We start from the raw sequence: 72,089 nt of genomic DNA on the forward strand, positions 1-72,089 counted from the left end.
AGTTTTATATAAGATTTAGTCTTTTTGAAAGAAAATATTGCAAGTGATGAATCTGTGACAAAAATAGTTAATAAGGTAAGGTGGTGGAGGTGTGATAAATAGAACTCTTGGACTTCTGGAGTTCCTAGGTGGTGGGACAAAATACCCTGGACAATATAAAGGAAGCATTTCTTGAGATCCAAAGAGAAGGAGATGCATTGTGTATGTATAAAAGATAAGGATTTCAGAGATCCTTGAGATATGAAAACAGAAGAATTATGGAAACCTGGAGGTAGAGATTGGGAAATATTGCATTCTGAAGATTCAAGGCAGAATAACCTATAGGATTCTGGAGATCCAAAACAGATTGATTTATAGAATTCTGGAAATCCAATAGAAAGGCAGCCAAGAAACAAACTCAGAGAACTGTGGAAGTTCTTCTTTACAAAACCAAAAAAACAAAAAAGGTAACTAGTATCTGTATTGTTCAGTTAAAATAAGCAATCTTCAAATCACTTAAAAAGAAAAAAATTAAATGCATGTGATTAAAAAAAAGTCATTTTCACAAAGTGTCCCACATTAGCAGAGGCAAAGTGCTAATGTCCAGTGCAAGTAGATTTATGGGGAGCTTGCTGGGCTAATGGCCGGACTAGATGCATCAGAACGGCTGTAGTCGCTCACTGACCCATTTCTTGAGCCACCTCTACCCTTAAGCATGCTGGGCTGAAAATTGGCATGGCGGCGGGCATGCTTCGTCAGGTGGTCACTGCGCATGAAACGCTTCTCGCAAATAGGACAGCTGAATTTCTTTTCTCCTGTGTGAGTGCGGTAGTGTCGAGCCAGCTCATCTGATCGAGCAAATTTCTTGTTGCAATCTTCCCAACTGCATTCGAATGGGCGCTCACCTGTGAGGAACAAAATTGGAAACACACAGTTAGTACCAATTCTACATATCTGGTTAATGCATAACATAATACGATGCCAAGCTTTAGTCAGAGATCCAGATATTACAAGATAACCTATATCCAGATCAGCAAATAGTTAATGTACTAAAAAGAACAAACAAAAATACTTCTTCTCAAAACCACACTGAATTTACGGCTAAATGGTTTACCATTTTTTCCTATATGTATTTGAAAAACCTTCAGTTACAAGGCAAACATATTTATACATCATACTTTATAACATTAGGATAACAATCATAACTACGTAACGCTGCACTTCATGGACAAATATAACCGTCACCTTCTATCCGTCTTCTATAAAGGGCAGGTATACCACCTTTAACATTAACTACTTTATATATTCCTATATATATATATATATATATATATATATATATATATATGTAATTTCATACTTAATAATGGTATGGTAAACATAGTTATACACAAATTGATTGACTCAGCGCATGTATTTTCATATGTAACATTATAAAACCATGTCATACTTGCATGGTTTTTTCTCCTGCATTCTGCGATAGAGGCCATTAAATCAATTGAGGCTCGTCTGGTTGTATGGTATTGCTGCCTATGCCAAGCAGTGTGCCAACTGTAACCAAAGTTGCCACCTTAACCCTTGATACCTGTGAATTCAACATGCCTCAGATCATTATGAATTCTACATATTGTGGGGCAACATTTGTCCAAATGGCTTGCAGCATGTTAAATTAAAGTGTCAAGTGCCAAGGTGGCAACTGTACAGCTGACATTTCACACACTTTCGGTGTAGAGTAACTAATTAAGCTTAAAAAACTGCTCTTGTAGTGTCCAGAAATTCATTTTCAGTCTGACTTTAGCATTTCACTGAAGCAGACGTGAAGCATGCATCTCATCACAAGGGGGCATGATTCCACAGTGGAAACATAGAAGATCCCACAGCTGTACCAGTATGTATAAGTGGAATCCACAACTGGGCCTTGTGCTCATATTTCAATATTTAATAAACAGCACGTACGCTATCATTGCAGCGATTGACTAATTAAAATATGAAAATGCGTGTCTCTGTTTTTTTTATAAAGTTTGCACTATTCAGAAGCAAACATTTTTAATACCAAAAAATGAGATCTTACATCGTATTCATTGGCCTCAGTTTGCACATGTTGGAGCCCTTAAGCACTTTTGAATTGATCATTCATTGCCCTAGAGGTTGCCCTCATGTGACATGCAACTTTTATTAGAATCATAGTAATGCCCTTGCAAAAATTGGATATATCTATACTTTTGATATTTATTTTACATAATTGCTAGCAAAATGGCTCACTGATCCCTCAATGGTTATGTCCCACGGAGTGCAGCATGCCGCTGTGTGTTCAGCGGCACTTTGTATCATGCTGCAGTTGGAAAGACGTTTGGCGATTTGGCAGACGATGCCCCATTAAACCAGTCAGCTGCACTAAGAGCGTAAGCCGAGGAGAGGTCTGGCAGGGAAACAGCGAAACCTCTCACAAAAGAATAAAAGGCGGATGGTGCGGAGGCAAATTAACACAGGAGTATAAAGAACAATGGTGCAGAGCTGCATGGTGTCTGTTTCTATTACGTGAAGCATTTAACACACTGAAAAGCAGGGGAGGGGTGCAATCCAGTGAATTAGGATCTTCATATTACGATAAAAACTAAACATAAACTTGTAAAGAAACCGTTTGCGGCATAAGCACATGTAAACAATACAGACGTAGACAAATCAATGAGCCGGAGCATCAAAGATTTTACTGCTGGTGCGTGACTTTTAGCGACCTCACATTGGTATGAATGGATAAATCCCTTAGCCCTCTAAGAATTCTGGCTCCTAAAATTTTCAGTCTGGCACCTATGGTCTGATTTTAAATTCTGCACTTACCGATATATATATGCTCTATAGAGGAAACACAAGGATTCTCAGCCTTAATGGTGAGTTATTATAAACCCGCGTTTAGCTCAATATAGTTGCCAGACTTTTTTCCACTTCAACAATCTTTTGTTTAGCCCTCTACATGTAACTTGGGGTGTTTGCAGCATTATGGTGGATATACTAAATGTCTTATTGGCACCAATGACTACGACCAGCTTTGACACAGATGTTCTTGTTTGATCCTTCTGTTAGGATATTGTGTGAGCTCAGATGCCACAAGTTTCGTTATGTAGGGTCAGGTCAGTGGCCCTTCATGATACTTAGTGAACTAGGGAAATTATCTACAAACTCATGGCTTCACGGAAAAAAACAAACCCTGAGTGTTTATGTGACATAGCCAAACATACCATCCCACACCCAAGCAAACCTTTTTTTACAGTTAAACCACAAACCACCGTCAGCCATGTTGTTCCTGCTGCCAGCACACATTGTCAAATTACTATTTTCTATAAGAGAGTCACTGAACACTCAACACTGAACTACACAAACAGCTTAAAAACAAGAAGGAAAAAAACATTAATGTTGAAGTCACTTAACAGAAAAAAAACCCAACCTAAAGTTAAATAAATGACCAGGTTTACTACATCTAGTACCCTTCCAATATTAATTTCATTTCAATTACACCCTTTTAACATCATAAATGTTTATATGTGGCTCACTTTGAAGTCTGTCATTCCAAAGACACATTAGTATTTAATCATTTTTGCAGTATATTCCATGTCTGACCACAAGCAAGTGTGAACGCACCTTGAGTAAATAATCTCGTCTGCTGACTGCACACTTTGCCCTGACATTTTCTTGTAATGGCCATGATTAAACCTCCAAGCATAACACCTATAAGATCGAGGCAAACACTTTCTGCAGATTTGGGTAACACCTATCCGGTTCTTTTCAATTACGCATGTAAACATGGGTACGATGCCAGGAAAGCCGAGTCTGCCGCATCGAGGACATATACCAGATGCAGCAAGATCAAACCTTTGGAGCGATTTCCGATACTACTTGTATACCAAGAAGGATGTGGTCTGTGAAATTTATGTTTCCACTTCTCTTATCGCGCTAACCGTAATAATAAAATAGTACAATCTTGTGCCCTTTCTTGACTGATATTTTGAACCCTCAAAGCCCACAATATTCTACACAATTTGTTTAAAAAATATATTAAAATAGTGAGCAAACCGTAATAATAAGAAAAAGAAAAAATCTTGTGTCCTTTCTTGACTGGTATTTTGAACCCTCAAAGAAGCACACAATATTGTACACATTTATAAAAAAAATAATAGTTGAGCAAACCTATAATAATTAACATTTTAAGCTATTGACTAAAATATCGCCAATATATGAGTTAATTTCCGATAGATCTCGTTCTCCCTATTTAATGTATCATTAACATAATTAGGACCTAAGCTAACCACGCAAAATTCCTTAAGAATGTTTGCTCAATTTCTAGACAACGACAAAAATTCCATGTAGAGAGTCAAAAATTCTGTGAATTAACAAAGTCCAATAAAGGTTTTCATGGGCTCAGCAATATCTTAGATGCTTTGTAACCTCCTCCAGTTTGCCTGGACGCTGTGTACTATTTTAAAGTCTTATTATTTTAGTATTGATGCAGAACTCAGGAGAAAGGACGTATCTCCAGTGAAAAGGGTGGCTTATCTACCAAAAATATTACACATTTATTGTGCTCCAAAGCAGATGGGTCAAAAAATTGTTTAGAAAAAATGTTTTAAAATTTAGATATTTTAATATTTTAGCATAATGTATTAAGTGTTAACAGGGATATATAAATTTGTTAAAACAACAACCTGTAATTGTGATTTTAATATAGTCTAGGCCTTTTTGACTTCTATGGCTGTATATATTTCTTTTAAACATGGTTCACAGAATAATTTTCAGGGTTTATCCGTTGTATAGGGTTTGTCCGCATGGCAGGTTCCACTTATTTATCACATCTGCAGATGGTATAAAGTTCGATGAGATTATTGTGAGCTACTTAAGTCACAATGATTTCCGTTCTACCGCCCCCCTCCATGTTGCTATTGCTGGCTGAGGGTTTTAGGAACTGTAGCTTGCAAAGCCTGGACCGTGATACAGAATAGGGGGTTGCATGTAGTCTCGAAAGGCTGAAAAAACTTTTTTTGTTAAAAAAATAAAAACAAAACTAACCTGTTGAACTAGATCCATTACAGACTGACATATGCCTTATACTAACCAAGCATCTCAGACTGTGTTGACCGAGCCCTCCCACTACACTAAATGTGTGTTGCTTTAGTTATTCTATCACAAGGGGCTAGACAGACAGATGGGACTGTGAGAATTACTGCACGGATGGGGGAAGGGTAAATACACCAGGGTGGGGTGGCCTTTCCTCTCAAAGGGGAAACCTTGAAGAAGAAGAAGAAAAATTGTAAAAACTCAACAGGCGCTGTTTGATTTTTGAGTCTCAGTCTGTGGTTTGCATAAGCGAGTCTAGAGGCTGTCAACATGCTCTTCAGCTCTTGTTCAGATGAATCCTTTAAATATCGCCGGCACGCGACTAGGCATGCAAATAATTTAATGTTGACGTGATATTCAATAGAAGAGGTTATACACTATATAACATTACCATATACATAATATGAACGGTAGGCTAGAATATTTCCCATCATTGGATAATGGGCAGACAAATTCTTGCTCGTAAGAGCTTACAGTCAGTAGACTAAATGCCAGTGGCCTTAATAGATAAAAGAAAGCCAAACACCATGTGTTCAGTTATGTGCATACCTACTATTGTCACTTTAAGGTGGACATGTGCTATCATAAGGACGTCCATTTGACTTGGAAATAGGTGAATGGATCTTTTTAATTTTAATATATTTGTGGTTTTTAAAGTTTGGAAAAGCCAAGAAAAATTAAAAGGGATCATTCAGACACAGGTTTTACCATGTGTGGACATGTCCCATTTATTGAAGCGGCAAAGTACAGATCAATCCCCTTGTAATGGGACAGTGAATAAATGAATATATCATGGCAATTAGCTGCGATGACTTTACCCACATTATGCACTAAATGCTGTAGATGTTACTGTGTAGCCACAAATTTCAATAAATCAAATAATATTTCTCTCGATCTGAAACTCTGTGTTGATTTGGATATACTATACACCAGTGCTTCCTTCAATGTATGATATGCCATTAATACATACCGTAATAATCTGTCTATTGGATAAAATATTCTGTTCTCTCGTTAGTTTTATTGGCTCATAATTGTGCTCCCAATGATTATAATTATATAATTCGATTTTAGCTGTTACAATGAGCCTATTTATACCTTTGCTTTTTCTGCTGGACTTATTTTTAAACTATATGCTATGTCCCATATGTTCCCGTAATTGTTAACTATGGGCTGCAAAGAATGCCGAACTTGTTTTCCAAAACCAAAAAATGGATTACATATCTGAAAATCTAATGCACATAACAAATCATTTATAATATATAATCATTTCTGCATGTATGCCATGTTTACATGTTAATGATCTCCAAGTAGCATTTTCTATAATCCTTCTCTAGCGCTTGCCTGAAACATTTGTAACCTTTTACCTACTAAATGGAGTTTTCCTGTACTCTGAAGGGGGGATGGGACCTTTTTTTTTTGTGGATCTTAAAGACAACAGGATAGTAAACCGTAATTTGTGAGCGTGCTTAGAAGTGAGGACAATCGCTTACACTGTGGGCAGCTACTCCCATGATTCTCAAGTAACCAAAGGAGTTGACCTCATGAGCTTTATGCCATTGCTGCTGCCTGTTATTAGTCAACCTGTTGGGTTACAGTTAGGCAAATTTGAAGCCCATGGAGCAGCGCAGCTTAGGCGGAGTGGGCCTTGACAGAGCTAGGTGGTGTGCAAAAGGAGTGATTTAATTTAATTGGTTCAAAGTTGTTATGGGTGGGGTTATTATCAAGGTATATAAGTGGCAACCATTTTGTAAACGGTCACTTAACTGCTTTTCTAAATCCTGGTTGTTCTGTATTGAGCGATTTGGTTTGGAGAGGCTTTTGCTTTATTTTTCAGATGGAGCGGGAAATTGAGGAGATTCTGGAGGGGCTTCGAATGGCTACCCGGGAGCGCGTTACCGGATGGGTGAGGGAGCAGTTGGAACCTGTACTGGACGTCGGGACGGTTCCTTCATCGGGTCGGCCCGTATGGCGGACAAGGCCTCCGGAACGTTTGATGTCGACGGGAGGACGGCGGGTCCGAAGTCGCTCGGGAGACCGGCGTGACGAGAGTGCAGGAGGCCGGAGCGGAGCTGGTGTTCGTGGGAGTGGTACTTCGCGGGCGCCGCGTGGTCTGCAGCGGGCCCTGGCGGAACAGCAGAGGATGGAGGTCGACCTGGCTGGTGGCGGACGTCGGCAGGTATGAGGAACCGAGTGCGGCGGGCCCCGGGAGGTTGAGGGGTGCTGTCAGGTCTGCGAGGGGTGAGACAGGTGGCAGCGTGGTTGGCGGTGCGTCTGCCCCTGAGGTGCTCAGCGGCGGGAATTCCCCGATGTTTTCGTCGGAAGATGAGGGGGCGGCTTCTGCAGCGGTGAGGGTTAGTGGCAGCCCCCGAGCGTTTTCTTCGGGCCTTCAGTGCGGGGAAGGTGCCGTTTTTGCGACAGAGCAGCTGGCTGAAGGTGATGGGAGTTACGCGGTGGGCCACGGGCGGTCCCGTGGTGCCGTCTCCGGATTTACGGCCACTTCGTTGGGCCGGGCGCAGCGTATGACGCAGGATGCTGGGTTTTTTGTTGAGGAGGCTAGTGGTAGGCAGGTGGGTCATGGTGGCCGCACTTCTGATTATGGGAGCCAGGCTCAGGATGTTGGTCTTCGCGATGACATTGAGGCGCTGGTTTCGTCTGGTGGCTTAGGTGGAGGTTTGAGTAGGGCTTGTATTAGGTCTAGGTCTCTCAGTAGGAGCCCGGGGAGAGATGCTAGGGATGTTAGTGGCTTTCGGTCCCGGATTCCTGTTCGGCGGAGTTCGTCATTTCGTGGGGAATCTCTGTCGGTGTCTCGGCTTTTATCTCCTCCTAGGTCTTCCAGTGCAGGAGTTCATGGCCCGGGTCCTCAGCGACGTCCTGCGGCGGCGGCTGGGAGTGATAGGAGTACGGCCTTGAAGGTGGCGGCCAGGATACAGCCTCGGGGCCAGGAGCTACGGCCGGAGGTTCCGGTGGTGAGTCCAAAACTATGGTTGAAACTCAAAAGTTGTTAGATGGTTTGAAGGGTTTGTTGGGGTCTCTGCAGAAGGGGTCTCAGGTGGGTTCTGGTTGTGGTCAGGTGTGGTCTGCGGCTAGCTCCAGCTCGGGAGCGGCCAGTGCCGTGGTTGTACCAGCAGTGGATGGCATGGATAGTAGTGAGGTTTTGGCAACGGGGGCTACTTCGGTTGGTGCCGAGCGAGCAGAGTTGACAGATGGGATTCCTGATTCGGCTAGACAGAATGCCTATGTTTCTTTTGCTGGCCCCCTGGGGGTCCATCTTAAGCAGGATATTAAGGATAAGATTTGGAAAGGGGACTTTGTGGAGATATTTTCTTTGTTACCTTTAGAGGAGTTTATTGACATGAAAGAGGAGGATAAGAAGGATGCTAAGAAGAAGGAGGAGGAGGAAAAGAAAAAGCGTTACAGGAAGATTCCCAAGTCGTTTGGGAATTGGTTGAGGGGTTTTTGTATTTTGGCTAGTGTTATTGGGGAGAAGTCACCTAATTTGTGCTCCCCCCTTTTCTGCTACTTGGATGGTATCTGGGAAGCATATAGGACGTATGGGGGTCTAGCGTGGTGGAAATACGACGAGCAGTTTAGGCAGCGGTTGTCGGCTAATCCAGGTATGCGGTGGGACCAGATGGACCTGCCATTATGGATGAAGCTTATGATGGCGCAGAAGGCGCAGCCCTTTCAGTCGGGGGCTGGCACGGGCGGGCACGGTTCCTCGTCGGCTATCAACAGGAAAGGTTTTTGCTGGCTGTTCAACGACAGCCATTGTAAGTGGGGGTCTGTTTGCAAGTTCAAGCATCAATGTTCCGGTTGTGGGGGTGCCCATAGTTTCGCGAAGTGTTTTAAGAAGGGAAAATCTGGAGGAGTCCCGGGAACTACGCCTTCCGGGTCCGGGGCCGCTTCCTCTGGGGCTAACCCCGGTGAGGTTAAACGCGATGCTACCCTGGCTAAGCCGTTATGGTAATCGTGAAGCGGCACAGTTGTTGTTTGAGGGTTTTCGTTACGGGTTTTACATTCCTTTTTCTGTTCGCCAGTTTAGAAGTTGTAGTCGGAATTTGAAGTCGGTTTTGGAGTTTCCAGAGGTGGTGAGAGACAAGTTGGCAAAGGAGGTTTCTTTGGGCAGGATGGTGGGTCCCTTTTCTGTTTCCCCTCTGGATAATTTACGTTTGTCACCATTGGGGGTGGTACCTAAGAAGGAAGTTGGGAAGTACAGGTTGATTCATCACCTGTCATACCCGAAGGGTTTGTCGGTGAATGATGACATTGACGAAGTGCTGTGTTCCGTTTCCTATGCATCATTTGACCAGGCTGTCGAGTTGGTTAGGAAGGCGGGCCCGAACGCCCTTATGGCTAAGGCAGATATTGAATCGGCGTTTCGTTTGTTACCGATTCACCCTGATTGTCATCATTTGTTGGGTTGTTCCCTATGGGTTGCTCCATCTCTTGTTCTTATTTTGAGAAGTTCAGTTCGTTCATTGAATGGGTGGTCAGGATGGAGGCAGGGAGTCGGTTTTTGGTTCACTATCTGGATGACTTTCTTTGTGTGGGTCCTTGGGGCTCTGGGGAGTGTGGTTACTTGTTATGGATGCTGGAGTGGGTGACCGGGTCGTTTGGTGTTCCGCTGGCTGCGGACAAGACTGAGGGTCCCACTACCTGTTTAAGTTTTTTGGGCCTGGAGATCGATTCGGTTGCTGGTGAATGCAGGCTGCCGCAAGATAAGCTGTGGGCGCTTCGGGATGTGGTTCACGGAAAGATGTGGTGTTCGGAAAGTAACCCTGAGGCAGTTACAATCCTTGATTGGTCGTTTAAATTTTGCGTGTCGGGCAATACCTATGGGCAGGATTTTCATTCGGAGTCTGTCAAGGGCTACTTCGGGCGTCAAGTTGACGCATCATTTTGTACGGCTTTCAGCGGCTATGAGAGCTGATTTGGAGGTTTGGGAGGTGTTTTTGCAACATTTCAATGGTAAGGTGTTTTTTCGCAGGGAGTCGGTGTCCACCGAGGAGTTGGAGCTTTATAATGACGCTTCTGGGAGAATTGGTTTCGGGGCGTACTTCCGGGGCTATTGGTGCGCGGAGAGTTGGCCGGATTCTTGGAGGGACAGTCCGCTCATGCGCAATTTAGCGTTTTTGGAGTTCTTTCCTTTGGTGGTTGCCTTGTCTTTATGGGGCGATTCGTTTCGTGATAAGAAGGTGGTGTTTTTCTCGGATAATATGGCAGTGGTTCACGTGGTAAATCGGCTGTCGGCTTCATCTATGGCGGTGGTTCGGTTGTTACGAAGATTTGTTCTGCTCTGTATGTCTTTTAACGTGGTGTTTCGGGCTGAGCATGTCCCGGGTTTCTTAAATGTTATAGCGGATTCCCTGTCTCGTTTTCAGTGGGAACGGTTCCGCGAGGTGGCGCCCGGGGCTCAGGATTCGGGTCTGGTCTGTCAGGACGAGATGTGGCAATTAGGGACGAGTTGCTTGCTGGAGGCGTGAGGGCATCGTTAGCGCCGGTAACGTGGTCTGCTTATGGTAAGGTCTGGGACGAATGGGACAGGATGGTTTCCTGCGTTGGGTCTGTGAGTACTGCAGCGGAGCAGCTGGATGTGCTGTTATGGTTTTTGTTTGATTTGGTTTCAAAGGGGGCTTCCCCCGCGGTCTTGGGAAGGAATATGTCAGCCTTGGCGTTTTTATTCAAACTTAAGGGTTGGAAGGATCATACTAAGGAATTTTTGGTTCGCCGGGCTTTGAAGGGATTTCGGAGGCGGGTTAGTGTTGGTGACTCTAGGCGCCCGGTTTCTGTGCAGGTGTTGCAGAAGGTGCTTGATGTTTTGCCATTGGTGTGTTTTTCGGTTTATGAATCCAGGTTGTTCGGTTTGGCATTCATTCTGGCGTTTTTCGGAGCTTTCCGGATTGGGGAGCTGGTGAGCAGGAGTCGGGCAGGAGGAGGTGGTCTTCAATGGTCTGATGTGATGGTCAGCGAGGACATGGTGTCTAATCATTTACGGCGGTCCAAGACGGATGTGCTTGGGAAAGGCTGCGATGTCGTATTGTATCCATGGCTTGGGTCCGTGATGTGTCCGGTCCGGGGTTGTTTTGAATACTTGGCTCATCGCCCTGAGGTGGTGGGACCTTTTCTCCTGCATGAGGACGGGTCGGCTTTGTCTCGGTATCAATTTTTACGGATCTTTCGCGCGGGGCTGGATCCGCGTTAGTTTGGTACCCACTCTTTTCTTATTGGGGCTGCTACGGAAGCAGCCCGTCTGGGTTTTAGTGATGATCTGGTCAAGAAGTTGGGGCGTTGGGAGTCGGTATGATTTAGGCTGTATGTTAGGCCTGAAGGTCTGGTATGAGCTCAGCTTTGCTGGGGGGTTTCTGTTTAATGTTGATTTTGTTTTTTCAGGTTTGGTGGCATGGATCCTGGGTCATTCCTACATATATTGGGCTGGTCAGAGAGCCGCAGTTCGTGCTACGTTGGATTGGCCTTCGTGGTGCGGGATGGAATGACGTGTGTGCGGAACTTTGGCGCCTCTTACGGGAGGAGGGGGTTCCGGACATTGTTTTGTTTCATGCGGGAGGTAACGATTTAGGTGTAGTTCCCCAGCGGGAATTAGTTTGGCGGATAAAGCGGGATGTGGAGAGGTTGAGGACTTTGGTTCCCAGGGTGTTGGTTTTATGGTCAGAGATAGTTCCGAGGCTGCATTGGAGGCATGCTCGTGATGCGGTTGCCCTTGCTAGGTGCAAGGGTAAGGTGAATAAGCTCATGGCGAGCTTTATTAGGCGATGTGGTGGCCTGGTGATACGATGTGGTGTTGCCTGGTTATTTTAGGGAAGATGGTGTCCACTTAACTGATGTGGGCCTGGATTTTTTGAATTTGGGTTTTCAGGACGCGTTAACCCAAGCTTTGTTTTTTCGGTGTGGCAGGGCTCAGACGGCTTGAGGGTTCAAGGTCTGGCCTGTGGCGGGGATAGTTGGGGATTATTGCCTAGTACGGTGGTTTGTTATGTTTTGGTTTAATAATTTGACTTGGTTCAAGTTATCTGGCCTGTGGCTCAGAACCTGGGGTGGTGTAGGGGTGTCTCGGTATGCCCCTGCATTGGTGGTTTGGTTAAGTTGGTGGTGTAGGGGTGTCTCGGTATGCCCCTGCATTGGGGGTTTGGTTAAATTGGTGATGTAGGGGTGTCTCGGTATGCCCCTACATAGTTATAATTTGGTTAAACGGTCTGGTAGGGGTGTCTTGGTATACCCCTATTGTGGTTAATGTGTTAATGGGTTAATGTGGAGGCACCTGGTATGTGTTGGTGCCATTGTTATATGGTTAATTTATTTGTTATGGGAGGTCATTGTCAGTGTTAATAAGAGGAAAACTGTTAATTATGTTTAACCGGGGTGGCTTGGTTGACAATGACCTTTTAAATATTGTATATATGTTAATAAAGCTGTGGACAATATATTTTGCACCCAAATAAAGTGTCTGTGTCATTATTTGGGTACGGGGTACGGTCTTCCTGGGCACAATCTCAACTATGCGCTTGTCAAGGTGTCTGGTTTTAGTTAACCTTTTCATGCCCAACAAAAGAAAATAATAGTGCCCTTAATAGTTGCAAAAACATATTTGTTTTTTGTGTCCAATTGCAATCTCTATTAGAGAAACCAGATTTCCCCTTTTGTCAAGAATACACCAAAGATCTATGATGCAAAAGCATTAAGGCTATTTCTGCTCTGCAAGATTCAATTGTTTCTATGTGTCCCCAGTTAAAGAAGCCATCTGGTCATCCAAATCTCTATGCGTAGAAAGAAGTACTGAACCTTGTATGACTTATGGGATCAAATAGGTTAAAACTGGCTCTGGCTAGTAGCAGAAATGATCATTTAGTGCCCTAGATGAATGATCCACACATAAAGCAAAGTAAGGGCCGGTTATAGCATCTCTAATGGATGCCATGTGTCCAGGTATCAGATGGCCATAGAACTTCTGAGGAGTGAGAGATCTTTTTGTGTACAATATTTATGCATGGTTTCTCTTATAGCGTAGGAGATAACCGTGGAATTATTTATTGAAATGCAAAGGACTGATCGATTCATATCCAACGGAATCATGTGTATATATATTTTTAGTACATTGACACAAAAAACATCATGGCCAATGACGGCTTGATGGGAATACAAATCCTTTCTATACTTATAAAGAAATGCAAGCGGGGCAAATTCTTGATGAGCACCTTGAAAGGTCCTAAAGGTGGCCCAGTGATCACCGTTCGAGAATAAATGTCCTTGAGGTTCTCGAGGTTAAGAAGGCAGTCTGAACATTGAACAAAGAGCATGTGACAGAATAATTAAACACAATTAGTCACACAAGACAATTTCTTAGAAATCCTTTTTTTCGCTTGTTAATCTTCTGAACCTACCTATACAATGAATGGGTATTTTTCACGCAGTATAAGGAGGAAAAAAAAATATCGCCAAGAATAAGGGCCCTCTTTTATTCTACATTTGGATACAGTGACAATGGGTTTCTCATCCCCCTCACAAAGGCCGCTGTCACTTATTTATTATTTGCGCGACAAGAATGTAACAAAAGGCAGCTTTAAGTGAAAATTGTGATGTCAGTAAATCTCCTTTAACACAAAAAATTGTATTGGTCGTATAAACTCAGTATTCTATGACAGCTGTAATAATTTTGTGAAAGCAAATGTAAAGCCAGCAGGACATGTCCAGACTATGTACCGACTGCACCTTGTTTTGTCTACATTTCTAGGCTTGTTTCATTTCCTTAACTCTTTCTTCCCCAGATGGAATGAACAATGAACGCTAAGGTGTCGGCATAAAGTCTTTAACCCTGTCATTCTGTTTAGGCACTCCATAGGTCTTCAGCACTGAGTCGGTTGTATATAGATATATCTACAAAAAACACCCCAGTTCCCAATATGGTGTCTCTCACCTTCTGGATAATATCCACTCAATATTCTATTTCGGTTGATCACATTCAGCCATTTTTGCCAAACATATATGCATGTAAATGGGGACTAAAATGGTTTGTGGCAAAACTGTTCACACACAGATGCACTTTCATCAATATCTTTTGTATTATTATTATTGCTACTTAAAGGACAAGACACTTTAACTTTTTATGGAACTAAGATTGTGACAATTTCGGGAGGCAGAAGTCTTAAAATGAGGACATCTTGCCATTCAACATATGAAGGCAAGCTAATGATGTCACTAACGGTACAGGCCTAATAGCCTCAAAATCAGTTTTTTTCTCAAACCATGGTCTCATACATCTGCTAGTAATTCACTAAGCAAATTGCATCAATTATTTTCCCTGAGTTATAGCCTAACTTTAATAATCCAGATCAGGGACACAATCAGCTGAAAATGCACGCTTTTAATAACTTCATAACTGCTATAGTAAATATCCAAATCTACATTTCTTCTCTTTTTTTCCATACAGTTAGCGTCCTAAAGAAATTCTGATATCATATGAACAGCATTCAGGCTGCACACATCAAGAATTAATAAAACGTTAGACTGCTGGGGATAGAATCTGGCAAGCAGAAATCTTTCCTACATCGTATGCATATTGCTGAACTTTATCCAGTATGATAATCCCTTACACCAAAACTACCCAAAATAACAATCGACATATGCGTGGATGTGCCTTCAACAATGCACCTCATTATCTGCATCCATGTGATATCACATGCAGCCCTGAAGTCATACAGTAAGAAATATATTGTGATCTGTTCATTTTGGCTGCTCAAACACTGACATTTGTGATGAAACTGTGGTTTTCCTTCCCAAAATCCACCCTTTGAGCTTAGCAGGTGTAAAGTGCCAACTTCCAGACGGCTCAGCTGTCTAAATAAAGAGTTATAATTTTGGAACGGACTGAAAAATGAGTTCACGTAAGGTAAACCCTGGCTGCTTCTCTGATTTCTACGGAATATTTAGTTTGGCTCTGAAACGAATATTGGGGTCTTTACATTAAGGAGAATGTTGTTGTAGAACGTAATGCCAAATATTACTGAACTCTATCAATGGTGTCTCTGTCCCACAGCAAAACCAAGGGGAAGACTGCATCAAATATAAAACATCCTTGACATAAACATTCAATATTTTGTATCATTCTGTAAATTTGAGTTGTATCCTGGTATGCTTTAACCCTTGGGTACTGCCAGTTATGTGCTTAGCAAAATCTTATTAAAGGGGACCACCTACCATTCTGCACATTTGTTTTACTTTTCTTAATGACTCAAGCAAGTAGTTACCTTCCCATTATCTCTTGGTACTTCTGGAGATCAGAATACTGCACATCACACGCAACATAGTGTGTAATCACTTAATTATGGATGTCACAAATTGTCCAATACACAAGGCACGGGTTGTTGAAAATATTTCTGCGTTTTCAGCAATATGTGGCTTACATATTGGGTGTGGGATGACATGATATGTATGGGGTGCCCAGCTGGGGCCACCATAAGGGAGGTACAACTGGTACACTTAATTGCAGGAACATGAGGCCCCTCCAGGCCCCTAGCACTAGCTCCTCTCCACCATACATACCGCTAGACCCCTGCGGGCCCCGAGCATCCGTTCCCACCCGGACATACCGCTAAGCCCCACAGCCTAAAGGGGACATACCAAGACATTTTAGACAATGCTTTTCTATTCCAGCATGTCTGTGCCCCAGTGCACAAAGCAAGGCCCATAAAGACATGGTTGGATGGGTTTGATGTGGCAGAACTTGACTGGCCCACACAGAGCCCTGACCTCAACCCCATCAAACACCATTGGGATAAAATGCAACAGAGATTGTAAGCCGGGCCTTCTTGTTCAACATCAGTGCCTGACCTCACAAATGTTCTACTGGATAAATGGGCAAAAATTCCCACAGGAACACTCCACGCTCTCGTGGAAAGAAGAGCTGAAGCTGTTATAGCTGCTTCATATGTATGTATTTATAATGCAATGTCATGAAAGTCCCTGTCACAATAGTCAGGTGTCCCAATACGTTTGTTTATATGGTGTATAATGTGTATAGCGAGAGTCAGAGGGTGTTTACAGTGGGTGCTAGTTAGTGTATATAAGAGTGGGGTGTTAGTGTGTGAATACGGTGTGTATGTATTGGTGTATGGGGTTAGCATTCCTGTGCATGACCATATGTTGTTAGTGTGTTTGTGTATGTTACTGTATGGTGTTAACGTGGTTAAGTGTATGGTGTTAGCATGAGTATATGTGTGTTAGTATTTGGTGTTAGCATGTTTGTGTGGGTGTCAGCGTATGGTGTTGGAGTGTTAAAGGTGAGTATAGGAGCAGGAGAAAGAATGTGTGTATGTTAGTGTGCCACTAACCTTAGGCTTGCCTCTGTTCTCATAGTCTGGGAGGATCTTAAGGCGGGGTTATGGGTGGAGCAATGGGTCAGACAGTGGGGTGGGCATGGGGCAAGCTGATGGGAGGGGCATGAGGGCCAATGTGTTAAGCAAGTACTAAGCCCAAAGATTTCTGATGGTGGCCCTATGTCTAGCTAGGAAAGGTGGAATTTGAGTGCGACAAACACATGATATACCGCAGGCTGTGTTATATGCACATCTATGTTTCTTGTAATAATTCTACAAGAACTACAATTATTTTGTTTTCCCATTGTCTCTTTATATGCAGTTAGCGTTCAGTGGCTGATGGCTTTGAAGCTTACTGAGATTTAAAAAAAAAAGTCTTGCAGGAATGTTTTTCATGTACAATAGCTATATATAGCGAGTGCTTCATTTATGTATGGGTTGGTTGTTCTTTTAACTGCAGAAAATTTTGTTACCATGTCTTTAAACATTTATACAGTGAGGTAAACCTTACAATAGCAATGCCTTTTGTAACACGAGTCACATAGTTTTAAGGGAACTAATGTATAAAGGCATCAGTCAACAAGAAGTCTCAAGCTGCGAGCATTAACTCACTGATGTTGCCCAGGGATTGCAGTTTCCTATCATTTGAACAGCAATATGCTCAAAATTATTTAAATAAATAATGATCGTGAAAGAAAAGCAATAGTACTACTACCTACTTAATCCCTAGCAACGTAGAAATGCAGACCGGAGTATGACATCATAAGCTGGTGTACAGCGTCAACTATGTCACAAGCCAAGTGGAAGCTGCGATCAAATGTCCAAACTTTGATCAATATCAGACAATCTCCCCTACCAGCATGAAATTCAGGTCTGTTCCATGGCACCAAGACATACTGTTACTCACACATGGTTTCTAGGTTAGTGTCTTCTTTCTACAGACAGAGGATTGTTTTTTTGGCTACACCTACACCCCCCCATCTGTACTTCACCCAGCTCCTCACACATTCCCCTAATCACAGCCAGTTTCCTGCCATTAAAGGAAGGCTGTCTTGGGCCTTTAAGTGTAGCCACTGTCCTAGAATAGGGAGAGCTGTGGGTTCCGGGGTATGGAAATACTGCACCCCTAGCACATTTGGAGAATTGTGATTCATTAAGAAAGTAGAGCACCAAAGTGTAGAAGACACACATGCACATATGAAAGTGTAAAAGCCGATATCTAGGTTGAGCAGATGAATGAAAATCTTTGTTGGTGGAAAGCTAGAATGAAGAAAACCAGTTAGTAATGCTTTGTATGAGTTTAGAATTTGTAGGATAAGGGCACAGTTGTTCAGATCCATGACAGGGGGAAGCATGGGGCTTTCCAGTGCTATATAGAAATACATAACAAATTTAATCAGTGCAAGTACAAGTGCAGGAAAAAGAAGTGGAGTCAGATATCACCCATGGGCATTTAGCTACTTCTAATAAGGTAAAGTTAGTGACAGTTACTAAAATTTGGTCTGGGGCCAGGGTTAGAGGTAATATTAGATCCACTGTGGAATCGTTCTTTTTAAGGCATTGATTCAGGGTCTCCTTGCTTTTCTTAACTCAGTGCTAATTATGATTTATGAACATTTGTTAAAGCTACTGACAGAATCCTTCTAATCTTGGGTAACAAAACTAGTTCAGACAAGGGGAGAGGCACACCGTTTAAATATTACCATGCATTTCTGAAATACTGATTTTTACCATCAAACAACACATAAGCTTACTCTCAGCAATAACTAAACATCCCTGTATACAGTTCTGCATACCAACAAATATAGAAAATAACTTGAGAACGTTTCTTATTGTTGTTAAATGTTCAAGTCTTAAGCAATCTACACAAAAAAGTAAAGATATTTAAGCATGCATACATACACAATAACACACATTATCATTCTCATGCAGGCTCTCAGCTCTGTAACTTAAATGTTGCTCTGTGAGTAGTTCAAGTTAGCAGGATCATCAGCTACAAAAAAAATCTTACTATTCCTGTCATTAACTAAACAAAAGAAAACTAAGGAGCAAGTATATTCAAAATGCAAACCACATGGGACATTCAATGCATGGATTTATCTACATCACAAAAATCATATAAAACAACCCTATAGGAGATAAAAATCCGAATTACAATAATAAAAACAAATACAAAAATAAAAATGATACGCAGTCCAAGTTAGAATTCAGGTAGGTACTTCACTTTCCCTTTTAACTAACAGCACTTCTAAGGACACTTGATAACAGATGAGCGTGTGTTTGTATATACTATTACCGGTATCTTATTATCTTTTTTTTTTTAATATAGCGCCAACAATTTACACAGCGCTTAATACAATACATATATTCAAGGGGTATGACAACATGAGAATTGACAGACTAAGACAAACCAATACATTTGGTCGAGAGGGCTCACAAGCGGATATAAAAAAGTCTATACACCCCTGTTAAAATGCCAGGTTCTTGTGATGTTAAAGAATGAGACACCGATAAATCATGTCAGAACTTTTGTCCACCTTTAATGTGACTTATAACGTGAACAATTCAATTGCAAAACAAACTGAAATCTTTGAGGGAGAAAAAACAAACAAAAAAACACCACAATAACCTGTATCCACTGTAGTATAAACTTTTGTATCATGATTGCATTGGTGTTTAGCATAAGCCTTTATTGGATTTTGTAGTTAGGAAAGGGGGAGTGGGTACCACAGCTTACTCTTCATGCTAAATGCAATTGTTTAATTTGCTAGTCTTTTTTCACAATACCCTATTAAAACACTGAAAATACTCGAATGGATTTTAACTTTTTTGTAACTCTTTAAGAGAGGTTTAAACTGTGTTGTATACAGTAATGTAGCATATCTCTTAACACTGAATTTGTTTCATATTGTTCCTATAGGCTACCTTTACATGCAGATGTGAAGGTTACCATCTTAGGCAATATTTCATTCACATCCCAAACACAAACATAAGTCTTTATGACAATGCTAATTAAGTCATGCTTATGCTAATGATGCATCTTTTCCCATAGTCCTTAATTAGTCAGAGCAGAGGGTCCATCTGGGTAACTAATACTGAGACATTCCAATGTTTACCAGAAGAAATATGGTAAGAATGTAATGTGTTTGCCTGGTAGATAACAGATCTAAATACATCTACATACAAAAAGCCACCATAGACAACTTTTACAAACACTCCATATTCTGAAAAGTCCTGTTAAAGCAGAAAATAAGATTGATATATGTTATGGAATCACCTTATTAACACATCTCAGACGTCAAGGATGTGAATAATGATTGTCATAAGGAGGGTGTAAACATTGTCTGGCTAAAAAAAGTGCCTGGCAGAAAAGATCCTTCATATGGGAGATGGTTACAAAAGGCAAAAGTACAACTCAAAGTCAGGATTTTATTGCTGATCTAGCCAAAAAACCGTATCTAGTTTGATTGGTGAGACACTATAATGTAATATCGTAAACTTTCCCTTTGAAAGTCAAAGAGAAGCCAACAAAACTACTTAAAATTGTAACAAAATTAGTTATACCATATACCATACTACCAGGGATACCAAAACTGTAGTGATAACAAAGGTGAGCTCAGTCTAGACTGGAAAACAGTAAAGTGGCGGCAAGTGCCAGACTAAACAGAAATATGCTTTTAAATCCCTCTCTTTGCCATTTTAAGTCCTCTCAGCTATAAGATCATTTATATATACACACTTCAGCACTTAAAAGGCAGTATAGGGCATTCACGGGGCTATTATACAATCAAATATTCTTAACGCTGATTGAAGTGTCTCTCTAGAAAGTGGTTATAGCTTCCGTATTATAAACCAAGCGCTGTATTTTTAGAACTAGGGAGATGTTCAAGCCTGTGGAGCGAAGAATATATTTTATACAGAAGGTCATTACAGAGCAGGTTGGGGGACATGCCAGATCCCCGGTATGGCAGACTAAGCACTCATTATGTGGGAGCCGTGGTGTAGGATTTGGTTTCATTTTAGCCCCCCCAATTATGGTAATGCCGCATTCAGTTTTGATGATGGTATTCCAAGTTATCTTCTGTATTTCTCTAACAAAAGACTGTCTTTACATGTTTAAGAGAGATGGTGGGCACCAGGAAGGCCTACAGAAGCCTGGTGGGCTCAGTTGAAACCAAGAACAAGCCTACTAGTCAGTGCCATTTACATCTGCAACTGAATAGCAACAGGTGATATAGATGAATTATTTCCTAAGGGATAAAGGAGACATGTCAGGCTGATTTGACTGTTGGGTTTATTTGTATCAGTTACCTTGGGAAGCGTAAAGATTTACTACTCCCTAATGGCAATGCATTTACAAGGACTAAATGAACTTTCCCACAAAGCAAATACTCCCCCTCCAGATGGCAAGCAAGCATGGGCTCTGCAGATAGAGTGATCCTGGCAGTTAAATAAGACCCGTAAACAAAGAGAAGAAAAAAATGTGTATTTGTTCAAAACCTATAAACGTTACCGGCTATATTTGCTTAGCGGTTTGAAGACCAAAATCACATCATGACTTATTCAAAGCAGGTGCATAACCTGGCATATTTTTGCAAAATACAGGTTTTGATTACAAACGAAATACGAAAAATTGTAGCTAATAAAATGTGTTCACTTACGTAGCTTAAATTGATTGAAAGAATGATCTTGTATGCTACTGTACTAGATGAAGGGAAAAGGCCCCTATAGTTTGTATAGTGTCTCTAAGGGTCTTAAAAGACGTGCCTCAAATAATAGCAGGCTCCTAAAATAAATAATCAGGTTGGTTTCTAAACAGGTGTATCAAGGTTAAGAATTCTGCAAATATTTGTCAAGTACTGTGTATATGCCTGGGGATCACAAGTTCATTGCTCTTCAATCTTGAAGCAACAGTGGTATTGGAGCATAAAGTGCTAGAAGTTTCTATTAACTGAGCCGGGTGAGTGCTGGCCCCGGGGGGGGGGGCAAACCAAAAACATCTTAAGGCTTCTTTTTCTGGCAACCCATCGGGATCTGACTATTTAAAAGGTGTCCTGACTTGTGCACTGGCCATATTCTGGCTTCCCCTTAACTCCGACATGTAATATTCTTTCCACGCATTGGTAAATAGACACTAAATGGGTTTGGATGACATGACGGAGTACACAAGAGTTATTTTATTGGATCATTTTTGATCTGGTTCTCCAAACTGCCTTGTAAAGTATTAAAGAATAGCCCATAACAACCAATTTCTCTACTTTCCATTTGATATAAATATTTTGAGAAAGATCAGCTTGCCATTTGCCATACAAACAAGCAAACAGAGGCTGCTAATGTTTTCCTTGGCAGTACAAATGGCAGATAATCCTTTGTGAATGTTCTAGTGTTACTTAGCCAATAGACCCGCAGTAGCACAAATTCTCAGACTCAGGGATACACGTGCTCGCTTGCAAAATAGAGGATGCTTTGTTGAAGAGCTGTGTCAACTCTCATTGTGAGCTCTTTATTATGCGAGAGGCTGTTAACAAAGGTAGTTGCATTCAGTTATTGTGTTCATGCATGGGTCTGATGGGCAGATTCATTCACAAACACTTGCAGAGGCAGAATTCAGGAGCAATCAATCAGCACGGCTCATTCTTGCCTTACAATATCATGCAAAACCCACATTTCAAAGAATAAAGCAGGGATACTTAGTTTACTTCAAGTAAGCCATTTTCACTAAAGTTTCTAACAGCAGGAGAACAAAAAATAAATGACACACACATATATTATATCTGTTTTTGTTGACTACTTCTGTGATAATTAATGGGATCCATATAAAAAGCATTCAGAAACAAACCTCTGCCTAAGAGGGACAACAGAAGTGCAAAGATTTGGAAAATATGATTTTTCATACTCATGATATGCAGTACTGTTCAAAAGTTTGGGGTCCTCGTGTTTGAAAGAAAAGCAAATTGTATCCATTAAAATAAGAAATTGATCGGAAATACAATGTAGACGTTGTAAGTGACTACTAGCTGGTAACAGCTGATTGTAATTGGCATATCTTCATAGGTGTATTATCACTCTTGTGTTCCACAGCTAGAAAAAAGTGACCTCAAACTTTTGAATGGTAGTATGTGTAAATATACATATAAAATATTTTACTTGAAAACTATTATACCGTATTTTCATTCAAGCCGTCATGTTTTAAACGATAAGCTCTGTAAGCTCGTTTGAGCAGGGTCCTCCTCACCTGTTGTCTCTGTAAGTCAAATTGTTATGTTACATACTACTTATGTCCTGTCCACCTATTGTACAGCACTACAGAATTTGATGGCGCTATATTAAACAATAAATAATAATAATAAACTGACATAATTAAAGTGTGAAGAGTTATTCTTCAATACAATAAAATCATCATATATACTGCGTTCTGAACTGTGGGTATGCCGAAAAGAGTAGACCCTGTCAGTATGGTTGTGAGAGAAAGCAAGTTAATCAAGGCCATGGTTCCTCAGGCTTCACCAAAAAAAAGGTTTAAAGGTCTTCTCATGTGAGCTAAGTTTAACCCCTTAGCCTTTGGTGCCTGCAATCTAAACAACAAAGAAAATTAAAGATGTAGGCAATTCTATAAAAAAATAAAAACACTGCAGTAGATTACACGGTGATGTCATATTGCAGAATCAGCTAATGTCAGTTACAAAAAATGTTAGATAAATTCGGTTGTGTTGACCCTGGAATTATGTGATCAGTGAGTAGGAATCTTATCTGTGATCAGTCTAACCTCCTGCACACATCAACAAAAAGCTTCATAAACGTGAAATTCTGTGCCAGATATGAGATCGCATTGTAACATGAGACCTTAAATACACACATGATATGCTTTGTTGGTTATTCCCACTATTTGGGGAGAAATATAGCATTTACATTCTATTTTTTTTTTTTTTTAACAATTGGGGTGTTGACTTGGATCCTGTAACATACAAAAAATACTTTAATGTGATTATATGGATCAAAAAAATTGGCCTGTAGGGAACAGGCTAAATAGTACCTTATGTTCAATGCAGATTACATTGGTTATCTATGGCCAGAGATAGGGAGTGGAGGGGAATTGTGCCTGGTGGAGCTCATTATCTCTCATTTGACATTGAGTAACCTGGTATATGTTGTATAATGGTAACATACAGAAACCAAGTAGGCTTAAATGTACACTTAAAATGTCTTGAAAAGGAACCAGTGTAATACAAAGAGGGACAGTCGGTCACCTATATTAAGCCCATATTAAATACTTTCAAGCATTTGGAATGGCCACTTTAGTTTTAAATGATGGGGGGAAAATAAAATTCACATATTGTGTCCTAATGATTATTAAATAAAGCTGCAGAAAAGAGACCCTCAAAAATTTTATTGAGGGTCATCAGTTGGTTTTTTTTTTCGTTCCTGCATCACACACATTTGTTCATTTCAAAGAGGAACAACAAAATGCTGCATATAGATTTTAAAAAGAGCATGGGAATCCAACATAAAAGGGAATAATTACAGTTTGAGATATTACTCTAAAGGAAAGGGTTAAAAGGTAGGGTTAAAGGTACTGTAGATGCTGTGGTAGTCAGTGGTGGACTAAATGTGCTTCTAATCTACAGAAACGAGATATAATTTGTAGCTTATTGTTTTGGTAAAAAAAGGTTAAAGAATTTCAAAAAGCAAGGGGGGGGGGCTATTCCTGAAATACAGTTAACAACGAAACAAAACAAAGCCAAGAGTATGTCGGAAACCAGAGCTGTAAATGTGACAAACCTTCATTGTTTCCAAGTAAAACGTCTAGGGAAATTTAAAGGAGTGTATACTGAGTACTATGGAGGGGGAAAAAAAGTAACCTCAAATAACTTATCGGCTAGAGTGCGAAATCTTTTTTTGGTAATATTAATTTACTATTTCCACACAAGCGGTAAGGGAAACAATACATTCTTAACTACAAGTCCACCAAGCTATATCAGCAATTATGTACAGTAAAGTAAGTCCTTCTCCCACAGGGTTGGCACCAAATTAGTCCCATCCATTTCCGTTTTCACACCGTATCTTATCGACAAAACATTCAAATCTGATGGGTCCTGATTGCGCATTCTATGAAAATTTAGACTTTCCACTGTTTGAAATGTTACAAAACAAACAAAACTAAATCCAAAGTGTTACCAGGTAACAAGCTATGATTATGGTTTTTGTGTACTAAAAAGTTTGATTAAAAAAAAAGTAGTTATCTGCTATATAAATGTGTTACCAAGTAAGCCATGGTCCAACAAAGAGTTAAATCATTTCCTACTCTGTTCTGTATTAGGTCATAGTTTTAAGACTTCTCTATCAGTAGTATAGCAAGTGTTACCCTATGAACAAGGTGTGTGTGTGGCTCTGAAGGACTGACATTCGACATTCTAAGTAAAATTGTAGCGGAGAAGAGTTATTATAAGAACTGAAGATCATAATTATTTATACAGAAGTCAAAACATTTATGTGACAAATAATACTGTCTCTGAGGTGTTCTTGCGGCTTGTGGTTTACTCATTACATTGATTTTGCCATAATCTTAGAGAAGATGCTGAGAAATAGCTGGAGGTCATTGACTGCTGTATAAACCTTTGTGTAGCCGATAAGCACTTGTGTCCCGAGTAACCATGTCTCTCACTTGGAAACTCAAAGACAAGGAAGAGGGATCTAGAGGTCAAAACCTTTCCAGATTAACATTTTTAATGATTTGTATTGCTATAGGTCTACTATGATAAACATAGACAACCAAATCAACTTAAAGGGACACTCCAGCCATGGTATGCAAATGCATTTGCCCCTTTCCCCACCCCCAGCTAAATGCCGTGCCAGAGATGCAGAGGTACTCACCCCCAGTCAGATCCATCGCTGGCTCTGCTGAACGCAGGGTCCTTTTAGACCCCAGTGCGCATGTATAAAGTCTTCCCATTGATTTCAATGGGTGCACTTTCCTGCCACTGATTGGCTGCTTAAGCTGTCAATTAGTGATAGGTAATACTCCCATTGACTTTATTGAAAGTACTGTCCTACCACTGATTGACAGCGTAAGGGGCCAATCGGCGGCAAGAAATTTCAGATCAAGGAGAAAAAAATTTTTTTTTTGTAGAGTGGTTGCAAGTTGTGTATCCTAAATATACAGGCTTGGTACAAAATGTGCCAATATTGTAATGCCTGTGTGGGACAATCTTCACAAATAAATAATACCAAAACCAATTAAAAAAAGAAAACTGCTGCATGGCTAGTAGAACTTCAGAACTTAATATTCTGACAGACTGCTAAAGTCATGAACTATATTAATTATTCCCTCTATAAACATTTGATATTTACATTCTCTGCGTAAAATGTGAAACCTTGAACTATAATGCATCCAAAAATAGAGCTTTGCGTGGTATGTGAATACAATTCTGATAAACAGCTGTTTTCAGTTATATGTGGCCAAACGGTAAGTTCAAACAAACCCACATTTTTAAAGTGGTAATATGTTGTGCATGAGAGAGCAGCAGCTTGCAGTCTGGTCCCAGGCTTCACGCACAAAAGGAGGTCTTGGTTTCGGATCAAGTTGGGCAAGTTAATAAGTAGCTACAAACTCAGAGCTCTAACCGGGAGGGGAATGTATACTGAATCAAAAGGCAAAATAAACAGGAGCCATAAATTAGTCCTCTCTCTCCAAAAAAAAAAAAAAGAGTCATTCAGTCTTTTCAATTCTTTACACCGTCCTCTGCGGGAACCACATAAAAATTGTTCACAGACATAGTGAGCTGGAGAAGCTTACCGAATTTCTCACTTCCCACAAGAACCCCATATTTATATGGTAGAGAGTTTGGCCGATACAAACAAACAATGCGATACAGCTTGGCTGCAAAGGCTTCCAAAATTGCTCACCAAGAAAGCATTTCGAATACAATGTCCGTGTGAAAGCGCCTCCGAATACACTGCTCAATATTTATAAAGAGAAGTTCTGCAATAAAGTCCTAAATGCGGAAAAGGCCATTGGAACACAAAGGAATGTTATTCCTTATATTAACCCCTTAAGGACAATGGGTGGTCCTTAAACCCATTGAAAATAATGCATTTTGAGCCTGTACATGTACGGGCTTTGTCATTAAGGGGTTAACACATGGAGTTCTATTATCAATAGACATTTGCTAAGATGATGGGTGCACAGTAGCTCTATATTACAGCTTTAAGTTTAGACAGCTGTCTGCAGAGCTTGTATGTACAGGGATGTGTGGCTCACACCTGGCAACTGATATATTCCATACGGGAGAAGAGGGGGGGGGCGGAATAAAGGCCTAACGTAGTCTGAAATGGTCACGCCGTGTCAGAAACTAGCTCTCTAACACGAGTGATGACAGCATTAATATAATTTAAGTGATCTTCAACCATAAAAATATAAACGCTAGGAAAAAAAAGCATTATTTCCTTTAATATTACATGACGTAATTTTTAATAGATTACTATAATTACACAGACAATCCAGCCATCATATACACTTTAATGCATATGACTATATGGTGTCCCCCTTGCAGATGCATCGGGAGATTCTGCCAATTAGCTCTAGAGCTGGTTTGGCGCATACTGTGGAGGGCGATCTAATGAGACCCCTGTGTGCATGCGCTGAAAAAGCGCCTATTGATTTCAACACTTCAACTATTTTTTTCCAGCGATGGCAGAGCGCTACGATTAGACACATTGTACCCTGTGGTCGCTATAGTGTTTACACTTCAGTATTGACCTAAGCCACAGCCCGGTATAATGGTGCATTTAGCTTTACTGGACTAGGTAGAAAACTGAATAGTTCGGTCAGCAAAAAGCTAATTGGGCAACATGGGATTTATATTATAGAGACCCAGATTCAATAATAAAAAAGAAGAACATTACAAAAGAGGAACAGACACACGTGAAATCTAGTTCCAGGAAAATGAAATTACAGGAAGTATTTTTTACTTTAAAAAAACGTTTATTTCCCATGCATGATGTCTCTTTTAGTAGGGAAAGTACTCAATGTAACTGTTCTAACTTTAACCATTAGAGTTTTCACCGCTCTGGCACTCCAAGGGATATTTTATTTTTATATGTTTTGTTTATTTCCATTTTGACTCCAAAGCCACCAAAAAACGTGCCTGTCGGGACAGTAGAACATTTGGGTATAATAGACAGATCTGGAACGAGAGGAGACACATCAAGCTCCATTAAGAATGAATGCTGCCATTTTTGCTGTAAATATCCATTATAACCATTCACGTCAGAAGGATTTACAGCCACATTAGCACATAAGGAAGGCTGATAAATCACTCTCGCTGGAGCAACATGCAATTTTCTGCGGCTTTCCAACATCAGAATGAAACAAAATGACTTCTTGTAAGATTTATGAGTCCCCATATTCATGGGTATTAAAAACCGATTACATATTTGCAACTTTACAAAAAAAAAATGACATTCCCATAGTGGAATATTTTAATTTGAGAGCAGTCTCTCCAGTTTCAATATTTTTTATATGAACAGTCCCAAATGTACCGGGACAGTCCCAACAAAAGACCCACCCAAATCAGGCATGGCCCACGATAATAAGGCATACACAGGCGTAACGCTGCACATGCAGATGTCCGGGAAAAAGCTGCTAATGTATGCGTTAAGAGCTTTTTTGGCAATAAACTCATTATAATGTGTTTAAACTACTGATAGAGTGTCTATAAGCTTGTACAAATTAAATATAATAAAATAATATATGTTTTTGTAGGGAAACCCTGCTTAGACCTTCAAAATAATGGAATGTTGAAGCCCCATTTGCATCAGACATACCTTCTTAAGATTCAATTCTTCTTTGTCGTGTAATGTTTGGTCAGGGAAGGAAGTGCAAAATCGTAGGGACCCAATTTATGAAACAATGGTAATAATAATAATAGTATGTATCTGGAAGACTGTTTGACTCATTGCCAAAATGCGTTAAAACATAATCCTACGTTTAATCGTTGACTATTTCTGTTTCTAGTGAAAGCAGTGAACTAGGAAGTGGAGTTGGCAGTGCATATATTTGGCAGACAGAGTTTTTTCTTTTGACCTCTATCACTTTGACGGAGTGCTCTAAAATTCAGCTACATGCTGAATCCCTCCTTTTAGGAACTATAGGAATTATTCTCCTTCTCTGGCCCATGGAATATGTTAAAAGCCAATCTACACTCACTTATTCGGTGCCAGTCAATGGTCAAAGCTAAACTGTGTTGACTGTGTGAAGCTAAATGGTAGGTCTTACACACTTCTATGTTGGGAGACCAAGGTTCTGTTCCAAAACTATTTCAAATCATCCACAGCTATAATCTATAGTTTATATAGTTTATGTAATCTATAGAATATTAGAAAAAAAATGTCTTTAGTGAATACACATTTAAGTCTCCAGCAAAGGATTCAATTTATCATAAGGAACATTTTATTCGCATTTTATGAAATAAAGACACAAGAATGTAGAGTAAATTCTATATGATGAGTGGCACTGAATTAAATTATCCCCAACAGGCAGACGGCCTTTTAATGCTATTTATTATCTTTTGATTTAAAAGCACAAATATGAAGAAAAAACAGGTCTAACCCAGTAAGATGAATTAATTGTAATGGGCAATTGGGTGGGATGACAAAGCCACCCGTGAAATTGCCACATTTGCCTTCACTTTAGGAATACTTTACATATTTCCATGGAATACTGCACTCTTAATCTTAAGGAACCAGTTGTAGAGCAGAACAAAATTGGTTCATGGACAGATGATTATAGCAGACTTATTCATAGTTTTTTTATTACTTAGAAAGGATCAATCCACACAATTTGTTTTCCTTCAGAAAATAAGAGCTCTATTTTCCTTTATTAAATATTCGCACGGTATTACGTTATAGGTTATATCATACCTTCCAAAGTGTCCCATTGTTTTGGGTTGGCTGGTATTTTATATATTCTAAATAGACATTAAGATACATTTTTATATCTATTCCACAAACGTTTCTAGTTAAAAATTTGACCACTTGGTGCCACAGCCCACATGTACAGCTACTTTTGCCGATTATTATTATTTTTTTTTTTGTTAAACACAAGGCATAAGGTCTTCCAGCATTCTCTTGTACACCTTGTCCAGGATGGTCCCAATGGTTCTTATCTCAGGTCAAGTTCTATTGGTTGCTTGTTTTGCTTCCAAACTGTTTTAGCCCCTATCAACCTCTCCAGTGAGGACATCCTCTGTATCAACAAAAGAATTTCTGACATCAACCAAATGACTTCCTGATCTAACATAACGTTTGGAAAAATGTTTCCCTCCATTGTGTTGTTGAACTAGAACTCATTATGTTTTCCTCCACTTATTTTGAAATAAATACCAATTTACCAAAAATTAAATAACTTTAGCCAAATCGTTGGCTACGGTTATGGGATCAGCCATTTTAACTTCCTGTTTTCAGGGCCTGTGTGATTATCACACACAATCATCCTGTGAATGGGTTCAGGCAGCCTTTGTATAGAAGGGATAAGAGAAAGGGAGAGAGTTTAAGGAGAAGGGTTGAAATCTGTCACAGATACCCATACCTGTTAAATATTAATAAAACAATCAGACTTATGAAAACATACAAGCATTTAATTAGTTTAAATAAAATAATTGTTATGCTAGGAGCTGTAAATATATCCAATGTTCAGCGCTGCAGAATTTGATGGTGCTATATAAAATAATGAATAATTATATATATATATATATATATATATATATATATATATATATATATATAAAAAGGTTTCAGTGCCGGTTCCCAAGGGTATTACAATATGGCTAACCAGAGTGCTGCACGCTTGGCATTCTGTGACATAGTGGATACGTATGTAGGTGTGCGCCCATGCACAGCACACCCAGCGGCCATGCTTTCCGTTTTCCTCTTTGTGCTGGTAGCGCAGACATTAATGGAGGTGAAATTTAAGATAGTAAACATGTTGGTTTTTTTCGTATATGTTTTCTAGCTAGTTGGCTTGCACAAGGTATAGGTGAAAATATACTCCCTACAAACTGAAACCTTGCCATTTTTCACTTTAAACTGTTTGGGGTGTCTTGCACAACTCCACCGGAGCCCTTCCACAGAAATGACTATTTCCATGCCAAATCAGAAGTTATATGGCTACAAGGCTTTGTATTATTGACAGACTTTCATTATCCTGACGGTGAACATATTATGTATTGATTTATAGAGCGCCATCATATTCAGTAGTGCTGTCCAATGGGTAAACAAAACAGTAGTGCATAATATAACAATTTTGGCTTACACTAACAAAAGGTAGCGAGGGCCTTGCTCACCAGGATAAACCTTCAACAGAAGTAGCAAGTAAGGATTGCCCCATTTCAATCCCCCAATATGTTTGGTGTTGTGCATGTATACATATTACATCATTTGTATTATATATCATTTTGACTCGGCAAATTATTTTAGCAAGCCTTTCACATCCCAGCCAGAACCTAGATATTTCTAGAGCCGCAAGAAAAAAAAAGTTCCCAGTTAGCAAATGTTTGTCTCCTGGGTTTTGCAATAGTAAATACATGAGATCACGTTTCCATTTTCAAACTGCCTTAGTAGAACTTTGAACTTTTTTTTTTCTTTCGCTTTTACTCCTAATGGTGCCTCTGAGAGACTTGCTGAATCAGCAAAGCAGGATGTAAGTGTCTGCCTTTGGCTGTGCACTCATATCATGGACCTACATTGTATCCTAACAATGTAAGATCCTTATCTAAAGGTCATATGGGTTCAACAGAATAAAAAGAAATAGCGGAGAACAGCAGAAAAGTTCATAAAGTAAATGGTCTTTTCCTAACAAACATTATCTAAATTTGGATAATACATTTTTAGGGCGTTGCAAACAGCTGATCTACACGTGATAAAAGAGGACATATGCTATAAATCCAACAACAGAACAAAAGCATGTGCCAAACACATTCAGTATCCAAGTTTAGCCCTACTATCTATTTCAGCCAAATAAACAATGAACTGCAGTATCTAGACTTATAGTAGTAAGTAAAACTTTTAAGATTTAAAAAGGGAGATTTTTTCATATGACATACTGAATAATAGTGTTTATTTAAAAAGCGAAAAGAGTCACCAGGTACAGATAAGAATAATTATATACATTTTTATTTTTTTTACATGTACGCCACTGTCTGGAAATGACTTTATTATATATGAGTTGGTCTACATATGTCAGTTGGGGATTTCACGCCAGAATGTAAGTTTGAAACTCTTGTAAATTCTAACTGTATAAATAGTAATGAATCTCAGGAAGGTGCATAACGCCTTAGTCAATAGAATCTGTAAACTATGTAGGAGATCCCTGCCGCACAGTAGTTGGTCTGTATATTGGGAGGGCTACCAGGCAAGAGGACACTATTAACTTATTTAAATATATTTGATCACAACGGCTTGTGTTTTATATCCTTAAATAAACACGTCTGTGTTTTGTAGGCTTGTTGCTTTTGTTGGGTAGCACTGACCACTTGTTCATTAATGTTGCAATCTAGCTTGGTCACATGAAAAGATCCTGGTGTCTCAGTTTTAACCATTGCCAAGCTGTTCCCAATCAGACCCAAGGTCTTTTGGGTTTTTCCATTTCCGGTATTATCATTAAATAAAGAACTATGTTGGGGTGCGCACTGGGCCCATAGTCAGTCAAACCCTGGCATACTAGATAACACTAGTTATACTCACAAATGCAAGTGGAGTTTCTGGAAAATAGTACGTAGGGTCAATAGAGCTGGGCATCCTATACGCCACTGTGCCCCATGATGCAACAGGGTACAGATATGAACAGAAATGGGGACAATAAAATATCCGGTGGTTTTTCCCACAGTTAGAATCTCCATTGTACTACTCTCTACAACACATTTCAAAAACAAAAATGAAGACATTTTTCATAATAGTGTAACTTTAAACGTTGATATAAGCACATAAAAACAGTCATGATACTTCTTTAACTGGGGTGCGGCAAGACATGTACAGGGATAAGATATCTGAACTCTGGCTACATTAGTATCTGATATAAATATTAGATTACTCGAAGGTAAACGGTGACTGCCAAACCTTGGTTTTCTAGTATTTCCTTGAAGAACTCGACTCCAGCACCCAGCAGTAGTATTATATGCATATGTATGTTATATATATAGGGTTCTCCATGTAAAACTATGCACATAAGCTTTAGATTAAAGGAAAATGAGAAACTGTGATGATAATTGATAGATATTTGTAGTTAAAAGGAATCACAACTAGTAACTGGTCTTCTGTTAAAACAATGAATCAAAAAGCACCTAGGAACATCTAAAAAGGCAAGGCGGATTCCTCCATTATGAACATGTATTCTGGAGTTAAACTTGCACATTTGTGTGTAATTTAGATCAATTTTGCCTTTGCGCTTAAGTGATGTAAATGTTACCAACAAAAGAGCATTTTGTGTTATTTTCTCATGCACTGGCCTTGGATTTGCTCATATTTGGCCTTATGACAACCGTCTAAATGACACTAATAGCAGTAACAGTATTCTGGAGCAACAGAAGTGCCATTACATACAGTTTCATTCAACTTAATAACTCCCTTGTGTGTTAAATCAAATCACTATTTTCACTCTACTTTAAATGCAGACATTTCTAGATGTGCCCTGTTCCAATCCCTAAAAGCCACTATGAACAGGTTAGTTTTAGCAAATAAATATTTATTTAAAATGAATAAATTGGGGGTTGTAAAGGCTATGTCCCACTTAAAACATTAAGTGATGTTTCTAGCAAATAAACCTTAGCAACATTTTATTTGTTTTCCCCCAAAAGAATATGAGAATTAAGCATTTGTTTAAAAATTAAGAATGAGGCAAAATTTTACATGACTGAATATATTTCTAGGAAGGGTTGGGTATTCAATAGTACCAGGAATCAGGTTTCTAATGCAGCGATAATTATGAAGTTAAATGTGAGACAGAGTAGGTGGAAGAGGTCATTTTTCGCTGCCTGAAATCACAATACATTGACACACATTTTTTCTGCCTTGGCGCTGTGTTACAGGGACTAGAAAAAGCGAAGGTTTCATTTTTATGCTGCTTACCACACCATCCAAGAAACACACGCTTCAAATGTAGTCTTCATTTCTACTATATAAATTGACACATACAATGTTACAACAACCCTTGTCAAGAGGCCGTGATAGCAGTATATACATACATGCATTTAAATGTCGGGAGTTCCACCGAAACACCAACAGTTAGCTTGGATGTCCACAAGTTGTCTAACCATTCACCTAAGAATGACCTTGAATTACCATAACTTGTCTAACCATTCACCTAAGAATGACCTTGAATTACCATAACTTGTCTAGCCATTCACTTGAGACGTTTGCTGCCTCAATGGTATAAAATCACAAAATATTTGGCCAGGCAAATAGACTGAGATGTCGGTTACAAATTCCACAATCCTGAATGACCACAGGTTGTCTAGCCATTCGCTTGACACTTCTGTTGCCTCAGGGGTGTAAGATCACCAAATATTTGGTGGGACATTTGGTGGGATGTCCCATCACTTCCTAACAGGAAACTTATAAGATGTTGGTAGGGGATGTGGTGCTATTGTTTCTCTTTTTAGTAATCTAGGGTGTGTTTGTTTTTACCCATATCATGGCAAAGTTTGTAGATCTGATTACCCTTTGATTCCCCATCAGCAGCCCTGCATTCTCTAAGACATTGTATACAGACATCTTTAAAAGCCTCTAGGGCTTATATCACTCACTCTCCTCTACTTTGTTAGGACATAAAGAAGTTCACCTACAATACCGCATTAAATGTTTCAGTGTCTGGCATTCCACCATATCATATTGCTGTCTTCTCTACAGCACATGTATATATATATATGTATGTATGTATGTATGTATGTATACAGCACATGTATGCATGTATACAGCACATGAATTCAAGTAAATATGCATTTCATTTTTAGCAGCGCTGAATATTGAGCTGAAAACATGTAGAAAAAAAGCAAAAAGTTGACAAAGACTAATTATTGTAAGGGCTATATATTCCTTTAGCCTCTGACATCTGCATTACATAGTGCTTACTCAGCACCTTAGATCTTCTGAAGTCAGGTCGTGCATGTGACAAGTATCAGTAATGTAAGTGAGCATGTTTGTGGGTATTGCTGATCCAGAATAGGCACACTAAATGGCTAATGATCCTTATGTGTCATCATATTCTAGATTTAGCAATTGGATCCCTTTGTTTGCAAACCCGCCCCCAACATGTTATTCTCAAAAGTTGTAAAAATGCATAATAAAAGCCTCCTGGTTGGTCCTTCACCGCAATCACTGCATTGTGTTTATAAACATGTAAGCAACAATGTTTTGCTGACATGTATGGATAATGCTAAATGGCAAAGGCAAAATTAATAGCCAATAATAACGGCAAATTACCACTTATTTTTGGAAAAACTATTATGAAACCACATGGATAGATGGGTGATAGGGCTCCTTATCAATACACCTTGCAGACAATCCCCACAGCCCGCTGTCACAGTGAAGCACCGCTGCAGCTCTGCAATATGATGTTTGCACTGCGTTGTATGTACACCACATTGGTCATTGGTCAGAGGTAGTCCATGCGTGCCCACCGCTTACCCCTACACCTTTCTATACCAGGTGTGGTATGAGCAGCCCTTCACTGGGCTGTGATGCCCCTCCTGATTGCTGCAAGTCTAACTCTCAGACACAGATCAATCTGGAATCCTTTAGCGATGTCTGTTGCTGGCCAGAAGAGTGGGCTGCCCTGCACAGGGCGAGGTCGGGCTGTAGGGGGAAGGGTAACATAGTGTATAGGAGGGATGGGCAGCCAAGGCCCCGGGGGGTGTGTCGCACAGGCGGGATATACCAATATGGGGGGTGTGTCACGGGAGGGGGTGTGTCACGGGAGGGGGCGTGCCCCGTATAACAAAGAGAGCCTAATGCGGCTACTTATATAATTCTTTGTAATATATACACAATACCTTTCACATTGTAGCTGCAGCTACACGCCGACATGCAGTCCGTGTGTGTTAAATACAACGTCATGAGCTAAAACAAGGAGAAATCGGCGCTTCTACAGAGGTCATTTAAGGTGGGTTTTTAAAGACCAGGACCCTGTGACTGGCTAAGCTCCTCCCTTCCAGGTTACCCCAGTTCCCCTCTTAGAAGTCAACCATCTGGACAATTCATTTCAAAAGTCGTTAAAACGTGTAGCCAGCCAGCAGCTCCACAACTATTATTATTATGATGATGATAGGGCTTCAAATAAATAAATGTATTTATAAACACGGATTGTGTATGTGTAACAATGTTACAATGTAACAAGCTTTTCATTCCAACACAAACACAGCCCGAAAATGGGCTCTCGCAGATCCGCCCATTAGGCTTTACCCAGCACAGCATTCGTGTTGCACACTACCCTGGAAAAACTGACACACAACAAGTACTGTTTGCACACACACCCAAGTAATTGCACCCTTCGAGCCTGGAGTGCCCTTCAGTTTGCGTGTCAGTCTCACAAACACTCAAGATCAGAGCCAAGTGCACTCACAGTGCATCACCAGCCCACTGATAGGATCGCACCTATTATAAATAAAAGATTATAATGATAATATTAATAATAATAATCGAGGCAGGGTGTGACATCAGGCTCATCACATTTTTCCCTCCCCATTGATACTGAGACTTTCAGCCAAGCATATCAGTTGACAGAGGTGGGTGTGGATGCGTTTACCAGTGATACCTACAAGCAATGAGGTTCCCTTTAACCCCGTCAGTGCCAGAGTGGAGGGCATGGAATTAGAAGCCAGCCACTGTGGAGCTTACAGGGTTAAAGGCAGGGATGCCCTGAGGGCCGGCATGGCTAATGAATGCCCAGCACTGACCTGTGTGTGTCCTCAAATGAGCTTTCAGATGGGACGATTTGCCATAAACTTTTTCGCAGCCAGGGTAGGGGCACTTGTGCTTCTTGAGAGGTGATTCGGGGTCACCCTTGCTTTTCCCACGTCTGGCTCTTTGCACAGGGCTTGGCTCCTGCTGGAGGGGAGGTGTGGCCGCCGTGTCTCCACGTTTGCCGGCTGCGGGCACACGATCACCCCGATCCCCCGTGGGGACAAGGCTGCCGTCGCCCTCCCCTGGAGTCTCCGTGTCCACCGGGACATTGGGAACTTGCTGGTTGAGATCAGCCAAAATCCTGGCCACCACAAACAGAGATGTATTGTCTTTCACGGGCTCCTTCCGATCCTCCGCCAGCACTGAAGTAGGTGCTGCTGTAACAGGCGCGTGGACAATAGCGCGACTGGACATCGATACAAGGCACTCTGCAGCGAAATGATCTACATAGGCGACAGTGGACATTTTTTCCCTGTATTTTTGTTCCGATTGCACCGAATTCCCTGTTTGCATCCAATGTTGCTGAGTTTATTGATTTCTATATCTTTTGCCTTCCCCTGTAACAGGCTGATTGTTAACTGACACCAGATTGCACTTGGTCCATGGAGATCACGCCCAACTTGCATAGGAAAATAAATCCATCTGAGTCCAGGGGAGAGAAGACGAATCCTGACATTGACAGCTGTTGATAGATCGTCTTAATCGCAAATGCTGTTAATTCAGATCTACATGGTGGGTCGCACGGTGGTGGCAGCGAGAGGTGCCTTTCCCCCCAGCTATTGCACTGTGTGAATGGGTTTCAGTCCCACGTGGGGGTGTGGTCTTGAGAAACATCTGTGGGTGACGTCACCAAGAAGCCACAGCCTGGGATGATCAGCGTAAGAAGTCATCCCTGACTCTTAAGCAGCAGATCTGCAGAGCTTGGGGTGTTCTACAAAAAAAAGAAGCCACAGCCTTCAACCTTAAAGGCATAAAACCGATTGGTCTCCCAGCTTTCTGCACCAATCACACACTTGTTTATGCTTATCCCATTGGCCCTTCAGTTCTTGCTACTTGGGAACTAAAGACAAGGAGTAACACCACCCTTGAGTTGAACAATAATTTATTCATCATTGTACAGAGCTGACAAGCAGTATAAGCATTATGGGATAGGAAGACACACTGGCAGGATTTGCAAGCACAATTCATCCTGCCAAAAGGATTTTACACACTTGATTCTGCATGGCAAAAAACCCCCCATTGTGCTAGCAATGGCTCCCACTTCAAAGCAGACAGTTTATATTATAATTAGGACACAGCAAAGGCTCCATGAGTGGGTTTATCACTTATACTATAATATGATTACATGCTCTCCCCATCTGCAGCCAGTGCAGAGCAAAGGGATCATTTGGGATAAAGTATACATACCAGATGCTGCTTTCCAAGCATTTCTGTTTTTTGTTTGTTCTTCTTTACTATACGAGAAAGTAACGTGATAGGGAACAAAACATACTCATGTTTACTGAACATAGTGAAAGTACGTAATGTGGTGTAAACAGGAAGAGAAAACTCTTAACAAAAGACACAGAATAAGTGCCTTACATTCGATCTAACCGTAGGTCATGTCAATCAGCAGCCACATTTTTATGTTTAGAAGCAGGTGCATGTATGTTGATGTATGTGTCAAATAATGCTATTTGCCCCTTGTCTTCTGGCTCAGGGGCACATGAGGCCAAGTGGTCCAATCAACCCCTTGCCCTGCCCCACTAACATACGTATTGGCATGCGTATTTACACACACGCTCTCACACATACTCACACTAACACGCAGGCAACATATACACTCATGCTAACACACACACACAAACACTTTCATGCCAACACACACCTTTGGGCAAGCATACCTGTGGTCTAAGGGGTTTATTCAGGTTTTTAGGAAATGGGCAGGCTTTCAAGGTGACATAATGAAAAACAAGTGGTTCAGTTAGATATATTTAGGGCATTAGTCACTAGCCACCAAATGTTAGCTTATCTAATATTCATAGTATACTATATAACAATCTAAAACGATATTTTTCATTAGGCTATCATAATCCAAGCAAGGATTTTAGCCCCTTAAGGACAATGGAAGGTCCCTAAACCCATTGAAAACAATGCATTTTGTACGGTCTTTGTCATTAAGGGGTTAAAAATAGCCACAATAAACACAGCTGTTGCTAGTGGACTTGGATTTACATCTCAGGACTCCCAGTAGCCAAATACTGGTGCTACCAACCATCCAAACATCACAGACAAATATATATAATGTTAAACTATCATTGAACCTTCTCAAGTGGCTCAGTTTAAGAAAGTGGCTGTGTTTGCAAATGATTTGCTTTGATCTTTATTGATCTTTATTCCATGTAATCTGTAATAGCAAAGTTATTTTTGATGGCTCCCTTATTGAATTGCTCTCCATTCATTATGCCCGCTTGCTTGGACTTTTGGCTTGGGGTACCTAGCCCTGAATGGGTGGCATATCTAAAACCTGGAATCACTCAAAACAGTTCACCCTCAACCACTTGTGTGGATACAATGCATACATTATTTACTGAACATTGAACTGTTTTTGAAGGACCTATCAGCTCACTGAAAATAGTCTACTTCACTCTATACCGTTAAATACACCTTATATTTGTACATCTTTAAAGTGTAACCCTGCATTAAGGCCAGAACTATTTGTAATGATTTATACATCCAAGACTAGACCTACATACTGTGAGATTCACTTTAGCAGATAAACCAATGCATTAACTACCCATTGCGCCTCTATTTGTAAGTGGATTTGCAGCCGTTTCTGCCACCAAAAGCTGGTCCGATTGATACTTCATTGATGCCTGCTGGTAAAAAGGGTAGGCTTTTTGAGAGACAACTATTAAATAAGGTTTTCCAAGTTTTTCCTGCAGAGGGTTACTTCATCAGAAATGTATATGTTCGGGGCCGCACTCATTTTTCACTGAGAGAAAAAACAGCCTTTAATAAGACATGCAGATTGAAATAAAGTAAATGACACAAAATCCTTTACAATGCCCACAGATTTCTGGGCCTAGAAAGTTTTGTCCTCTGACGTGACTACATAATCAAGAGGGCATTTTATCTCTGGATACATAAGAATTAAATAGTTATATTTATTCTAGGGATGCACCAAAATGAAAATTCTGGATCTAAACCAAAACAGAAAATGACCCCCATCTTTAAAAAAACAATAAAAAAAAAAACCACACTATATAAATATAATTGTTAACAGCACACACAAATTCCAACATGTACTAGTTGCCTAGGCATGATAGGAGTGTGATATATAAATTAATATATATAAATTAATATTGTTATTGTATTTTTTGTCCAATTTTGGTGTGTTACTTACTTTTAATAAAAGTGTGGTGTTATCACACCCAAATTAGTTAATAAAATATTAATATATATATAATTGCTATAATAATCACACTCCTATCATGCCTAGACAACCAGTAAATCACACTCCTATCATGCCCTGGCATACCAAGGTTCCAGCATGTACTGGCTGATTTGGCATGATTAACAGTAATCACACTCCTATCATGCCCAACTCCCAGCATTTACTGGTTGTCTAGGCATGATGGCATGATTAACAGTAATCACACTCCTATCATGCCCAGGCAACCAGTAAATACAGGAACTTGGGCATGAAAAGACTGTGATTGCTGTTAGCAATCACACTCCTATCATCCCAAGTCACCCAATACATGCTGAAACCTGGCTAGCTGCCCCCTTGTGTATTGACTATACTATACTACTATACTCATTCATTCACGGATTCATTCCCTCAATCATGTATACAACCTAACCTTCTTACCTGCACTGCAGATCTCTCACTCACAGACTTATGCAGGGGCTGCTGCTTCCCACTGTGTATCTCGCGAGCAACTTCTCTTCTGCCGAACAGCAGAAGCAGGAATGGAGCGGAGTCGTGTGATGTGACATAAATTCACGTGACTCCGCTGGCTTCCACTTTCCCGTGCGGTACAAAAGACACTGCTGTGTGAGCAACCCACAGGAAAGCAGCAGGGCCCTTGCGATTCCTGTTGCCCTGCCTGCGGATCTCACGCGGGCCGCACCTCAAGGTCCGGCAGGCCGCATTTGGCCCACGGGCGGCATGTTCGACGCCCCTGGCTTATTATATCCATGTGAAATTCATAAATATTGGTTTATTTGTTTATTATGAACTATGAATGGATTTACTGTTACGACAGTGCTACAGTACACCACTTTTGTTGTTTTTTATACATAGGTTTTTTCCAGCAAAGTCCTGTGCCTATGCTTTCTTAATCAGACGAAATATTTTTGGTTTTATTCTCCATTTTCTGTGCAAGCTTTCACTCATTGATTCGGCTTTATACCAGGAATTACCACCAATTCTTGAGTGGAAGAGGTGGCCGTTTGTGATTTGGATTCATCCTCTCAGCGTGGAGCACCAAGGGTGGATTTCCTGGCGGATATTACGCACCAAAGAGAATAAGCTGCTGCACTTATTTTTGACCCACAGTCACAATCTGATCAAGTTTACCTCCTAGCATTTCAAATGGGCAGAGATGTTGTTTTAGGTGGCTCAGTTTAAAATGTAGCCAGGCCTTTACTGAAAATGTTGATGAGGCTTTGTGAAACATTAAGAGGTATAAACTAGCCGCATATTTTTAGAACATATTTTCTGTACATAGTTATTTTATAAGATATTTTCAGTTATTTATATACAAATTAGGGTTGTAGAAACCTGATCTGCTCCTTTCCACCAAACGTCTTAAGCTCCTGTACGAGGTGCTTGAAGTAAGGAAGGAGGGACAGAAGGATTTACATCACTTCGACACTTGGCTGCCTCATCTCATCTCATCTGGGAAAGCTGCATCAAGGGGGCACAACAGCAAACGCAGATAATGAGTAAATAAATAGGCTTAGTCTACTTTTTTGTTCAAGTTAATAAAGAAATAATTTAATTCTGTCTAATTGATAATAAAAAAAACACTCTATTGAAAATTGCAAACAATTTAACTCCAGGCAAAAATATTTTTAATGCCCCTGGTGCTCTTTAAAAAATGAAGGCCATGTAGATGGGGCCCGGCTGCGTTGAAAGAAAAAGGTGTAACATTTAACTATGAGTGGGCAAAGCAAATTGGGATGGACAAGACAATGATTAAGCTGCTTATTTTGCCGCATGGTACACCAAAATGGCATGCATGCCTGGTCACCAATATGGGAAATATATTTTTAATGCTCTTTAGATAACAGACCCAGGTGTTTTATACAGTTGGTCACAGACCATGAAGAGCACCTTGCACTGTCCAGAGACCAACTGGGTGAGGGAAATACAAGTTCTGCCAAAAGGCAGATTTCAGGAATGTGTACTATCCAGAAAGTGAGCTTTGTGACAACATGTAAAGTTCATATTGAGTTCTCCAATACTCTCACTATATGCTGTGGCACACAATTCTTAAAATGTGGTCTCCAGGGAAATTGCCAGCTGCCATCCTTGCCATAAATCCTATGCTAAAGGATTATAAACAGATTTGACCTTGCCTTGAAAGGGGCTTATCCAATAAGCTACATTGGGTAATCAACCAAACATTTCCATGGACTTTAATAGGAGTTGTTAAAGACCTAGCTGTGTTTGTCTTCCGCAGAGACAGCAGTATCAACACACTTTCTGTCTCTCAGTATCTCAGCTTATACATGATTATTTATTGATTTACTTCGCGCCATCATATTCCGCAGCTCTGTACATGCCTGAGAAATGTTTCATTTTAAGGGTTTTTACTTTAATATTGTACTCTCATCAGAGAATGCATTTTTCCTAATTATATTTAATGGTTAAAGGGGCAGTATGCGTGCAGTAAATCCTACATACATACTGGCACCAGAAACATACTCCCTGTGCATTTCCTTGGTTATTATGTGCTACAGGACTCATGTACAGTCAAATATAAAATAAAATATATTTCTGAAAATAGTTTTGCAGAGGAACTGGCGAGGAATCTCTTATGTTAGAGCAGAACCACAGAGCAGAAAGTGTGTAACAACACCCGGCTTGGGCTGAGAGTGGGAATCCACTGTGTAGTTGGGGTCCCAATCTGTATTGAAGGATCATGGGCAGTGAAGGAAATCTGGGGGAAAAGTCTGACTTACATTAAGCGCAAATAATAACAGCAAAAATGACAGAAGGTTCTCATCTCTGGGTTTGTAACAGCCATGAACATTATTGTTGAAGGAGATGAGAAACCCATATACTAATTAATAACAGTAATTAAAAACTGCAGTCAAGCTACACAGTATTGTAAGCTCGCAAGAGCAGGACCCTATTCTCCCTTTGTACCAGCTTGTTATTGTGTGTGATTTTAAATTATTCCACTGATTGTAACAGCACTGTGGAATCTGCTATATAAGTAAATCTAATGTAATGTAGCGTTTAACTGCATCAAATAACCACATAAGCATTAAAATATTGACCCAAAAATCCATACCCTCATATCAACTATTGCAATGGCACAGCACGTAGGGTGGCACTTCTTTGAGCACTTGTTCCCTCTGGTCCTGGTGTAGAGGGCTGCAGAATCGGCTGGCGCTTTATAAATAAATGTAATGTAATGTAGAGGGCTACCTTGCAACCGAGGCAGTCCTTGTGGGACACGGATATGTGTGAAGTAAGAGAAAGTGTGAGAAGGAGACCGTAAGACTGACAGTGAGTGTGAGTTTGTGTATGTATGTGTCATTGTATGATGTAAGAGTGATTAAGAGTGTTGGAGTGTGTGTATGTTAGTGTATGATGTCAGCATATGGTGTTAGAATGTGTGTACATTAGCATATGATGCTTGGATGTTATGTGGTGAGACAACGGTTAGTGGCTCCTGGAAATGAGAGAGAGAATGTGTGTATGTTTGTGTAAGTGTATGGTATTTGAGTGTGTGTTAATGTATGGAGTGGGAAGCTGTAATCCAGCTAGGACTGACTTACAATATAGGGGGACTAAAGGCATCAATCTGTAGAGAGGGGTAAATGTCACTGCCACCCTTCTATCTACACAGGACACTACAGAAATAAGGACACCTGGTTACTCCTGCAGGCTGCCCATGGTACAAGTGGCACTGCTTTGATACTGTAAAGTTTAATGTAAGAATTGGAATCCTGATGCAGAGATAGTACAGTGACAGCTGAAATGAGAAAAGGACCAGCCCAGACCAAAGTAAGCAGGAAGGACCTCAGTGAAAATGGGTTGCCAGGAGCAAAACAGAATAAGCAAACAATATACAGTGTCAATACCAATAAGCCAGGTATAATTCTGTACAGCAGAATTGCCAGGAAGAAAGCAGAATTAGAAAACAATATGCATGTTAAACAGGAACAAACAAGGTGTGAAGCAAAAAAAAAAAGCAATCTAGAATTATACTCAAGACTATACCAACAAAGGGCAAGGTTTACCTGGAGTTCTGGAGTTTACACAAAAAAACACGACTGAAAACAAGGTCACTAAGGGATCAAAAGGTAGAGATCTGAAAAACCGTAATAATTAACATTACATGAGCAAAGGCAACCTCACTTGCATGCGCCCGTGAAGCCACATGGTTACAAGGCTGCATGCAGCAAATAAGGCCCAATAGTATACCTCCTCGACACACAGAGGAAGATAGGCATGTTGGAGTGCTGTTAGCACCTCTATATCATTAGGTAACGCTCTCACTGCATCAACCAATGCCAGAGGAGGCCCCTGCAAGCGACCAATAGAGTCGCTTCCACGGCCCTTTAACTCCTGAAGGGGAACTTGGCCTGTCTCCCCACTCCAAGACAGCAAACCTACTCCTGGGAGGGGAAATCCGTAGGTTCGCCGTCAGGAGTTTAAGGGCCATAAGAATTACTCTATTGGTCGTTGGCAATAGAATCAGTCGCATGGCCCTTTAACTCCTGACAAGGAACTTAGCCGTTCCAAGAGTTAAAGGTCTGTACGAGCGACTCTATTGGTCACTGACAGGGAGCTCCTCTGCCATTGGTTGATGGTAGATGAGCCCCCTGCCAACGACCAGTGTATTTATAGGTTGGGAGTGTGTTTATAAATCAAACTATGCAAATAAAAATATTTTTTTTTTCGAAATGTCTCCGTTACATAAGTAGCTATACATAACAGAAAAACACATACAAATTCTCGATAAAGCTTTACTCCACATCTAGACATTACAATAAAAGTGTTGCTCTTTGGCCATTTAAATTTTTAGGAGGTACCGGTACATGATTGTGTAGGGAAAGAATGTATGTTTTGTTTATTATTATTATTATTATTATTATGTTGCTCTGGAATGTCTTCTTTCTGGTATATAGTAGGCAAACATATGGAAAATAAGTGGTTATATTTATAAAGTGAGTTATATTGTTGCTGACTTTCCTTCTCTGTTTCAGACGTACAGTCTGTAATAAACAAGCCATGTCTTTATTCTGCTGATCTTTTGGGAGATAACATCTATTTTCTGTTAGCAGATCCCTTTATCCATCACAGCGTGCAGACTGCTGATAGCCTTAACAAAGCAGGAAAAGATTTCTAAGTGTGAGGTTATTGCTGAGCTTTTAGTAAAGTACCCCGTGGTTAGGGGATGCTGCCCTCTTCACATGTGTACCACTCCGCAATAAAAAGACATCGCGCCAGCAAAGTTCCTCAATAAGGGAATAGAGGACACCACAAAAGGCTGAGTGTTAAGCAGAGGGGAGCTATATACTTTGTGAATCCTTAGATCAATACAATTTGTTGAACTGGCAAGAAGTATAGAATTTTGCAGATTCTAGTCTTGATGTTTAGCGATGTAATTTTATATGCTGAACCACAGCAAAATTTTGCAAGCGATATTGCAATTTTGCTTGTAAAAGAGTGTATATTACAGTACATAGTGCAGTTCTGAGTGTGACTTGGATTTAAAACTGTATGCTCTACGGGGCAGGGGCCGACTTTACTAGTATATTCATCCATATTGTACCGTGATCATAATGTCCACGTGTACTACCTTTTTAGGGGCAGCCTAAAAGGTGCCAAAAGGTGAAACATAATTGTCTAATCTTTGGTGATTTGGCATAAAATGCAACGAAAAATATTTAGCATTGTCATTCTTGTGATATCTGGCTTAATGTAGCCAAAACAGGCATGACAAATCGGATAGCAGAAGAAGCTGCTCTGGGACTGTAGTGTTTTTGGAAGATAAGCATTTTTTCTATCTGCAGAAATGATAGAATGCACATTAAAATATTAAAAGCATTAATATACATTTTTAATTGACATTAAAAAAGGCTTTTTTTTCAACCATTAATTGGTTCAAAGATACGCTACGATCAATAAAGAGAGAAGGATTTTAGTTGTCCAGCAGGATATGTGTGAATAGGTGCAAAACACATATCAAAAACGTACTATATGACCAAAAGTAGGTTGTTTTAGCCACACCCCATCTCCAAAAGGAGATTGGATTTTTTGGAGAGAGTTCGGAATAGGGCTACCAAAATGGTAAATGGTTTGTAGGATAAAAATAATCAGGCAAGACTAAAAGGACTCAATATGTTTAGCTTGGTGGAAAAAAAGAGAAAGGGGAGATCTGATAGAAAACATTAAAATACTTAACAAGATATAGCAAGAGGGATGTTTCTTTCAAATAAGTAAAAATGTTAGAAAAGACATCATAGTCTGAAACTAGAGGGTTAGAGGTTTAGATCTAATGTAAGGATAGACTAATACAGTAAGGGGATTTAAACATGCATGGGATAAGCATAACACTATCCTGAATCTAAGAACCGATTAAGACCTGAGTCCTAGATGAGTCGAATGGTTCTTATCTGCCATCAAATTCTATGTTTCACTCTTAGAGTGGGGCTGCCAAGTGCTGAAGTGCGTAGCTCTTAAAAATCACATGTCCTCTGTAGCATCACTCACTACAGAGTTCCTCTGATAGCAACATTAGCGCAAACTCTGTGGATCATGAGCTTCATGATAAAGAGTTTTCATGGCCGGGCAATGCCAAGTGTTGGCTGGAGTGGTGTAAAGCACACCAACACTAGATTCTGGAACAGTGGAAAAATATTCTCTGGAGTGATGAGCGATGAGTATGCCAGGAAAACTGCATAGTGCCAACTGACAAGTTTGGTGTGGGGCTGTTTTTCAGGGTTTGGGCTATGCCCCTTAGTTCCAGGGAAGGGTAGTGTTATTGGAAGAGCATACTGTCGGAGAATTTCCGAGTACTTCTATACCTTGCGGTTCCAAATTATGTAGATATCTTTATCGAGCGTCTCGAGAGAAATCAGACACACAGACAGGAGTGTAGGTATAATAAGATCTTTGTTTATTATGGTGCATTATGGCTGTATTTATATGCTAATCACAAAGACCGGAAATAACACCCCATTCTAATCCAATCATTTTACATAAAGTAGCAGTATGTCCTTATAAGCAGCATATCTACAAAATAACAGAAAAAAATGGTGGGAAATGGATACTTGCTGTTGGATCCAAAAAAACCTTGTACCTAGTTCTAGCCAAAACCGGTGTTATCGGATAATAGTGTGGACGTGCACTTAGAGTTCATCCTGTATTCTTCCACAAGGGTAGTGTTATTGCAAGAGCATACAAAGACACTTTGGACAATTATATGCATCCAATTTTGTGGCACCAGTTTGGGGAAGACCCTTTCCTGTTAAAGAATGACTGTGCCCCTGTGCACAAAGCAAGGTCCATAAAGCCATAGTTTGAAAAGTCTGCTGTGGAGGAACTTTAGTGGCCTGCATTAAGCCCTGACCTTAACCCTTTTTCTATTCGGAAACAAAATTCAAAATGCGAAGGCAGCACTTTACAAAAGTTATTTCAATAGTTGCCCTAACAGGAGCACTTTCAGGAGCACTAGTAGAAGCATTAGCAGGGCCGTCCTTATATAATCCTAAAATAAACCTTTAAAAAACCAATACATAAAGACATTTTTGGGAGTCGCCATACAGGTAATATTACATAATGGCGTACTTATATAATCAATATCAGGTGCTAATCATAAAAAGAGAAATACATTTCACACGTATGCTTGGATGTTATCCTTTGAATGAAATGTATAGTGTTGCAACAGTTTTGAAAAAAATGCATAAGCAAATGGTGTGTGAAAAGGATATTCATATGGCAATTTCACATAAAGCTTTAACAAAGATGAAACATAGATTTGTCTCAGTGTTAAACAATGTATTCCTGAATAATTAGTGTCAACTGATTACAATATTATACTTTTTTCAATAAATTATGAAATACAACCAGTTGATGATGGTAGACTCTTCATCATATTGCGTATATATACGCAAAATTGGACAAAGGAAGAACGGGTCTGATGAGTCTCGATTCCAGCTGCAACATTCAGATGGCAGGGTCAAAATTAGGCAAACAACATGAAAGCGTGGATCCATCCTGCCTTGTATCAACAGTTCAGGCTGATGGTGGTGGTGCAATGGTGTGGCGGACTTGGCACACTTTGGCCTCTTAGTAATTATTGAGCATCGTTTAGACGCAACAGCCTACCTGAGTATTGTTGCTGACGATGTCCATCCATTTATGACCACAGTGTACCCATCTTCTGATGGCTACCTCCAGCAGGATAATGCACCGTGTCACAAAGCTCACATCACCTCAAACCGGCTTCTTGAACATGACAATGAGTTCATTGTACTCCAAAGGCCTCCACAGTCACCAGATCTCAATCCAAGCACTTTTGGGATGTGGTGGAACGGGAGATTCGCATCATGGATGTGCAGCCAGCAAATCTGCAGCAACCGCATGATGCCATCATGTCCATATGGACCAAAATAGCTGAGGAATGTTTCCAGTACCTTGTAAAAAGAATGCCACGAAGAAAGAAGGCAGTTCTGAAAGCAAAAGGGTTCCAACCCAGTACTAGCAAGGTGTACCTAATAAAGTGGCCAGTGTGTACTGTAGCTTCTCCCTTTTGGGGAAGTACACTGAGAGGCCAGAATAATGAAGGCAAACCTATGGAGAAGCATTTCAATATGCTCTGGGCTCCTCCCTGTTGCAGAAGTGTTCCAGGAAGCCAGGCTAATAAAGTGGATAGTGAATAGAAGCAGACCAGGAAAGAACAAAGATTACAAAAGAACAAGAAGATGTCAAACAAGAAGTGGAGCTGCTGAAAAGGAGACAGGGCACAGAAGCAGTTGGTGGGGAAGGTAGGGAGACATTCAGAGAGTGCATGAGTGAGAGTATGAGAGTATGTGCAGAGAGCTGGGACAAGCGGACCACCGTTGAAGGCAGAAGAAAGAAGAAACAGAGACCAAGAAGCCGAGCATACATTTACAGAGAGTATGACAGAGCATGTAAAACAGTGTGTGAGAGAACGTGTAAGAAAGCATGTGAAAGAGAGTGAGTGTGTGAGAGCATGTGTGAGAGAGTGAGAGTTAAAAAACAACAAAATGCTGGATCACGGAGCAATGGAAGATTATGGCGTGGTCTGACGAATCACGTGTGCGGCTTACCTGGAGAACACATGGCACCAGGATGCACTATGGGAAGAATGCAAGCCGGCAGAGGCAATATGATGCTTTGGGCAGTCCAAACTGGGCAATTTGACTGGGTCCTGCCAGTCATGTGGATGTTACTTTGACACTTACCTACCTAAGCATTGTTTCAGATCATGTAGATTCATGGACACGGTATTCCCTGATGACATTGGCCTCTTTCAGCAGGATAATGTACTCTGCAACAAAGGAAAAATGGTTCAGGAATGGTTTGAGGAACACAGCAATGGGTTCAAGGTGTTGACTTGGCCTCCAAATTCCCCAATCGAGCATCTGTGGGATGTCCTGGACAAACAAGTCTGATCCATGGAGGCCCCACCTGCTAATGTCTTGGTGCCAGATAACACAGCACCCCTTCAGAGGTCTAGTGGAGTCCATGCCTTGATGGTTCTGGACTGTTTTGGTGGCAAAAGCGGGACCTACACAATATTAGGCAGGTAGTAATAATATATATATATATATATATATATATATATATATATATATATATATACTGTATATGGAAAGCTAAAAAGCATTTGTTATATTTGTTCCTTGGAGCAAGCAAAAATATAGTTAAAATAAAAATCTCAGGTTCACTAAAAAAAACATTAAAATGTTACTGAAGATACAGGGCTTTTGGCAAACTTTGAACACATCAACTGCTACACTGTACATGGAACAAGTCTTGTGTAATGTAAAAGCCTCTGTGGCCGTGGCGTGCGCTGTGTCTCCGGCCTTTTGAGGAAGTACTCCAAAAGGCTAGGATATTGCAGACAGATTCGCAGAGACAGAGAAGCGTTTCTACACCACACTTTCCCTCCAAAATAAGACTGAGACATTGTATTGTTTCCCACAAGGTTGTAGCGTAAGCCCTTCGGGTCTTTGCCTAGTAGTCTTGGCAAAGATAACAGAGCAATGACAAATACATGCAAAAATGTGCAGATGATAAAAAACATTGTATTATGTAAAAAAGGTTGCGATGTAACAGAAAATATTGGATTAAAAAATACTTAATCAGTTTCAGTAATCCTTGTCTCAATGTTATTTTTCCCTTATGGTGAACGTTAACATCAGGTCGGCAGGGCTTAGGGCAATGGAGAATTTGTGGTGCCCATTTTGCCCCTTTTTAAGATGTAAATGTAAAAGGGACCTCACAACAATTATATGCATAAAAGTGCATTATGTGCCCTTCAACATTCACACTTTGGACAATGCTATGCTTCCAACTTTGCGGCAGCAGTTCGATGAAGGCCCTTTTCTATTTCAAATTGACTGTGCCCCAGTGTGCAAAGCAAGGTCCATAAAGACATGGTTAGATGAGTTTGGTATGGATGAACTCGACTGGCCCACGCAAAGCCCTGACCTCAACCCCTCAACACCATTGGGATAAACTGGTACACAGATTGCAAGCCAGGCCTTCTAGTCCAACATCCATGCCTGACCTCACAAATGCTATACTGGATGAATGGGCAAAAATTCCCACAGTAACTCTCCAAAATCTTGCGAAAAGCCTTCCCAGAAGAGTGGAAGCTGTTATAGCTGCAAAGGGGGGACCAACTACATATTAATGTCTATATAGTTAGAATGCAAAGTCCCTGTTGGTGTAATGGTCAGGTGTTCCAATACTTTTGTCCACATAGTGTATTTTGCAATTGGTGCACCGATCCTTTGTTTATTGTATCCCTTCTGTACTATGTTAGTAATGTTTGCCAACTACACATAAAAAAACCAAGTGTAACTTTCTAAATTAATAACACTAATGAGGTTTAGGTGTCTGCAGAATGTGTGGCTTATTCCATTACTAAATTACGTGGTTATCCACATTTTCCTAATGCCCCACTCCAGCAAAAACAAAAAACAAGAAGTTCCTATTTACTTGGAAATTATAGCTAGGCTATGTCCTCTAAAATTTCCAATTAGCAATGAAGAGAATATAATATTACTATTTATGTGGTTGGAAAGGTTAAAGCAGTCTATCAAATAAGCTTCAAAGCAAAATCTGACTTCAGTCAGTGGGTGAGCCTGCCGTGATAAATTACATATTTTTAACACTTTTGTAAATTAAATGTGAGACTATCATTGCGTTGCAGACAGTGACATATATTGCCCTAAGGTGGCAGGTCTGGTGGGCCGGCGGCACGCTAGTAGTCTCTGTGATATCTGAGGCTGAGAGCCAAGATATTATGGTGGCTGTAAGAGTAAGGCATGGGGGCAGCTTGAGTGCTGTTCTGGGTTAGGTGCCTAACCAAAGTACTTTGCTGACTAGATACAGTTGATTCTTTAATTAAAAAAAAAAGTTGAAATACTGAAGTTCATTCAGTGACATGTCTAAAACGTAATTGGTTTAAGCGAAAGTGAAGAAGGCATGGTTTGTGATTCAGTGACCTGTCTAAAATCAAATTCCCAGGGGTAGACAACAACCATTAAAAAATGATGCAATAAAAATATTGGCACTGGGGTCCATAAAATATTTGTACATGTACAATTGATATGTTTTAATCAAATTTTCTAGACAATTAAAAGACAAATCTTGAAATTTGTAGACAGGACTAAATAAGTTATGGGGAAAGTTTCTGTGATTTTCACAGAAAATAGAAAACAGGGCTTGCAATATAGTTTGATGTTGTTTGCCTTAATGCCTACTTGTTTATTGGAGATCCTTGCCGTTATTCATTGATTATTACTATTTATGACATTAAATTATATATATTACATATATGTATACATGTTTAAATGAATACATATGTATGCAAAACATTTCAACAGTAGGATAATGTAAGGGATTTTAAATATCTATATGTAATGGCTGTAGTCCAGTTTCAGCTCATTAGAGATTCAGTCCATTTTAAGGGGACCTGGGCTCATTTTTATGACTACTTTAGCGTAATTGAACCTAATTGTTACATAACTTTGACCTTAATTGGCTGCCCAAATGTTTGCTTTGGTCTACTTAGGCAAGTGGTAAGTTTAGACCAAAGATAACATTTGTTATGAGGAAGCTCTGTGTTAGGTTTGCGCAACTTGTGGTGAAGTAGTTGGCACTTGTTACTTAACTTTGTGTTCTCCCCGGCCCTAGTATGGTAGTAGTATAGTACCGGTATGTGTTGTCTGTTCATGCGATTGTATCTTCTTCTCATTTTTAAAAGCACAGTATATTTACATACACAAACAGTGTATATAAATTCCCTGTGCCGGGCTATAAATGATAGTTATTATAACTACAATGAGATTATTTAATTTAAACTCAATTTAAAGAGCAGGATGTCACATTTGACAATGGGTCCTCAAATCTCTACTAGGCCTAACACCTGTGCACTGCTGCATATGTTCCCCTAACTGTGCAAAAGGACTAGTAATTTGGGTTACCAGAGGTACATATCCCATGCACCTTCACAATAGACAAAAGGGATAGGACTTTGGACCTTGCACTATAATGTACTAAGGGGCAGGTAGATCTAGGAAGGTGGCACGTACCAACATATTGATATAAATCATGGTATTGACAACGGATGGAATCAACAACTGAATAAATGTTATACTGTACATATAAATATGCATAGCTTAATCAAGGTACAGCTAGCTTGGCCTATCTTATCAAGAGTGGAGGAATGCGAACCAAAGCTAAGCTGGCTAAAACTTATCTACCCTTTCAGTACTTTGACTTTCATTGGTATCTGTATGGACGTGTGCAAGCTTGCCACTAATCCGCTCATCCACCTTGAAGTGTTCTATGCAGGGCCGGCCCGACAATGGAGCCGAGTGGGGCAAACGCTCCAGGCGGCACTTTTTTTTTTTTTTTTTTTTAAAGCGAATGAGAGAGAAAGGGGCGCCGAGTGGTTTTCGCTTACCAAGCTGTCAGTACCCGCTCGGCGCCCCTCTCTCTCTCCTCTGCGGCGAGTCTTCCTGTTCGGTCTCGGTGCCGGCTTGTAATGCTGAGTGCCGGAAGATTTCCGGCGCTCAGCATTACAAGCCGGCACCGAGACCGAACAGGGAGACTCGCCGCAGGACTGCTGAAAGGTAAGTACAAGGGAGGGGGGCGGCTGGGACGGAGGGAGAGGAAGGGTAGATAAGGGGGGGGGCGGCAGGGACGGAGGGAGAGGAAGGGTATATAAGGGGGGGGGGCTGCATTTTAAAATTCGCCCCAGGCGGCATTTTGCCTTGGGCCGGCCCTGGTTCTATGTGCCTGCAAAGCTTCTTCTTCTTTTAGTTCGACACTATGCCACTGAGGGAGCGAGGAAGGGGGGGTTGCAACTTCAGATCCTGATGGGTCAGGGTTCACTGGTAACTTTTTCTACAGCCCTCCAGCCCCTGCCCCCAGGGCACACATGCTCACTCTAACACATGCTCTCAGTCTATCACATGCCAACACAGATTTACACAGATCCTAAGAACATGAGCATAAGATAGCTGTTCTGCTGCTCCCCTGCTCCCAATGTGGGTCTAGTAAATATACATTGTAATCTGTAATACACCAATATGCAGATGTGTAGGACTCTAAAATGTATCATTCTGTATATATTCTATATATATTTTATATATGTTTATACAATTCTCTAGATTGTAAGCTTGCGAACAGGGCTTTCTCCACCGAATGTATCGGTTTGGCTTAGTCTGTCAATTCTTGTCTTGTCATATACCTTGAATTTATGTATTGTATTAAGTGCTGCATAAACTGTTGGCGCTATATAAATAAAAGATAATAATAATAATAATAATAATAATAATAATTTTAGAAATGAACAATCTTTGAAAGCTATATATAAGGGTACGTGAGGGTAAAATAAGTTTTACCTTAATTACTTTGCACTGGTACACAGTGACTGATTTATGTTACAGGACCAAACGCATTGCGTAAACAACTGTTGAAGTAATGTGTAAAGCTGGTCAGATCAAGATTATAATTAGCAGTGGTTAGTATTCAACAATTCCACTGATGAGATCATATGTATGGGAAATCCTGGGAAAAAGCTAAAAATGTCCAACCTCATTCAAAACCTGCCAACTGCTAAGGAGTGGCTTTTTATTAGGAGAAAAAAAGAATCAGCTATATCTCACAGACAAAGGAGAAAAAATTACCAGTGACGTGATCAGGTGGGTTTGGCATTTTACAGATATTTACTTATGCTCATAATTTTAAAACATTGTGAAGAACAGTTTGTTTGTTTTTTTGGGGTGGGAGAGAATATTCTTAAAAGACACCAATTATTAAAGCGTACAGATTTTGGAATTCCTTGCTTCCATTCACCCTTTTGTTATGAGCAAGGGTAATGAGAATGCCACCATCTTTTGTTCTTGTGGTTTTTGTTTTAATAGTTTGGAACAGCCTTTTTATATATGCAGTTATTGCTGTGCAAAAGCATTCTATTGTTCTAGAAGCCCAACGTGTACAGGCTTATATCTGTGTAGATTGCATGTGTGCTATGGCTTTTGTATTCATTGCAAAGATGAGCAAAGAACTGTTGCTTTACATTGACCATAAAATATACTTAAAAGCAAAGTGACCACAAGCAATGGTAGCTAAACCATCACTATAAATTACTTTGCTTGATTATTCCACCTCTGAAGTTAATGTCAAATCTGTACCTTTCTATTACCTTCTTCAGGAGTCCATTTAAGTTAAATTGGATTCAAGTTAATGTATCATTTTAGTTGAAATCACATTAATGAAGTGTTGGAAGATCCCTTCGTTCAAGAACAGGACACTGGAAACGGGTATACAATACATAAATTGTATATTTGCACATGACTGCATGTGTTTTTTGGCCAAGCGGAGCATGTGAAAGTGAAAGAAAAGTGAAGAAAGAAGTGAAAAAAAGAGATAGGGATTTATTATATTTGCAAATGTTGCTTGCTGAATTTTGGATTTTTTGAGCTTAAATTAAGTATCTCCCATAATAGTGAAGGTTACTCTTAGTACATGTGCAACATATTGGTTTTTTTGCTGCCCGGTACATGCTGCCCTAAAATAGAAAATATTTCTGTTCTATGTAAATATCATTATACAAAAAATCAGATATTAATTGAAAGTCATTGTAATTGTTTAAAGTAATTATTTTCTTCAAAACGCATCACCTAATAGGCATTCTTATGAACTTAGCCCCTAGAACTTCCCCTCTTCTGCCCCTCATAGGACACAGGAATGGGGAATGACCCGGAAACGGATAGCCTCAAATTAAACTAAAGAGTAGGAAGTAGCACACACATCTTTTAACTGAGAGCCCCTATAAACTTAGATCTGCCCTTGGTCATGTTTTTTTTACTTTTGGTATTAAAAGAAAAATGGAGCTCATATATTATTTCTGGTTTGGCTATTGTAGATGTATTACAATAATTTACCCTTCTCTTCATAGAAGCTGACAGAATTTAATAGCTAAGAACTTTTTGGCCTATCTAGTCTGCCCATTTTTCTCCTTGTAAAAACTCAAACTTTAATCAGTCCTTGGCCTCATCTTTAACCTCTACTATTTCTGCTGGGAGGATATGCCCAGTGGCGTACCTAGGCTAGTGAGGTGCGGACGGTCTGTCCTGGCTGCTAGGGTGCCTGCTGTCCGGGGTGTGCCGTTATCACAGTGGCTTGCTAATGCAGGTGTAGTGGGTGCACCCAGGCATCCTGGTAAGAGAAGCACCCATCAGGGCCATGTAATGTGCTACGTGATCATCGCTTTGGTAGCAGCAACTTGGACAAGCAGTGCGAGCTGCAGTGAAGACAGAGCTCTACAAACAAGATAAGAGGGAAGGAGAGCAAGCAAACTGCTCTGTGGATGAGAGAGAGGGAGTGGAGAAAAGTGTATAGTGTAAGTGTATAGTGTTTTACGGGAGGGAAAGAAAAAGGAGTGCAAAAGCAAGAGGAAAAAAGAAGCAGGAGAGAGCTGGCACCTTCTGGCCCTGGGGGGGGGTGGGTTAAGCAAGTAGCCCCATCAGCCCTGGTCACTAACATACACATTGGCACACACCTTTACATGAACACTCTAACACTAAAACCTACTTACACACTAACACACACTCTAACACACACTAACGCACTCATGCTAAAATACACACTTACACATACAGACTCATGCAGGGCCATCTTTAACGCAGTGCAAAAGGGGCAGCTACCCCGGGCCCAGTCATGCCTGAGGGGCCCATAGCAGCTGCTCCTTGAGCCCAGGGCAACCACGATCACAGGGGTCACAACTCTAGGAGGCCCGGGCGACCCCTGTGATCACTTCTGTACGGGCCCACTGCTTACCTCTTCATTTCTTGTACTTCCAAGTGGATGCAGATATGCCATAGGCAGGCTGGGAGGTTGTTTTTGGCAAAGATGGCACAGAGAGGCTGTTTGGGGGCAAAGATGAGAACTCCTATGCATCCAATCTCTGTTCTAGGCAGGTCCTGTGGATGCAAACTGGGTCCTGGGACAAGTCCTATGTGTGCAATCTGGGTTCCAGGCCTGGCCTTTGGGGTGCGCGACCTGCGATCTATGTCTGCAATTTATGGTTTGATTGATCTACACCGTCAATGTTGAGTTTGCTTGTGATTTGTAACTTGATCTATACCTACAAGGCTGGGTTTGTGTGTTATTTAGTTGCTCCGTACCTGCAATGCTATGTTTCATGTATTATTTGTTAATACCTGCAAATACAGCTTTTGTATGTCTTATTCAGTTGATCTATATGTACAGTGCTGTGTTTCCATGTGTTGTTTATTTGATCTATACCTGAACTACATAAGGGAGTAAAAGACGTGTGGTACAGTGAAGGAGGGGACAAAGGGACTCTGAGGGTGATGATGGTGGAGGGGGCACCATGGAAGTGGCCTGTACAGGGTGCCTGAACACTTTAAGCCAACCCTGATCACTACTTCCACATCCATGTCAGATTGCTATGCAATCGACATAGTATTGTGCTACTGCACTGCCCGTGTAGCATGAGGACATCTCACACAGAGTCACCTTAGGTTCAGAAGGAGGGAAGACTGCATTGACAGTCTCCTGACAGCGAAGTCCTTCAACATTATAACTTACACATAACCTTGAATCCACAAACAAACCAATAAATTTCAAATGAAAATTTGGATCTTTCTCCTTTTGTTTCATTTGGGCCTCCCTAGTTATTTTGAGATGTCTGTATCAATGAATGAATTAAAAGAACATGTTATGAAGAACATGTTATGAATCAGAATGCATGTCTATGAAATAGAATCTTTTTAATGATATTATCCCTTTTAATTCCACTGTGTATTACACAGTCATCTGGCACTGAACTAGTTAAGCCACAAGCATAATAAAAAGCTTTGAGTCACTTTCCATTCTTGGAGTCAGAGATTGAATAATTTCTTAGAAGAATTACATACATTTCAAATGAGATGAATGTTTGGTGTTTAGCAAGATTGAAATTGAATTTGTGCAGGGTGTATCCATTTTAAAGCATTTAAAGAACATTGTTATATGTCTGTGATAATAATGTTTATATTATCCCATTCAGAAAAACCCTGACATCAAGCATAAGCGTACCCCACATTCCATAAACATGCTTTGTTGAGTAAATGACATAATGCCAGGTTGTATATTTTGTTGCTAGAACTCTAAAACAAAAGTTATAACAAAAATTATCAGTGGTTGTTGTTTTTTTGTTTTACAAGAAGCCAAATAAAGGTCTCTGTAAAAATCATTTATAATTATCAGTGGTGTAACTAGAAACCACAGGGACTCGGTGCGTAAATTGCCACAGGCTAACACACACTCCTACTCACTAACACACATACATACCCATTCTAACACACACACTCCCTCTCACACCACTCATGCTCACACCACTTACACTGACACACAACACATACACATCCATGCTCACACACACTTATATAGAGACATCCATGCTCACATACACTTATACATCGACATCGATGCTCAAATACTTAAACATAGACATCCATGTTCTCATACACTTATACATAGACATTTATGCTCACATTCATGCTCACATACACTTATACATGCACATCCATGCTCACAGACACTTATATATTGACATACATTATCACATACACTCATACAGAGACATTCATGCTTACATACATGCAAACATATATACCCCAACCTCCCACCCACCCCCATACCTGTCCTGTAGATTTCAGTCCACTGCTCGCACACTGTGCAAGCAGCCTCGGTTTCACCATGGGGTCACATGACGTTACTGTCCCAGTTAATGCTGTTCATTTAAGCGGCACGTGGAGACATGAACAAGTGGCTCCAGGGGGACTTTAGTTACGCCACTGAAAATAACTTATAATGTAAGTGTGTTGATATCATATGGAGCATATATCAATTAATAATAATACTTATAATAACAATTATAATTTATAGACTTTAAATTATGCTTTTCTAGACACATTCTCTACACAGCCCTGAACCCAGTCACCAGAGGAGACTATATTTAGGACATGAACGTGCTTTCCCAATGCCTCTGCAGATCCGCGCATGCACAGATACCTGTAGTGTTGTATGACTTACTGCCCCTTTAAGGGTCTCAATAGCTAGATTTAACAATTTATCTAAAAAGCTGCTGACATTAAATATACCATCTTACTAGTTTTCTTATTTCCCTCTAAACAAACAGTGTTCTGTTGCACCAAACATAAATAACTCAGCAGATCTGATGTACATGTTAATTTGCTGAAGAATTATGTGTTGAAAAGAGCAAACAAAATGTCAAATGTCACAATTATAATAATTTGCATCTTGCTATAATAAAATGCAAGGGAGCAAAGAGACATTTGCATGTTCCCTTTCAGCTTGGCTACAATGAGAAAAACAAAAACATTGTTCAGCTGCTACAGTAACACCATCTGCTTCAAAGCCTCTGCATGCACACCCACAGACTGGCTCCACGTCCTGACCTTTGAGTGGAATTCCACTCAGCAGCACAACAAAAAGCTGCTCCACTCCAGTTTTGGGGTTCATGGCTCCGGCTTCTTTTACTTTAGTTGCTCAGTAACAAATGTTAATGAAAATGTTGACTTTATGCGTTTATTGGAAAACCCTGACATTTTATACTGATTTATATCAAGAATGAGCAGCTATGGGCTTCTGTTGCTTAAGGTTATGTAAGCCCTTAGAATATCAAAATATCTTTAGGTATACCTAGGTATAGGTGAAAAAGCCTAACACCTGACCAGTAGTTTTAGTTTACTAAAATGGGTTAACATGTCAAATTGAAAGGGACAGCAAGTACCCCAAACAACCTCACATTACATGAATCCAAATTAAAGTACTTAGTAAGTACTTAAATATGCATTTTTTTGCTTTGTAAATACACTGACCTTGCAAAAACTGCAGACTAACACACTAATGTGGGTGCACCCAGGCACCCTGGTAAGAGAAGCACCCCGCAGGGCCATGTAACGTGCTACGTGATCCTTGCTTTGCTAGCCCGTTTTGGCCAATCGCTGGTAGAAAACTGACATGATGGAAGGCTAGGGACAGGGAATTACCCACAACGTATAGAGAATATTCTGGTGAATCTATCAATGTATTTGGATGGCTAAAATGTAAATTATAAGGTAATGCCTATCATAAATTAAAGTTCGTTCAAAGACTCGAGTGTACCTACAATATGCTTCATGTAGGGCCACCTAATGTAGTTGACACCCCTAGGCTTCACTCACCTTGCCCATCTTTGGCCAAGTTAGTTTTTTGGAAGGTACACTAGGTTTGTGTAACACCAGAAACTCTTATGGGACTGTAATTGAATGGGTTTATGGGGAAGCAGTATTGTGGTTGGGTAAACCAGAATACCAAGTACCTTTTATTTGTTATTGTACACAGGAGAAGGAATTGGCCTATTCCCTGGAATTAAGAAGAGCACAATCTTGAAGCTATAAACCAGTCAGGAAAGAGCTGACATAATGGAAGCTGTGGGTATTAGCAATGGTTTGGGTTGTGCATAATAAGTTGACAAGATTGCTCTTTGTCTCTAACCCCATCCCTTCCCTGTGTCACTAAGAATTAATGCCATCCTATCAGCTTCAGTTTTTTGCCAGTTCTGCGTCATCATCATTTCAAAACAAGCCACAGTACATAGTTTACAGCATGATAATCTGTTGCTGTCTCTTTTTATTTTGGTTTATCTTGGTTGTTGGGAAATGCTCAGTTTCCTATAATTTGGTCAACAACAGTTTACAACTTCATGTGAAATGCTTCAAGTGAAACATAAAGTGATATCAAAGATTACTCCTTGGCTCAGCTTTATCTGCAGCTTGGGGCTGAGGCTTAACTTTTTAAATTGTCTATTAGGAACGTCAATGCATTTTTGCTTTTCCAAAGTGTTAGTCAAAGGACCAGAAATCCATTTTTAAAAACAAATGTACACTCTAACTCAACACACTCAATTGCAGTCCCGCCATAGGGTTATCATATCAGCCATTTTTCCTGGACAGATCTTAATTTTACATGTTGCTGACCAGACACAGAGGCATGGAAACAAAAGGATACAGTGTTATTGAACACTGCCACCACAATATGTGAAGCAACTGATCAAACCTGTTAGTTTTAACTTGCTAAGGCTAGGTTTCCACTTGTTTTTTTTTTTGCTAAAAACGCCCATAAAAACACCAATTCAGCCACACGGCTGTGAAAAAACGCTGCAGCCAGATGTTAGCTGCCATATCCACTTGGCGTTTTTCTTTTTGGTGTTTTTTCAGTCCTCTTTGGAGTTTTTCTGCTTTTTTGGGCTCTGTAGCAGTTTTTCAAAATCGCAGCATGTTGACACTGCCGTTTCTTGCAAGGAAATCTTGGCGTTTTTCTCCAATAGAAGTCTATGGGAGAGAAAAAACGCCATGAAAAAGCCATGTGGGTTTTGCCTTGGCGTTTTTTATGGCGTTTTTTACCCAGTATCTGTGTGTCCTACGAGAAATAGGCTGGAAACAAACAGTTTCACACAAAAAAAAGTTCATATTGAATTTTACACCATTTGGAACAAACATGCCATTACAAACAAACATACCCAACTGGATCCTGCGTGCCAAAAGCAACAGCAAACAATGTGCACCATCATTTGGGGCCAATCTTCCTAGAGGAGCTGACATTCGGAATAAAGCATGCCTTACAAACCACAGAAAAGAGACAAAAGGGTCCGCCAGGGCGTGTTTAAGTAGAACTCTACCAAGGAAATGACATCAGGAGGGGGCAGATACTTGCCATTTATCCTAATCCTTTTTAGCTGGGTTAAAAAAGTCTAACTTGTAAAGGCTGGAAAAACTGCCTAAGGTCAAAAAAGCAATTTCCACAGAAAGGCTAAAACGCCAGAAAAAACTCCAGAAAAAAACGCCAAAACGCAGGAAAATGCAGTGGCAGTTTTCTTGGCGTTTTTCCTGCCGTTTTTCATCAAGAAAATAACGCAGGACAAAAACCCAAGTGGAAACCTAGCCTAACTGAGGCAATCTTTACAAATTACCTCGGACTACTGACATATAGACACACCCATAACATCCCCTGCACGGTGGTCACACCAGTGCACAGTGAGTCCTGTACTTCTTCTGGTGCCACCCAAATTAGCCATACCTCAAACAGCTGAGTTTGGCACTGATGCTACCTGAAACATTAAATTTACCTGGAAATTATTAAGATGCAGTTGGGCAGCTCTCTATTAATTCTGCTTACTGGCCTGCTCTAAGCTCACCAGCCCAGCTTTACTATAAGTTCTCCTGCACTAAAACTAATATATAGCAGCAAATAAAGAAATAAGCATTCACTGCAATTTAGCAATACATGTATACATTTATAAAAACAACAAATTTAACATTAATCTCTAAATCCAATGCTGGCTTTTAACCCAGTACTGCATGCACAGAAAGTGCATTACCTTTGGCCCCTGTTCTTGTAAACTTGGTTGTTTTGTCATTATATGGTATAATGAATCAGTTGATTTGTACATGAGCAGAGGCAGCTGACAAACCGAGCTGATTCAAGTTTTTCACTCAAACTTACGTGAAAGCTCACATTTGAGTAAATCAACCCCATTGATGTGTGAAGAGTAGGAACTGCACATAAGAAAATACAATCTTAATACATTATGATGTAAGTTTATGAGAAAAGAATAAAGGGAGATAAATGTTTTGGGGAGAACTAATGCTAACTAGACGTAGGTAACCGAGGGGCCTAGCTGGATCACGTAATGTTTGTTCCCATGGTATAAGGGCAGCAGCAGCTGCAATGATGACAGGGCTCCACTGTAATGTGTTAAAGTGTATATGCATGTGGTAGTGTATGCTACAGAGTGTGTATGTATGTGCATGTAAGTGTCAGCATATGGTGTTAGTGTGTGTGTAACAGCATGGTGCTAGAGGGTCAGAGGTGAACCTAGGATTAGTGATACGAAGGAAAGGAAGAAGGGAGATAGCTTGTATATGTAAGTGTTAAAGTGCCTTTTCTTGTTCAGATTTGCACGTTTTTTTACTGAGGGGAGTGGAAGAAATACTGCACCCAGGTGCAACTAACCCTTGAGAATGTTAGAACAAGGGGCAAGAATCTAAACCTAGAGGTTCAGAGACTTAGATATAATGTAAACAAGTTTTACTTTACTGAGACTGCCAGAAGAGGTGGTAGAGGTTTATAAAGTAAAGGAATTAAACTTGAATGGGATAGTCATATGGCGAACCTTAAATGGGACCATGGACTAATTAAGGTCTGAGTCTTAACAGGCAAGCTAGATGGGCTAAATTGGTTCTTATCTGCCTTCAAATTCTAAGTATAGAGGAATATCAACCATACCCTACTAATGAGGCAAATTAAGGCCAAAATGTAAGTCTGGGGTTGTTCCCTCGTGCAGGGGAAATTTGCTTCCCATTTTGGTCCTAGACTGCCTTTGGGGAAGGATCAGACTTATATGTTGATGGGGATTTTTCATCTGTAATGGCACAAGAGAGGTAAAAATTGAGATGCTCCCAAGCATTGACACCACATAGGACAGGCAATGAAGCCCAAGAGAGCTAAAACGTGAATTGTTTTGTATTCTTTGTAATAGGAGTATATCTTAAAGAAATTTCCCAAATGGAAAATTTATGAAATCCATAAACATATCATTCTAGAAACAAGCCAAGTTAAATTTTGAAACAGACACTTCTTTAATATATTGAGTTAACCTGAGTAAGGAGTGTTTTCTTTCTTTTTTCTACCTCTCTCTCTCTCTCTCTCTCTCTCTCTCTTTTCTTTACTTTTTTTTATAAACTATGTTCTTGTTAGGAGCCAATTTAAGTTAATTGAAAAAAATACAAACTGCTTTGAAACCAGGGGATTTCTCTGAGACATACTGCAGTAGAAAATCATTTGTTATTAAAAGATTGTATTTATTGCCTTTAGAAAGGTTCCAGCAGCCAACATGAAAATGTGCCAGCTTTGCAGCATGAATCAACTGTCCTACTAATATTAGCTGTATTGTACCATTGTCCTCACAGGTCCAATAACTGAATTAATTTATGTTCTGGCCCTGAGCCTCTCCTTACAGTGCATGGAAATATGCAACATTAATGAATACAAGAACACAGGGTCTTTTATGGTGTCCATTGTGCTCATTACAAACTTAAGCTCTACTCCAACTTTTCCCTGGAAATATATTCAAACCCGCAGCTATATCTGCCCATATTATTTCATCACGTTACAGTAATAAATGTGATGTTGAAGAATCAGGTGCTTCCTATATTTCTAGAATATTACATGTTTTATTATCTTCTGTACAAACTCTAAAATACTGTATGGTAAAATTATTTTAAGGGAGTTATCTTTAGATTTTAACTATGATGAACTATGGTGGTTATTTAGGGATGTATTAGTGACAACCAACTTCTGCCTTTGGCCCAAACTACGGCAGCACCTCAAGTGCCTCATCCAGGGAAAGAAATTAATGGATCCCCTTGCACACAACCTGTTGAGGGAGGCCACATTACTGGTGGATCATTGGGATGAGAATTGGATCCGAGTCTCTTACAGCACAAATGTGCATCTTTTGTGCCTTCTAGTAGCTTCCCTGTAGATCTCTGTACAGTTCAGCTATGTGAGGGAGGAGTTACACAGAACAGAAACATGGAATTAGATGGACAATAAAAAGTCGCCAGAGATCTGCTCTGGAGAAGCACAGCTCCCATCTCCCTCTTGTGCAACATTTGAAGGATGGTCTCATCACCTTAGCAATCAACGGAATTGTCCACTGTAAATAGAAAATTGTATCAGAATCACTTTTATACATAGCCCCTTATATACAGGGCTGTGTTAATGGCAGAGCACATGGGGAAACTGCACCATGTATTCCAAGGGACCCTGCAGCAATTGCTTCAGGGCCCCAAAATCTGACCGGTCGAGGACTGAGGTAATCACCTGTTACAAGAAGCAGTGATCCGATCGAGTCCAGTGACATGTGGAAATCATCCTCACTTACTGACACTGCGCGTATGGAAAATACATCACTTCTAGGCTGCAGAAGGGAGGATGATTTCCACACATGGTAGAACCCGATCAAATCGCCGCACAGTGTGGATGAAAAAGGGTAAGCAACCGAAAAGGCAGACACGCAAGGTAGAAGGAAAAAGGAGAGAAAATTATATCAGCAAGTGAGGTGCAAAGGCAATTACCAAAGAGGGAGGAAAGAATAGAAGGGATAAACTGCAAGAGGAAAAAAGTAGTGGGAGAGTACATTGATGTATACATTAGCACCATGAACCATTGAAGAAAAGTTTTGTTATATATTGTTCCAATAACTTTGTAAGTGATATTCAGATGACACTCCCAAAACACACAAAAGACCACTTGTATCATCTATGTAATTTTTTTTGCTCCATTAAACTAAACCTTGAGTTTTAGCTACCAAGTTGTTTGGCTAGAAAAATGGTTACCTGAGCTAGCCAGATGCAACTAATTCAGTGTTTACCAAGTTGCTGATGGCCCTTTCATATTCGGTCCCTATTGGCTTTGGTTTTGGCCCTACTGCTGAACTTGGTGTTATGTTAAAAGCTTGGTTTCACTTAGGTTCCATTTGGTGAATTTAAACTCAGCAGTCTCAAAAATGACTGTCCTAGATCCCAGCTGTTTACAGTCAAAGGCCATGTATACATGAGTTGCTGAGAGTTTCACATTTACAAATTCCCAAGGTGATTGATAAATGATAAATTTTCCATCAACAAGGTCAACTATCACATACACATATACGTGCGTACCACTGTAGAATGAATTGCACCTGTGGAGGCTGCCTGGGAAAGGCATGGGCAGCGCTTGACATAAATACAGTGCTGAAAGTGATGGTGGTGACTTCCCTGTGTCTTCTTTGTTTCTGTGCATTTACGGTAGATTGGCATCAGGATATTTTTTTTAATCTATAGGATTGTGTTTGCAATGCTATGGATGACATAAATAATATCAATAAGATCTGGAAAATTGTTTGGCTGCTCTATTTCAGCAATCGAATAGTGAAAAGTCACTTTTAGAGTGACGGACTGGGAATAAAAACCTATTTAGGGCACACGGAACAATCAGGTTCTGGTCCCAATATTTTTTGTTTAGAATAAGGACAAACCATGCATTTAAAAAATATATTTGAAAAACACATTAGTCTTAAATAAGATACACATGAAAACACATAGTTCCTAGTATCCTGGTGGCCCATGATGTCATGTAATGGGCTGGGACCAACTGAGAGAGCACCATTATAGTTTATATGATGCAAAAAAAATCTTACGTATGAAAATAATAATTTCAAAATGTATTATTCTTTAAATAAATTACTGAAAACAGTTATTTAAAACAGAGATACTGCTTTGACAGTAGGTAATAAACATTGCGAAAAAATTGTACCTCTCCTAAAAAAAAATGAAAGCTAAAAACGTAAGAGGGGGCTAAGGGAGGGGATGTGTGTGAGTTGCATGGACTATTAGAGAGAGTGAATGTGTGTATGTGTAAGTATATATTGTTAGAGTGGCTGTGTACATGTGGATGTATGCATGTATGTTTATATGTGTAAGTGCATGTTGCTAGAGTGACTATGTGCATGTATGTGTAGTGTATATTGTAAGAGTGTGTGTATGCATGTATGCGTAAAGTGTTAATGAGTATGTGTATATGTATGTATGTTTATGATGTTAGAGTGGCTGCATGTGTAGAGCTGCCCCTGACTATCATCATACCCCCAAGATCCTAATTAATTCCAATGCCAACCACAATCATTATCCCCTAGCCACCATATTCATACCCCATGATCATATTCCTCCCTACCATCATATTGATCCCCTACTCATCCTCCATCGTCATGCCCCCTAACATAACTTCTCATGATCTCTATGTCCGTCCTTTGTTTCCCCATCATCTTAATACCCTTCCCTTAGCATGCTCCCTTCATATTCATACAATATTCAACAATAATGTTCATTAACTGATACAATTTAACTTTAACATAACTAGAAACCCGGATTTCACAAGCTACATATCCCACATTCCCACCTTTGTTCCCAAGCAGTTACGAGTGACACTGTTGCCCTCAAAACAGCTTGTCTGTGCCATATTAGCCCCCAAACAGCTTGTCAGTGCCCCAAACAGCCTGCCTGTTCCATCTTTGCCCTGAAACGCTTACACATTACGGAGTCTTCTGCTCCACTCACTTCACTCATACACTCCCCACCACCTCAAAGCTCTCCATGCCTCCATACCTCTGTGCCATGTCCACTACTCCCAACATGCTGTTAACCTATGCCAAATTCCCCTTTAAATAAAATATACAGAGAAACAAACATTGACCGGTTACATTACATTACATTACATTTATTTATAAAGCACTGTCCGATTCCGCAGCGCTGTTACATTCATAGAACATTTTATAAACACATAACACATACAATAACAAACTGGTGCAAAGGAGAAGAGGGCCCTGCTCTTGCGAGCTTACAGTCTAGTCGGTGGTTGAGGGGAGTGAGACAATAGGAGAGGACAGCTTGGATGAGGATGAGTTGATCTGCTTCTGATGTGTTGAAGCCGTTTGTTCCGATGGCTGTGATTAGGAGATTGGTTGGGAGTACTGGGAAGGAATGTTGTACGCTTCCCTGAACAAGTGGGTTTTCAGAGAGGTTTTGAAAGTCACGTACGAGGCAGAAAGTCTGACTGAACGGGGAAGGGGATTCCACAGGAGGGGAGCCGCATGGGTGAAATCCTGAATACGGGAGTGGGAAGAGGTAACAACAGTAGAAGAAAGCCACAAGTCGTGAGAGGAGTGAAGAGGGCGGGTAAGGATGTATTTGGATAGGAGGGTAGAGATGTAAGGGGGTGCTGAGTTGGTGAGGGCGCTATAGGTCAGGGTTAGAAGTTTAAATTTGATTCTGAAGAATATGGGGAGCCAGTGAAGTGATTGGCATAGTGGAGAAGCAGATGAGGAGCAGCGGCAGAGAAAGATTAATCTAGCTGCAGTGTTGAGGATAGATTGAAGCGGTGAAAGGCGGGAGAGGGGAAGACCGGTTAGTAGGGAGTTTCGATAATCCAGGCGGGATATCACAAGTGAGTGGATTACTAATTTGGTGGTATTTTGTGTGAGGAAAGGGCGGATCCGGGAGATGTTTTTCAGGTGGAGGCGGCAGGATTTGGTGAGGGACTGGATGTGAGGGATGAAGGAGAGAGCAGAGTCGAGGGTGACACAAGGCAGCGAACCTGGTCTGTTGGATGGATAGTGGAGTTATCAACAGTAATAGAGATGTCAGGAAAAGTGGACATAGCAGATGGCGGGATTACCATGAGTTCGGTCTTAGAGATGTTGAGCTTTAGGTAACAGGACGCCATCCATGATGCAATTCCTGATAGACAGTCAGTTCGGCGTGTGCGGGGACGGAAGAAGGTGGGGATGGTGGGGCCAGGGTTTCGTTCAATGTCACCTGAGCACAGAAGGAGTAGGATACAGACAGACAACAAATGGGAATGTGATTTGTGGGCATTGAATACCATTACTTGTGCGTGCTTAGTGATGTTGGGTTATGAAGAGAACAGAAAGGCATATGAGCTAGGGTGGGGTGATAGATGGGATGGAGTTATGTGGGCTGTAGAGGGTTTGTCAAGGGGTGTGGAGGCTGCAGCGATTGTGCGAATTGTGGGTAGAGGACATAGAAACATGTATGGGTTCATATTAGGGAAGGAGTGCAGCAAGGAAGTGCCTGTGTGGGTTACCTGCTTTGCACTGTCCTCGGTATGTCGTTTTTCGTTTCCCTCCCGTTTCCCTCCAGTGTAACTCTTATTTGTCCACTTATGAAGAGTCCACTTGGGGAAAGGCCACAGCAGCTACATCTCCAAGCAAGCTTGTTTCCAAGTGGGGTTCAGAGCTATACAGGGCTGCCTCACAAGTGGTCAGATAAGATGATTGCATACAGGAGGCAGATGGTTCACACCTTGGCTAACGATTACAATTAGGCTAGACTAGAGGGCACCGATATTAACCCTTTGATAGCAGCAGGGTATGGAGACAGGCAGAAAAAAGACATACCAGGTGAAAAACAGGGGTGTTACAGCAGAAGATGAGGGGTTCAGGGGTGGATCAGAAGTTATGAAATAACCATACCAGGTGAAAAACAGGGGTGTTACAGCAGTAGATGAGGGGTTCAGGGGTGGATCAGAAGTTATGAAATAACCATACCAGGTGAAAAACAGGGGTGTTACAGCAGAAGATTCATTATGTGGTTGTTACTTAAGCTCCCCTTTTCTTTCACAGCAAATGCTACTATTATATATCATTTGGTGAGAACTATGTTAACAACAGTGGTTTGTTACAGAGAAGCAACTGGTGAGAAGTGGGTGAAATATTCTCTAGTCTTGCCAGGTGTTAAATTGATCTGAATTACGTGAAGAAGATTGCCAAAAGGCTTATTGAAACCTACCTAGGTTATGTCAGCACAAGGGACATTTAAACAGACATTTGGCCTTTCAAGTTAAAGCGATGATGGAAAGAAAACGTGAAATGCACACAAAGTGGAATGTTATTAGGATTACACAAATAGCAAGTACAATCAGTATAGTAATCTCTCTATGAACAGAACAATGCTAAATAAAATAATAATTATGATAATCTGCATTTAGATTTAAATATAAACAGGCCTGAACTGGCAATGAGGCAAACTGGGCAAATGCTATATTTATATTGCATCTCGTGCGGCAGATCTCCCCTTTTGTGTCTAGTTGGATGTACGTGACCACAAGCTATTAAAGTGTAAGAGTATAGCGTGAGCCTGCAAGTATGCAATTTGAGCAACCACTGGCCTTAAAGTGGTACCCGAGGCCCGTCACAGCAGGTTTTTGGGCAGTGGGGATCATGGATTGGATGGAGAGCTCATCTGACTTGTCCTAGGAGCTGTAAAATCAGTGTAGGAGAACAGACCTCCATTTTTCACTCTCCAAATGAAAAAAAAAATTCATGGATACTCCTGACAATGCATTTTTCACTGTTTTGCCTTGCTCTATTGACTGACACAATGCTAAAACACAGTGTTTAGTTATACCACCTAATGAGGAATACTTGCTACTCAATCACTCAGTCCTACTGGCACCGTAAATTGTTAGCAAAATCTGGCACAACCCACTGTTTCATGCATTTGATGCCAGACGGATAAACAGGTTGTGCAAATCCTCTTCCAGGACAGCTCCATTTAACTTTGTGAGGTGGTTTACTCTTTCAACAAAACCTTGCCATATTGTTTCTACAATAAAACATAACTGAATTCTGATTACTTTAACCCAGATATTTTTAACCCCTTGATGACAACTGATCTGCCTGGCACATCATGAGATTAAACAAGCTTAGAAACCAAGCAACAATCGCTTTTTTGCTTAGCTGGTGTTGCTGAAATGCCTTGATATCAAGGCATTCAATAACACAAATAAAAATGACCCAATTTTTACTAATCACTATGTGATTAGTAAAAATATAAAAAATATATAAAAAAAAAAATAATATAAAATATATAAAAATAATGCTCCAGTGATCACACCGTGACATCATGGCAAATCATGCAGTTGCAAGAAAATTTATAAAAAATGTCCAAAACATTTACGCAAAATTTGTGAGGTACCTTCCCAACAATCCTGGCATAGAAAGTGTTATAATATTAGCCTTTGAAATACCTGGGGGTTTTCAAAAATATATGATGGGGAAAATTGAATTGGCCAACTTCAAAGATTTCCCAAATAGAATATGGGCTCAGGATGGCCGGATGTCAACATTTCAAATCGAAGAATGTGCATCTCCCAAATGTGGTCTTTTTGCCTTAAACAACCCGGCAAACCTATTTCAAAAATATGGTTTGGTGGGCATAAATTGCATTGGCCAGTTTTAAAGATGTCCTAAATAGGACATGGGAGAAATATGACCATATTTTTAAAAAATGTTGAAACAGCAATATGCTACTTGTACTTATAGCCCTATAACCTGCTAAAACATAAACATTTGGGTATTTCTAAACTCATGACAAATATCTATTTAGCAGGTTTTTTCATTAGCTTGTATAGATGAATAAAACAATTTGCTATATGATCAAAATAATGGTATCTAAACAAAGCCCTTCTTGTCATGAAAAAAACCCAATATATATATAGTGATTACAGTAAATGAGAAAAAAAATAGATACAGCTAAACACAAACACCTCAAAACAGCCATTGTCACAAAGGGTACAAAGAATAAAAAACAGTCTTGTCACAAAGGGTTTAATATACAAGTATGCCAAGACCTGAAAACTGCAGTGTTCATTATGAAGTTCTGTGCCCATGAGTGATCCAGAATGCATTGTTTAGTGAAGTAGTGATTATGAAATATAGAATGAAAGAACAACAAACTGCCTCTTCTCATTCCTCATAAGTCTAATCCTATAATGGCATAAGCGTTCACCTGTTTAAAGACATTTACACAAGATGCATTGAGGGTTTTATTGCTATTCAATTTCCATAGTTTTTTCATAATTACCCAAAAAGCTAGTTTTCTAACATATTTATTAGTACTTATATAATATAAAACACAGTATATCACAGTCATTCTACCCCCTATCTATCAATGTATGCTATAAATTGTAAGGTCTAGTGAACGGTGCCCCTAGAGCCTTCTGACTGAGTACATTTATTATTGTGAATGTAACTCATTGTAGAGCGGTATCAATTGGCACTGTATAAATAAAAGACAAACACAATACAGTGCAGGTCCATCCTATAAATGGCTGACGATTGTGCTATGCCATTCTTTTGTGCTCTTCAAGAACCAATTTGCTTATTGTGCCGAGAGATTTCTTTGCTTTGTTTTCTGTGCTGCAGTTTTAATACTTTGCTTTCACTGCCACACACTGGTATATGAAGGATGGTGCTGTCTTCAGCATGAATCGTGAACATTGCTGTAAAACTGTATAATGGCAAAATATCATCTTATCCAAACTGTTTTAATGGGCTTTTATTTACAATATCCTTTATCTAAATGTTTGGTAGTTTCCAAATATGGCACACTATCATGAATATTACCTTCCTTTTTTAAAAAAAAAATACTATTAATATTGGGATTATGTATAAAAAATGTAATGCTAATTTGGAAACTAACAACAAATAACATGGTCCAATCAGAAAGAGCACAGTGTGACTGCAGCAACCTATTTACCTTTGACACTGCCCTAGGCCTAAGCCAGGACATCTGTCCTTACTGTTGAGCACTGGGATATAACTTCATACCCAGGGCCCCACCTTCTAAAGATGCCTGTTCCTGAGCACAAATGAGATATGGGGACTGTCCACCATGTTCTCCATAGTGTAAATAGTCCACTTGGGAAGATCAGTGATCTCTCATTTAACCTGCCCATTGGGTAGTGGGGTGATCGGTAGCCTGATTGACCAAAAGGGTGATTGGCCCCTGTTATGTAGCCTCTTGGACCTGTTGTCTTTGGACAGAATACAACACTATGTGGCTGGGGGAAATTTAATTATATAAGGAGTTACAAAATGACAAGACTTTACCTTTATCTGTTTACAGTGAAGCAAAAGATTATTTGATCCCTTGCAGATTTTGTACGTTTCGTCAGTGTTCAAATGTACAAAATCAGCAGGGGATCAAATATTTTTTTCCTTCACTGTAGATTTGTTTAATACGCTAAATACACAATCAATGAATCTTTACAGATTACAAAAATCAGCTTCTCTGAGGTAAAATAGTCCCTTCAAA

At 40.2% G+C, this 72,089-nt stretch overlaps 1 protein-coding gene across 1 annotated transcript; it reads right to left on the bottom strand.

Annotated features, from left to right (window-relative positions):
• Positions 1–597: 597 nt before the first annotated feature.
• Positions 598–36,827, bottom strand: KLF13 (KLF transcription factor 13). The gene is made up of 2 exons (XM_089488345.1): positions 36,356–36,827; positions 598–884 (listed from the first exon to the last, which is right to left on the bottom strand). Exons 1-2 carry the CDS (start codon positions 36,825–36,827, stop codon positions 598–600), a joined length of 759 nt encoding a protein of 252 aa, XP_089344471.1.
• Between the last annotated feature and the right edge of the window lie 35,262 nt (positions 36,828–72,089).

This window comes from Sceloporus occidentalis, unplaced genomic scaffold, assembly GCF_023333645.1.
Source record: "Sceloporus occidentalis isolate IW3139 unplaced genomic scaffold, rSceOcc1.0.p SCAF_37, whole genome shotgun sequence".
In the NCBI taxonomy this organism is placed as follows: domain Eukaryota; kingdom Metazoa; phylum Chordata; class Lepidosauria; order Squamata; family Phrynosomatidae; genus Sceloporus; species Sceloporus occidentalis.

What these genes read in the sequence shown, in the direction of transcription:
- KLF13 (XM_089488345.1), bottom strand. Translation starts at nt 36,827, where the DNA reads ATGTCCACTGTCGCCTATGTAGATCATTTCGCTGCAGAGTGCCTTGTA. An exon ending in TCATTTGAGGACACACACAG is followed by an intron (nt 885 to 36,355) that starts GTCAGTGCTGGG and finishes TGTTCCTCACAG; the next exon opens with GTGAGCGCCCATTCGAATGC.